Source organism: Elaeis guineensis, chromosome 7, assembly GCF_000442705.2.
Source record: "Elaeis guineensis isolate ETL-2024a chromosome 7, EG11, whole genome shotgun sequence".
NCBI classification, from domain to species: domain Eukaryota; kingdom Viridiplantae; phylum Streptophyta; class Magnoliopsida; order Arecales; family Arecaceae; genus Elaeis; species Elaeis guineensis.
Window position 1 is genome coordinate 93,030,185 of NC_025999.2, and position 71,012 is coordinate 93,101,196.

The window sequence follows — 71,012 nt, forward strand, 5'->3', positions numbered from 1 at the left end:
GAATCCTAGGATGTGTTTCAGACGGCTTGGACTTTGACCTCTGCAGGCTATGAAAGGCTGGTTCCACGAGGCTTCGGGAGTTGACGTGGATAGACTTCCAAATGTCCCAATTAAGACCACTAGATATGGAGAGGAAGCCATGATAGAGGATTTTTGTGGCCGGATAAGTCATTCATGTTAATATTTAAGAGTCGGGGTCGCATTTGTCATTGGTAAGCAGCTCGTGCGCAGGTTGATGAAGGCTACGAGAATTAATTTCAAGCAGAGTTTGAGCTTTGCCTACTTTGTTTGTTTTTGACCAGACTAATCAGAACTATAAATAAAATATTGTTCAGTTTATGTATAAATAAAATAAATCTGAGTTTCTAAATTACTTATAAATACTATTAATATTATAACAATATGCAATGATGAATTTGTTTCAACTATCTTGTTGCTGCAAGGCTCAAAATTTGGAACAGAGGAGGATCAGATGAAGTTGGACTGGAGTGGGTGTAGCAATTTGATCTGACTCACCTTTGAGGAATCCTACAAAATCAGTCAAAAATCGGATGGAGATCCTTCGATTCTTGACCCTCCGATGCCTAAGTCAGTTCAAGCTTTGAAAACAGAGGGTGGAAAATAGTAGAGGAGCATGAGAAGAGGGTTTGAATGGAACTGGAGAGAACAGATTGAGTGAGAACTAGAGTTCTTCTTTAAGAACTGGCAGAGTTCTCACCAACAAAGTCTCCCTTAGTCCTAAAATTATGGACTTATCGATGGAGGATCCTTGGTCCTCTATTTATGAAGGGGTTGACAAGACCGTTTCAAAGTTTGTTAGACTGTTATAGCAATTGATTAGGCAGTTAGAGCCATTTGTAAGTGAGCTAACGTACAGCTGCATGTATGAGCTGGAAATGAGGTCATACCTAGCCATTTCTACCAACTATATATGAGATTGTGGCTAGCTGGGGCTTAGTTGCAGAGATTGTGGTGGGCTCTTACAGCATAACGGTTGCCACTAATGTAGTGGTTTACCTCAATAAAAGATCAAAGTAAAACAGAGATCCGTTGAGACCTGTCATCTCGGATACATAGAATATCAGGTATCTCAATTCAGGTCGATAAATACCGACCTGAGTCTGCTTATTAGCAAGTTAATGCACCGCAATTTGGTGCTTTGAGATTGATAGTTCCTTGACCTCACATGATGATGCCACGTGGCTTGGGATTGATTTAGTGCACAAATATTTTGCCTCCCATTTTCTATATCCGAGGTGATAACTTTTAGATTGGACTCAGAAGTAGAAGTATCTTCACATCTATCTTTTGTAGATTGGGTCTTCACCGGTTTAGGAGATTATTTCCATCAAGACTGGATTTTACCGATCAGAAATCCTTCTCCCCATTTTTGCCTTTTAGCTCGACTTTTACCGGCTAGGAGATCTTATCTTTATACTTTATCTTTTGGTCCGATTTTTATCGATTAGAAAATTTTATCTCCATACTTTATCTTTTGATCCGATTTTTATTGGTCAGAAGATTTTATCTCTATATTTGCTTTTTGGCCCGATTTTTATCGGTCAGAAAATCTTATCTTCATACATGCCTTTTGGTCCGATTTTTACCAGCCAGAAGATCTTATCTCCATATCCAATTTTTATCGATCAGAAGATCTTAGCTCTATACTTGCCTTTTTGGTCCGATTTTTATCGATTAGGAGATCTTATCTCCATACATACCTTTTGGTCCGATTTTTACCAATCAGGAGATCTTATCTCTATATCTGATTTTTACCGATCATAAGATCATATCTCCATATTTGCTGTTTGGTCTGATTTTTATCAGTTAGAAGATCTTATCTCCATACTTGTCCTTGCAGGATTTTTTAGGTTGAAAATCAGACTCGTGCCTCTCCGGGTTTTATCGGACTGAAAGTTGGATTCTATTTTTGCCCTCGGGGCTCAATGACCTACTCGTTCCATCGCCAGATATAAAAATGCTGCATCTCGATAATATCAAAATTTAATATTTGGGACAAAAATGAAGAGACCTGACCTTTCAGAAAATGATCTGTCAGATCTCTTGCCATCATTGCTTGAATGGGCGGTTTGAAAATATCAAATAAGAGCGGGCCATTTGTCGACACTTGATTGGCTTATCAGTCCGAGTATGGATTGATCTATCATGGCTAAAACTGGAGGGGGTGTGCTTAATCATCATCTGATTGAGTCGTCGGATTAGTTCCAAGTGTCATGAATCAGCAATAAAGCTAGTTAATCTAGGCTGTTGGTTCATCTCCAAAAGACTTTTTTGCCCTATGGTCATTATTTATTTCTACTGTTATTGTGTGGAGGTGCTGTCGGATTATTTTCATAATCTTTTCTGCATTGAACGGCTATCAAAAATAGCGAGAAGTTCATCGAAGAGGGAGAAGATGGGCCAATTCTTTATCTTTCGGAAGGATTTCATCTGTTTCCCTTAGGTACTGCCTTTTTCCTCATCCATTTTCTTTCAGCCATATAGTAGTCTTTCTTCCTTTTTAGTTCTTCTCATCTCCCCCTCTTCATTCTCTTTTAAAGAACCTCCTTTGAAAATCATATCTAAGAGAGGTAGGAAGGGAAAAGAGATTGTAGATGACTCACAGATTAGGTCGACCCAGCCTATATTGGTCTTAGAGATAGAAAATTCTCTCCGAAAAAATTCGGATACCTATCCTGCAGATGAAGAGAGTTCAGACCGCAGTGCGGAATCTTTTATATATGGTCTCATAGACTACCTTGGTCCTGAAATGGAGGGATCCATTTTGATCAAGGAGAACCTCATAAATCTTAGAGAAAAATATGATACACTCGACGAATATGAGACGTTAGTACCGGATCCGAAAGGTCAGATTTCTGAACCTCTTGAGGGCTGCATAGTTTTCTATAGTGAGTCCCTTTGATCTGGACTTCGGTTTTCATTGCATCCATTTTACTACAATATTTTCAATTTCTTTAGGGTCCATCCTACTCAGATAACCCCAAATGCAATTAGAATGGTCATAGTGTTTATCATAATGTGCAGTTTCCAAGATATAAAACTTAAGATCTCTCTGTTTAGGTCTTTAGTTCTTTCGAAAAGACATCTAAGTGAGAAGAGCTGGTGGTATTTCTCACCCAGAAAAAATTATAAATTTGGACCTAGTCTTTCCTCCTCCATCCACAGCTGGAAAGGCTGTTTGTTCTTCGTCCGAGCTCCTATTCCATGAGATTTTAGGACTTCTTGGGGATGCTCAGACATCAGGCATAATTCTCAGGATGAAATTTTTTCAGGGGATGAAGTAGCTCATTCAGTCCTGATTACCACTAAAGTGGCTAAGTTATCCTTGTTGGTTAATGATCAGGCATTGTATGATGCTGGCATTAGCCTGTACTCTCCTCGAGATAAGATCGATGTATTCTTTTTTTCTCTTCTTTCTTTCTCTTCACATCATCATATATTTTTTTCTAAATATATAAATTTTTTGGTGCAAAAATGAGGTTCAATCCGATTAGAATGGAGAAGAAGAAAAGGAACGAATAGTCAAAGCAACCTGTTGTCGCCCTAACACCAAAAAAGATCAAAGGAGCACCAGAACCTCCATCTATCCAGGCATCATCTCGGTCCACCTCTGCCATGCCCTCCTTGGCCAATTCGAGGAGAAGCGATGTTTTCTGGGATCCACAATATTCTCTTTGAGCCTTATTAATTGAGCCCCCACCTCATCAACCAACCGAGGTGAGGAGAAAGAATGATTCCTGACCTGCACCTTAGGATGCAAGTCGACTGTCCCTGCTGTAGCACCATCGATCTCAACTGAGGGAGATTCTATGACGCAGATGTCTCTTTTGGAGTGGCATCGGTTAGGTAGTGATGTTCTTGAATCGGTGGTGCCAATAGTTGACCTGGAGACCCGTCAGAAGAACAAATCGAAGGAGGTCACAAATCACAGATTCGAGCATCTCGTGCATGTAAATTTCTCTTTTTTTTCTTCTTTTCTCTTTTTTTCCCCTTTCTCTCTCTCTCTCTCTCTTTTAGTCGGGGTATGACCGATATGAACCTTTGTCTTGTAGGCTACTGTCGATTTTAAGGTTTTGTATGAGAATATGGCCTACCTGTTGAAAACTAAAGAGGCCATGGACACCAACCTAATGATCCTCCAAGAGGAGAAGAAGAAGGAGTCCAAACTCACCGCGGGATTCAAAAATCAACTTGAAGAGATGTTGAAATTGTTGAAGGAGAAAAATCAGAATCTCCTGGACCTTCAGTGAAAAATAAATGAATAGGAGATAAAGATCTTTGACCTACACATTCAGGCTGAGAAGAATAAGGAGTGGAGCCGAGGCTGTATAAGGCAATCAAGGCCAATGAGGCTCATAAAAAGGCCATAGAAGCCTTGAAGAGGCAGGTCAAAAACGAACAGAAGAAAGCAGCAAATTAAAGTGGTGGAGTAGTATAAAACCTCCGTAAAATTTGAAGAGGAGGTATTTGAGAGCTCCGAAGGAGCATATGACTATGCATTCCATCAGTACAGAAATCTAATCAAGACTTTGTATCCAAAAATTGATATTTTCAAGGTGACTCCAAAGTTTGCCATTGATATGGGTATAAAGGAAGATCCTGAGCCCATTGAAGCAGTAGAAGAACCAATTAAAGAAGCAGGTCGAGAGCCAGCCAAGGTGAAAATCGTTGGGGCCATTGCTGTAGAGCCAATGACTGTAGTGCCCTTGGTTATAATAGAAATCCTAGAAGCCGTTAAGGAACTGGAGTCCATTATAGTCACAGAGCCCACTGCCACTGAGGTTGCTAAAAAACCAGAGCAGGTCAAAGAGAAACCAATCGAGTAGAACTCCAATGCCCCAGTAGACATCCTGTAAAATTTTCTTTCTTTTTGAAATGCATTGACTCGATAGGGGTCTCTTTAATTTGTAACGACCCAATGTGGGTCTTTCTTGTTGTATTTTCTTTCCACATCGATGAAAGAAATATTTTTCAATATGTCGTGGTTTGATGTGCATGTTTCTATTACTCAACAAATTCTACGACTTACCAAAAATAACTACATATATCTTATAGTTCAATAGACCTAAAGAATTGATAATTTTAACCTTACCAATTAATAATTGACTTAAGATCAAGGTTCTGACGTACCTTAGTTAGCATGGCCTTGGGTAGATCCGGTTCAAGACTCAATTTTGATTCGGAGATCATTATTTAATTCTGGCCTTCAAGTATAGTCTTTGATTCGAAGATCGATGCAATATCACCTTGGTCTTAGAATCGGAACAAGATCACCTCGATCCTAAGATCGATATAAGATTACCTTAGTCCTGAGATCTGAATAAGATCACCTTGGTCCTGAGACCAATATAAGATTATCTTGGTCTTGAGATCGGAATTGAATAACTTTGATCTTGAGACTGGTATTGGATAACCTTGATCCAGAGATAGGTATTCTGTGGGGCTAAAGATAACTTCGACCCAAAGGTCGGTATTCATTTACTTATAGGGAGATTGTGCCCTTCAAGGCTCTATCAGTTTAGAGACTGAATTCAGGAAGATCTTATCTCCATTCGTGCCCCTCGGGACTTTACTAATCTGGAGATTGGATTTGGAGAGATCTTATCTCTATTTGTGCCTTCCGGGGCTTTGCCAATCCAGAGATTGGATTTAGAAAGATTTTATCTCCATTTGTGCCTCTCGGGGCTTTACCAATTCAGAGATTGGATTTTCGTAGATTAAAAAAATAATATGTAAGAATAAATTCATTAGACTTTTATTGATAATATTTTCGAAGATTTTCAGAATTTCAAATATGAAGAATAATAGTCTCATCCAGATTTTCAATTCTATAAACTCCTGGACGAATAATATCAGTGATTCGATAAGGTCCTTCCCGATTCGAAGCAAATTTGCCTCATTTAGTAGGCTTTAAAATTTTTGCTCATCTCAGGATGAGATCACCTTTCTGAAGTGATCTCGACTTTACCTAGACGTTATAATACTTAGAGATTCTGTGTTTATAGGCTGTCATTTTGATATGGGCTTATTCTCTTGTTTCTTCAAGAAGATTCGGATCGATTTTCAATCGATCATAATTTGTAGTTTCATAAAAATTTCTGAATCTATTGGACGATAAGTCAATTTCAACTGAAATCACAACTTCGGCCCCCATAAGTAAGTTTAAAAGGAGTTTCTTCCGTCGGAATCCAATATGTGGTTCTGTATGTCCATAGAACACTATAAAGCTCTTTAGCCAACAAACCCTTCGCTTCAGTGAGCCTCGTTTTGAGGCTTTGAAGAATAGTTCTGTTAGTGACCTCGACCTTACCATTTTACTGTGGATGTTCAATAGAAGTGAGTCAATGATCGATATGAAGCTTAAGGCAAAATTTTTTGAACTTGAGATTATCAAATTACCGACCATTATTAGTGATGATTATCCGAGATAAATTGAATCGGCATATTATAAATTTCTAGATAAAATTCTGCATCTCTTTTTCAGTTATCTGGACTAAAGGTTCTGCCTCCACTCATTTTATGAAGTAGTCAATAGCTACAATCAAATTTTTTTTTGATCTGCTGATATTAGGAAAGGTCCCGATATATCTATTTTCTAAATTGCAAAGGGCCACAGACAGTAATAGAGATAAACTTAGCAGTAGGTTAATGTTGAATTTTAACATACCTTTGGCATTGGTTGTATTTGTTGACAAGATCAGCTGCATCCCTTTGAATAGTTGGCCAGTAATAGCCTTGCCAAATTACTTTATAAGCAAGTGATCTATCCTTCAGATGATTTTCACATATTTCTTCATGCACCTTCTGTGTGTATAATCAGCTTCAGACGACATCAAGCACTGAAATAAAGGAAGCGAATAAAACTTTTTGTATAATTGGTCTCCTTGGAGGATATACAATGGAGCTTGTCTTTTGATGCTTCTAGCTTTAATTGGATCATCAGACAAAACTCTCTTAGATATATAATCCATGAGAGGATCCATCGAGCTCGGTTCATGACCGATTTAAAAAATATGAGGTACTTCAATACTGGGCCTATCCAGCTATTTGATAAGTACCTTCTGATTCAGCTCGAAAATATCTGATGTGGCGAGATGTAATAGAGCATCAGCCCGAGCATTTTCTGACCTCAGAATTTGAAGTACTTCAAGCTCCTCAAAGCCTTTAGATAATTTCTTTATATTCCACAGGTAGCGAGCCATTGTGGAGTCCTTGGCTTTAAATTGACCCATACCTAGCCGATGATAAGCTGCAAGTCGGTAAAAATCTTTAGCTTTTTAACTCTAAATTCTTTTGCCATTTTCAGACCCACAGCCAGGGCTTCATATTCAGCCCTATTATTGAAAATGTTGAAATTAAACCTTAGAACTTGCTCAGCAATAAATCCTTCAGAATCTGCTAGAATCAATCCAGCATCATTTTTTTGAAAATTTGAGGCTCCATCCACATGCAGAACCCAGCACGAGTTGTTATCTGAACTTCCATAACTTTTTGGAACTGATCCATCATTAGGAATAGTACATTCCATAATAAATCCAGCTAGCACCTGACTTTTGGACAAGCTTTGTTGAGATCTTTATAATCAATACATATCCTTCATTTATCATTGATCTTTCTGACCATGATAGCATTGGCTATCCATTTTAAATAATGAGCTTCTCTGATAAATTTGACTTTTAGAAGCTTATTAATTTTCTCGTCAATGGCCTTTTGCCTCTTTGGAGCGAAACTTCTTTTCTTCTACTGAACTGGCTTGAAATTTGGATCCACATTTAATTTATGAATAATCACATCGATAGGAATGCCGGGCATATCAGAAGCTGATCAGACGAAGACATTAGCATTTGTTTGTAGGAACTTGATATTTTCTCTCAAATCAAGTTTGAGGTTTACACTGATTTGGACTATTTTTTCTGGGTCATCCCCTAAAGGAATAATTTTGCTCTTTTGTGTTGGTTCACCTCGAACTTTTCTGAGCTCATCTAGCGGATCTGACACATCGACTGGCATATTTTTCATAAGCCGCTTCATTTTAGAGAAAATCACAAAATTCTACCGAGCCACTGTCTAGTCACCATGCATTTCATCAATTTCTCCTTTGATCGAGAATCATACCAACAGATGGTAAGTAGAGACAATAGGTTTAAGGGCATTAAGATCAGATCGGTCAAAGATAGCATTGTAAGTGGATGAAACTTTAACCAACAAAAAGGTGAGCTATACTATCGATTGCTTTGAGTCTTGTCCTGTCGTGACTGATAGAGTAATTTTTTCTTCAATAGCCACTGGATCTCCTAAAAATCTGATGAGCGAAGTGCCGATCTGTCTTAATCGAGCTGTCAGATTCATTTTTAAGAATGCATCGTAGAACAATATGTCGGCAGAGCTTTCATTATCAACTAAAATTTTTTTACATCATACTTCACTACTGTCAAAGAAACGACAATAGCATCATTATGAGCGATCTAAATCTCCTTTACATTATTTTTAGAAAATAAAATAATATCTTTAATTCTCTATCTCTTGGAAGATGGGTCATCAGTGCCGTACATGATGCTAGATATCATATTGATAACATTGGTCGTTGGTCGGTTATGGTCCTCAGAACTTTCTTCCACTGGAGATAGATATTTCACGACTTTGGCTAGCCTGACATATTTACCGAGGTAGTCCTGACGCACCAAAATTTCTATTTCATTTTGCAGCTGCCTACATTCCTCGATATCATAGTTATGGTCTCCGTAGAAGTGGTAGTATTTTTACTTGTCTCTCTTCTCTAGAGGAGCCTTCATAGGACCAGACCTTCAGAGATATTTTTTTCTTTCAATTTTCATCAGAATCTATGTTCGGAGGGCGGACAGAGGGGCATAAGAGTCAAAATGCTGAGGTGAATTTTCTGATCTCGAATTTTTCTGAAGTCGATCAAGGGTTTTATTTTACGGAGCTTCATTATTTTCTCTTGACCTTTTCTTGCCATTTTTATCCTTCTTTGCTTGTCTTAAGATGGCTTCTTCTTCCTCGACCTGAGCGTACTTTCATATTCGATCGAGTAATTCATCATAATTGTTTGAAATTTTTTTATTCAAGGAGAAAATCAGATGATTGCTCCAGAGTCTTCTTTTCAAAGCAGATATAGCAACTAACTTATTGAAATTTTTTACTTCAAGAGTGGCCGCATTAAAACAAGCTACATACTTTCAGAGGTCTTCTCCCTCCTGTTGTTGAGCAGAAAAAAGACTATTCACATGCTACAAATGAAGCCGATTAGTACCAAAATAAGTGACGAACAGCCTCCCGAGTTGCTCAAAAGAGGAAATGGACCTCTGTGGGAGTTCAGAAAGTCATACCCTCACTTCTTTCTTGAGGGTTGTAGGAAAAGTGATGCATAATAGGGCATCAAAAGCCCCTTGTAAAGCCATAAGGGCCCTATAATTCTCGATATGATCTATTAGATCAGTAGAGCCATCAAAAGACTCGATGATGGGCATCTTGATCGATTTGAGACCAATTCATTCAGAATTTCATGAGAGAGGAGATCGAAGATTGAAACTATCTTTATTCTGAGATCAACCTCCTATCTGGATCTCCATTGAGCATCTTTCAAGATCCAGAATCTTATGTTCCAGATCATCCTCTTTTGAACCTTCATTGTACTGGGGATGAATTCATTGTCAGTCTCATCAATATGATGTTTATCTTGAAGAGCTGGTTGATGACTGTGTTGACATACAGCCTTTGGAGGAGGAGTTTCTTTCTGCTGTTGCTCCTTTTGAAGCTATTGAACAGTCAGTGTTAGGACTTAAATTTGTTAAACCAAGAAGTTGAATTATTGGAGATCAACAGTAATTGGTTGTTGTTGTGATGCCTCCGGCATTCCTCCTTCTGGAGAGGAGGGAGAGGGTTGCTGTGCATGTGGTTTAATCATCTTTTTCATAAAAAAATAAAAAAAGGCCCATTCCTCTAGTGTCAATTTGTTGTTGTGAGACTCAAAATCTGGGATAGAGGAGGATCAGATGAAGCTGGACTGGAGTGGCTGTAGCGATCTGATTCGACTCTTCTTCGATGAATCCTGCAAAATTAGTCAAAAATCGGATGGGATCCTTCGGTTCTCGACCCTCCGATGCCTAAGTCAGTTCAAGTCTCGAGATAGAGGGTGGAAAAGAGTAGAGGAGCATGAGAAGAGGTTTTGAATGGAACTGGAGAGATTAGACTAAGTGAGAACTAGAGTTCTTCTTCAAGAACTGCCAGAGTTTCCACTGACAAAGTCTCCCATAATCCTAGAATTGTGGACTTACCGATGGAGGATCTCTAGCTCTCTATTTATAGAGGGATTGACGAGGCCATTTCAGAGTTCGTTAGGCCATTATAGGAATTGGTTAGGCGGTTAGAGCTATCTGTAAGTGAGTTGGCGTACAGCTATATGTATGAGCTGGAAGTGAGGTCATACTTGGCCGTTTTTGCCAACTGTATATAAGATCGTGGCCAGCTGAGACTTAGTTGTAGAGATTGTGGTGGGCTCTTACAGGATGACTGCTGCCGCTAATATAGTGGTTTACCTTGGTAAAAGATCGGTGTGAAACAGAGATAAGTTATTATCAGTTGAGACCTGTCATCTCAGATCATAGAATATCGGGATATCTCAATTTAGATCGATAAAATACCGATCTGAATCTGCTTATCAGCAAGTTAACGCACCGCAATTTGATACTTCGAGATTGATAGTTCTTTGACCTCACATGATGATGGCACGTGGTTTGGAATTGATTTAGTGCACCAACATATCTATTGAGACTAAACTGTGAAAATTAACCTAAAAAATATAAATGCAAACCTCATTGACCTCAAACTCTCACTAATTTCCTTGAACAAGTTGTGTGTGAACATCTTAGAGTTCATAAATAATAACTGAATTGGCTCCAGCTCGGTCCGACCAACCAGAGCGTCTGCCTATCAGAACAATCTCTCGTGGGTCAACATCAAACCCATCGATGTTATCTCGAGCAAGCGAACTTGGACGCTTATCCAGAAGATACAATGTCTTGGGGAGACCATTTAGATTTGAGACTACATGAGGCTCCTCCTAAGTGTCAAAGGATCATGATAAAAGAACGAGTATCCACTGTTCCCAGTTGGAGATATTAAAGTCGCTGAGGTCATTACTTGATTTGGAATGGGATAAACTATGGTTTCATGTCGACAAGAGCCTACGAATTCCGCGTATACTAGTTTATTCATAAGATTCATTCTCCTTGAGGTCAACAACATTTGATCACCTTTTGTCGTTTTTCAGCAAGAGGTCATAACGTGAGGTTGCCAGGGACTGATGACAAAGTCAGGATCATATAATTACTTCAAGGTCCAATTACTGTTACCTAACATGGGCATGCTTGCTTTTACTCGCTTCCTTCCTATAACAAAAGCATGCAATAATAAATTTTTTTTTTTGATTGAATAATAATAAAATCTTCTGCTATGATTAAAATTTTATGTTCAAATCAACATATTTAATTTGTTTGTTTTTGATTTGCTTAATTTCATAATAATTTCATAAAATATAGGCCTCACCCAATTCTTGAACATCTTATAGTGGATTTGTTTAGTCAAAGTTCTTCTAGCTTGAAAGATGGAAAGTTTTTTGTTCCAGACCTAGATGTGGATAAGGTTTAAGAAATTATATTGAGTTTAGAGTTAGGTCTAAGATCAAGATTGAGCCTTAGAGAAGTATGGATAGCAGAAAATTTTGAGAAAAAACTTTCAACGAAAAAAAAAAATTATAAGCCGGATCCAGGACTTGGTACGATCACCAACATAGTATTGATGATATCTAGGAAAAAAGAAGAAGCAAGATAGCCATGTCTGTTAAAGAAGAGAATTAAAATAATCTTCAAAGAAAAATAACTTTGAATCATGTTTAAAAAATTAAACAAAATATCTAATAAATTTTAATACGATATGAATCGATGCCACCAAATTGTCAGCTACGTACGAAGACAACAAGCCAAAATAACAAAACAAATTATTTATAGCTTGTGAACACAATCAATAAAACAATTGAACAAACAGGTCTTCAGTCAAAATTAAAAAATACGGTTGAACAAATAAAATTTAGTCGAAAAATATTTTGTGCATCGCAGACGGTATAGAAAATCTGATATAGAATGTATCGTTTTAACTGATTGATCCATGTAACCATCGCTTGTCAATATATATTTAATATCAATTGATCGATTTTTTTATTTAAAAATTTTGTATGATGAAAATATTCTTCTTAAAAATTATGATATCTCTTTTTAAAAATTATGACATTTCTCCGCAAAAATTATATAAAAAATACTAAACTAAAATAAAATATCATAATTTTTGTGAAGAAATATCATAATTTTTGAAAAGTATCATAATACTATACAGAGAAAAAAAAAGATAATAAATATATGCGGAAACAGTATTATGACATCTTTTTTAAAAATTATAATATTTTTTCATAAAAATTATGACATCCCTCTTCAATTTAATATTTTCTATAAAGAGTGCCATAATTTTTATGAAATGATGTTATAATTTTTAAGAAGAACATTTTCATCGTGCAAAATTTTGAAACAAAAAAACTGATCTACTAATATTAAATGTGCATTGAAAAACGATGGCTACGTAGACCAATCGAATGAGATGGTACATAGTACGTCGAATTTTCTATACCTCCTGCGGTATATAAAGAATTTCTAAAGTCTAGTAAGAGGAACAACATAATATAGCAGATACTTTCTATCACGAGGACTGGACTTCAAAGCAAATTTTGGCCCACAAAAATTCTGAGTGGTAATCAGAAAATATAGGACCATGAAAAAGAGAATGCGATTTAAAAGATGACAGACTACCGCAAACACATTAGAACCCAAAAAGAACCACATCAGTAGGCAATTCATCGAGAGCTAGTTTAGAGCTATTTTTGTATAGAACCTTGCTGTACTCATTTTTAACACCCCTAACCATACATGTCAATTGCTAGATCATAAGATCAGATCATGCATTGTTTTGCAGTGACTCATATGACTCATCAAAGGATTGACACCATATCTTTAGACACCATATCCAATAAAAAATGTAAAAGGATGGTTCTTTCAGGAAAATTAAGTTTTCAACCCAACAGCAAAACATTTCATGATAATCTCAAGGGTTCTTCTTGCTATCAGAATGTGACAACCTGAGATCAATTGACTGCAATTGGTTTCGAAGATTCTTGTTGTCCTCCAAAAGGCGGTCATATTCTTGAAGAAGCCCTTCAGATTGTTTACCTAGAGCTGTTGCATTGGCTTCTGCTGCCTTTGCCTCCTTACTTATCGCATCTAACTCCAGTTTCAGCTGTTTGATCTGTTCATTCAAATCGGTGGTCTCCTTGTCTCGTGATTTTAAGTCATCTGAACCCCCATTCTTTGTTTCTTCTAAGGCCCTGTTTTGTTTCATTACAGCCTCCATGCTCTTTCTTAAACCCCGCAGTTCTCTAATATAATGGTGCAGTCGGTCAATTATCAGTGCAAGGAATAGAGAATATCCTGCAAAATTTCAATGACACAGTATTCAGATTAAATTGATAAAGAAACGAGTAGAAAACTTAAACAGAATGGAGAAAACCTGTTGATTTTTTTGTAAAGAAGTTGTCAATCATCCTATAAAGTAGCGCTAGATCATTATTCCCAAATTCATCAAAAGACAGTAATCCATGTGCTTACAACAAAAAAGGTAAATTATAGGACAACTCACCTTCCAAAAAATCCACGTCCACAAACTGCATACAGTATTCTAGTAAATTAATTTTCTTTGTTTAGAATAAAATAAATAGATGATTATAGGACACTTAATTCAATTTTAGTGTATAAAACATAAGAGATTGTCAGAAGTTATTAATCCCATTATTGGAGAATGATATGCGATGTCCTGAATATTAAATTGTAGAAAATTAGTATCTGAATTCCATGCCCAAGAAATTGCAACGAATGAGGCATAGAGACCCTAGTAGGTCGCATCTCTCGGCCATGGAATCTTTGTTTTCTCAACAAAGATGACCTCTAGAATGAATTAATAAAATCATTGCATCTCAACAAAAATGATAAAGCCTTGATGCGACATAGAATCTGGTTGTTATTTTTTTTATAAACACTACAAGTCTTTCTTATTATTAGTAAATTTGAACATGCCCTTTTTTCCCTTTTCAAGAAAAAGGAGAGCAAAGCCCCATCTGGCCTTTCATTAGGAAAGTGGCAAAGGCAAACTAGAAGATATCGAACAAACTGAATGATAAAAATAGAGTTTCAAAATGTCCATCATTCAAACAGCATATATTTGAATCTATGGAATTCTCAGCACGTTGATAAATATGCTTGGGGTAATACTTGGAATTCTCCATCAAGATCTACAAATAAAACTACAGTTCATAGGACAAAGTAATTTGCATAAAAATTCGAGGTGAAAAAAACTTTCACTCTACCTCTTCTTTAGTTCAAAACAGTTTAACCAGCTTTGGCTATGCCAGGTCAAAAAACCGTCCAGGATTTTCAAACAGGAGCTTATGCCTACTTCAAGAGTCCCACATTTCAAGCCTCAACCCACATCTTGTTATCTCTCTCTCTCTCTCTCTGCCCCCGCCCTCATGTGGCTTTCCCCACTTTTTTCTCCCCTGATATTCATTGTACTCATGTGTTTTGCTTGTTACTCTCTGTGACAAAATTACCTCTTATATGCAAGAGCTTAAATGTTTCATTATGCAAAGCTATCATTTAGTCCATTCAATGCACACCTAAATCTGAAACCATTTGGTACAAGTCAAAGGCAGCTGGGAGCTGGCGACCCATGAAATTTGACAGCTAATTTATTTGGTTCAACTACCCATCTATCATCAATTGCAGGCAACCATGACAAAACAAGCAAAGCGTCAAACATATTTAATCAAGATGGAAGCCCCTCTCAGAGTCCGTTTCAAGTGGGAAAAGAGGGCTGCATAAACTCAAAGCAGTCTCCCAAATGCCACCTAGGTAAATTTGGAAAGAATTATTGAAGGCATTACATTGCAAAGAATTATTGAAGGTAAATTTCTTCTTTGTGGGTAACGGGTGCATAATTTGGAAAAATGTTGGTGGAAGAAAAATGTAAAAACAAATTCTCTAATGCCTTCAGGTCCAACTTCATAAAACTCTATGGTAAAGGAATCATCAAGAGTATATTGAAGAGCTACATCATCCCAAACATAGTGCAAAAACCTTAAGTGGACCACCCAATCATGTGCCCATCAATGGAAATTACAAACATGCACATGTCATCCCATTCACTATGAATTCTATTAATTAATCGAATTCATATAGCCAGAGTTGGACAATTGATCACAATTTGATCAACCAGTGTGTCTTTAAGGGGCTCAATTCATCGATTCAGGAAGGATCCAGGTGAAGGGAACCGAAAGTAGAATTTCTATTCCTGAGATGTAAATTGCTAGTTTGATCAGGTTGATATAGCAGATTGATTCCAATAAATTCCTTTAGAAGTAGAAACCATATGAAACAATGTACAAGCTACAACAGTACAAAAAGTACCAAAGGACATCACAAAAAGTATCTAGATCAATTCTTATACCCTTCTCTTTATTTTATTCTCTGTTTAAAGAATAAATCCATAGGCAATCGCGCACATCACAAAATTTCAACAACGAATAAATCGAACCAAATCGCCAATCAGGAAAAGAAACTTTCAATCAAAAGAGAGTCAGATCACAGAAGGAGGACGAGCCTAAGATTCGAGAGAGAGAGAGGGGGGGGGGGGGGCGTACCCATGAGGGAGGCCTCGAGGAGGTTCTGGCTCATGAGGACCTGATCGGTGGGCGTGAGAAAGCCAGTCTCGGCAGAGCGGTCGCGGATCTTGAGCATGCTGTAGACGCTGGAAGCCAGGACGACGAGGACGGTGCCGGCCACGGTCTTGACCATGACGGGCCCGCGCCCGCGCTTGAGGCGGTCCAGCCCCAGGATGGCCAGCTTCCGCAGCGGCGTCTTGAACAGCAGCACCACCACCATCCCCACCTCCGCCGACAGCAGCGCAAACAACAGCTGAATCATCTTGCTCTCCCACCGAAACCGCTCAAACCGATCACCGATCGATGGTCTTTCCTTGGGGAGAGCGTCGTTGATGATAAATTTGGGGGGGGGCAAGTTGGTGGTGGACGATGTAATGGGCAGCGACAAATTTATCTATGGGGAGTTAGAGAATGACAGATTGAAGGCAGCAGCACGGGAAGAACGTTCCAGGGAAGGCCGTTACGAATTACGGGCCCTTTTCTGCCCTCCGTGGCTTGCTTAAACACCCGGTATGTTTAAGCCAAAGATTTCTTCGAGGCACAGCTCGGTACCAAAGGGTGCTTTGGACACGCGTCACGACCGGACCCAACGTGTATGTTTTCAAATAACGTTCCATTCTCCTCCCTCGTCGTGCCAGACGTCGTTGAAATATCCGGTGCAATGGTGGGGGTCGTACCACAATATATTAATTAATTGACCACCTGACGTTTTTTTTGGGAGCAGGTATGAAATTTTGACTAAAAATCGGATTCGATGCGCCCATGGCCGTCAAGGTATAACCCGTGGTCCGACTTTGTGAGGTGGTTGGAACCACGAGAATCGCCGGCATGACACATAGGGGACCTTGACATTCAAATCTTACCTTTATTTTTTATAAGATAGTACTAAAAGTTGATATAAAATAAATCTTAAAGTCACCCAAGAGGCAGGATTGATGAGAAAATGAAGTTTACACTCCATGGCAGGAGAAATTATATCCTCATTAACCATTCGCTTGTCTCCAATTGCCTGCTCAAGCACATTGTCTTCATTTGTTCTTGCGATGCAGTATTGACATGGTGGACATGTGCAGGATATAGTTTTTCCGATAGGAGAGCTAAACTACAATTTGTATTAACAAAAAGAAAAAGTTTGTAGCTATGCCATCAACCATGTGCTGTTATGTGTTTCCCATTATGTTAAATTATTGACATGGACAATTTGAAGTAGGTGGTTGCGTTGGTGGATGTCACTCTAGAGATTCAACCATAGTTCATTGATTAATTTATTAATGAATCCTTCTAATCTATAAGCCAGTCTAGTAATCACACACCTACCTCAAATTATGTACGATATCCAATTTATCGAGAAGTTCCATTTTACATGTAAGGCTTTATAAGTGCTTCAAGTTGCTCTCACAATACATGTTAATAGTTGTAATGACCCGAGCCACGTCTAAAAAAATCAGACGGTTAAGTTCTCGCATTTTCGTCAAATTAAAGATTCAAATTTAATCACAATAGAAATTTTTTGTGCATCATCTATGATGTAAAAAATCTGATGGGGAGTGAACTACTTCATTTTTTTGGACCACGTAGCTACTATTTTTCAATACGCATTTAATGTTTGCAGTTCTATTTTTTTGTTTAAAATTTTGAATGACGAAAATATTCTTTTTAAAAATTATGACACTCCTTCTCTTTCAAAAAAATTACGACATCCTATGTTGATATTATGGCAACCTGCGTTGAAAATATGATTTTTTACAGAGGATGTCATAATTTTTTTACAAGATGTCATAATTTTTGTGAAGGGGTGTTATAATTTTTATGAAGGAGTGTCATAATTCTGTGAAGAAGTGTCATAATTTTTTTGGAAGGGAAGGGATATCTTAATTTTTGTAAAAGAATGTCATAATTTTTAAGAAGAGTATTTTCGTCATTCAAAATTTCAAACGAAAAAATAGAATTGCGGATATTAAATGCACGTTGGAAAGCAGTGGCTACGTGATCCAATAGGACGAAGCGGTACGTTTTATGTCAGATTTTTTACACTGCGGGTGGTGCACAAAGAATTTTCCCCAATCACAAATATCAAAATCAATTTATGGTTAATTCCAAAAAGGCTCATACTATAATCTTTCCTAGTCTACATGGACTATAGATTAGATACATTATGATACCATTTGTATTGGTCCAAGTTCATCCAAAAAAATTTGTCAGAAGATATTATTTATATTTTTTGACCCTATATATGTAGGTAAGATTTATCTGGTATATAATCAATGCAAAGTTAAATACATTCTCATGCGATTCTTCACAATAATGATAGTGTCTACCATTTTGTTAATGATTATGCCTATTGAAGCCCCTCACAATGTTTAGAAAACATGACTCCCTCGGTCATGACCACTGGTAAGATGGAGGAAGAAATGGCTCACGTTCGACTACAAGATTTGTTGCGGCCAATCCCCTCGTTGCCTGGTCGCTGAGAACGAGCGCCTGCAAAAGAAGTCCGCACTGACCGGAGGTGACTCCGGCGGAGACCCTCCGACGATCAAGTCAGAGAGGAGACTAGGCAACAGTAGAAAGGAATCAAAGAGCTCAACGAGAGGAGAGGGTGAGCACGAGAGCTAAAATGGGAGAGATTCAAGGGGTTCGAAAAGGACCTCCTCAGCACTGTTGCCTTCCCCGATTTATAGTAAGAGGCGGTATGGTCCTGCTGTCAGTGATGTAGACAACTGGAGAGTTGTCAAATCATCGGGGGTTGTCACGTCGTTGACGAGCTGACAGGTCCTAGGAATTAATTCGTGTCTTTGACAGGACAGCACCCCAGGCACCTGACAGGACAACGCCCCCTGGCGGTTGCACGACATGTCTTTGATAGGACTGCAGCCCATACCGCTCATCCGGCATCTAGAAGGGCCTGCAGAGGTCGGACGTTGGTTGTCCAATCCGACGGTGAGTCGGTGGTGTCCCATCCGACAGGGAGTCGGTGATGCTAGATCGGCTTTCAGACGATCAGAGGTAGAGTCGACCGGTCCGGCCGATCCGCTCCGACCGGGCACGATCGATAGTCACTGTTGGTATTGGCCATCGTCGGACGGACGGAGTCGGTCGGTCCTTCCTCGTGGATGGGTCGGCATCGGGATCCGTCGGAGTCGGTGTCGAGGATGGATCGGCGTCGTGACCCATCGTGAGTCGGCGTTGGTGAGTCGGCATTAGGGTCGGTCAGTATATCCCAACAGTTGTCCCCCCCACTCCTGAGCCTGATGTCACATCGGCCTGCTTTTCAGCGCGGGTGGGGCGTTGGGCGAAAGGAGTGGATTCTTTATTGCGTCCTGCCTTGGTTCTGCTGATCTCACCAGCGGACGATCCGGATAAATCGACATCATGCGTCCTGACGTTCGATGATTTGACGTCAGGTGATCCGGTGTCAGATGACCCAGTGCCGGACGATCTGGTGTCAGACGATCCAGTGTCGGATGATCTGGTGTCAGACGATCCAGTGTCGGACGGTCTGGTGTCAAACGATCCTGTGTCAGGCGCCTTTTGGGGAATGCAAACCACCGCCTGGCGTCATCTTTGGGAGCGCGGACCGCTGTGAGGCGTCCCATCGGGGATGCGAATCGCCGTAGGCGATTTAATTCTGAGGTGCGGCCTTCCTGCCAAGCATCGGGAGGTCGTTGGGCCGGCGTCATTCGTATTAATGAAGGCGACGTGGCCTGATCTGGGATGGGTGCGCCGAACCGTCGGGCCTGAGGAGGGCCCGGATGTCGCCACGCGTCGATCATCCGAGAGGTCTTGGTCGGCGCGGCCACATCCCGGCTGTCGGAAAGCCCTATATATATGGGGCCGCTTGTACTCAAAGCCTCACTTCTCACGGTCTTGCTGCAGAGACTCTGCCCAAACGGTCTCTCCTCTGTCGCAGGTAGCTGCCCCCATCCCCGTTCTTCGGAAGGTTCATCCAGAGTTTGTGTTTCCTTTTGTCTTGCTCTCACTTCCTTTGAAATCTTTTCTTCTCCTTCTTCTCTGGTTTTCCCTTCTTCTTGGTTTCGGTGTCATGGCCAGGACCTTTCCTTGGGAGGCTCGATCGGGGAACCCGACCGATGATCTTCGGTCGACCCCGGAAGTGGAGGTTTTCTCACTTTCGGGGCCGAATATCGATCGGCTTCGGGAACAGTATTGTATCCCGGAGCAGTTCCGACTCTCCGCCCCTGGGGCCGGAGGGCGGGTCAACAATCCGCTTGCGGGCCAGGTGGCTCTGTACATCGAGGACCTCCAGGCTGGTCTTCGGCTTTCGATTCTGGAGTTTGTTCGGAATCTGCTAGATTATTACGGACTTTGTCCGGCACAACTGGCGCCGAACTCAGTTTGGTTGATAATCAGCTTCGTCCTGTTGTGTCAGCTATTGCCGACCAACCCTCGGATCTCTCTCTTCCGGGCATTCTTTATCCTCCGACCCCACCCTAAAGCCCGAGGGTGGTGGCTCTTCAACCCCCGGAAGGGTCTTTCTTTCATTACTGATCTTCCATTGTCCATCCACGGGTGGAAGAATCAGTTTTTCTTCGTTTCCTCTTCTTCTCCCTGGGGTTTTCCTTCTTGCTGGGGCGTGCCTCGGACCGAGGCGAACGAGAACAGCCGAGTGGAAGCGGACAACCAGGAGGATTTCCACCAACTCAAAGATATGTCGGTACCGAAGCAGAGGGAGCTTGTTACCGAACAAGCCCTCTACGATGCTGGCTTGAGCCTGGTCCCCCGTCTAGGTACCGCCCGATCCATTGGTTGTCTTTTGGTTTCGCGTTGGTTTCGCGTTGGTCCCCGAACATGTGCTAATTCTCTTATTGAAATTGCAGGGACACCACCGAGGATGAGGCCGACCGATGCCGAGATCAGACAGTACGCAGCGAGGAAGAGGCCGGCGTCTGGTGTCGGGCCCTCACGACCTCCGAAGAAGCCCTCGACAGCAGCGCCGGCCGCCACCACATCGAAGGCCGATCAGTCAGAGCCGGTCATCGCACTTTCGACTCCGACAGTGCTACCGGAGGAGCGGCCGGTGGAGGGAGTGACCGAGGGAACATCGACGGTTTCGTCGATGGAGGAGGCAACGGATACCGTTCGAAAACCTGAACGTCGTCCGTCGGTGCCCGTTGCTGTCGTCGAGGGTGCTCAATCAAGCTCGAGCATCCCCTCCTTCCCCGACCTACGGGCCTGGGCGGCCGATCGGGGGAAAACCCTGATGGCCCTTGCTAACGACCCAAGGTCGGAAAGTCGCGCCGCGTCACCTGGCGCTCAGGCCCCCGAAGGAGCATCAGCCCTGGCCGACCACAACTTGGCCAGGAGGCTATGTCAGGGAATCCTCCTCCCAGTTCGGGGATAACTTTCCCTGGTCCAGGGGCTTCGAGACTTCTGCCTTTCTTAGGACTAGATCTCCAGGCCTGAAAAGCTTCGGCTTGACCTTGACGTTGTAATATCGGGCCACCTTTTGTCGGTAGGAAGCCATACGAAGTTGTACTTCGCATCGGAGTTCGGGCAAGAGGTCCAAGTCAGCTCTCCGACACTCGGAGTTGTCTGGCTTGTGATACTGCTCGACTCTGATCGATGGTAACCCGATCTCCAGTGGGATCATGGCTTCCGTTCCATAGGCCAAACTGAAAGGTGATTCTCCGGTCGAAACCCGGGGTGTCGTCCGGTATGCCCACAGGATGGAGTTCAACTCCTCGACCCAGAGGCCCTTTGCTTCATTCAGTCGGGTTTTTAGTCCGTGTAAGATGGTCCGATTGGTCACCTCGACTTCGCCGTTAGATTGTGGGTGTTCGACCGAGGTCAGTCGGTGTGTGATATGAAATCTCGCACAGAAGTCTCTAAAGTCCTGGTTGTCGAATTATCGCCCATTATCAGAGATAATGGAGTGCGGCAATCCAAACCTGAAAATGATGGACTTCTGAACGAAGTCCTCCATCTTCCGCTCGGTAATCTGTGTCAGGGGCTCAGCTTCCACCCACTTGATGAAGTAGTCGATGGCGACGACAATGAACTTTCTTTGTCCGGATGCCGGAGGAAAGGGTTCGAGTATGTCGATTCCCCACTGGGCGAAGGGCCAAGGGGCGACGACCGGAGCAAACTGGCTGGCGGGTCGGCGTTGTATGTTGGCATACCTTTGGCATGGTTCGCACCTCCGAACCAACTCAGCTGCATCCTTTTTCATAGTGGGTCAGTAGTAAGCCTGTCGCAGGACTTTGTAAGCCAGAGACTTGCCCCCCAAGTGATCATCGCAGATCCCTTCATGCACTTCTCTGAGGGCATAGTCTGCGTCGGTCGGCCCCAGGCACTTCAGCAAGGGAAGGGAGAATGACCTTTTGTATAGTCGGCCGTCGATCATCACATATTGTGAAGCCGCCCACCAGAGTCGTTTGGCTTTCGCGGGGTCTTCGGGGGTAGATCCGTCGGTCAGGTACTGAGCGATCGGATCCATCCAGCTCGGCTCTGTCACCAGTTGCAGCACCTCTTCGACCTTGTCGATGCTCGGTTGTTCAAGACTTTCTACGAACGTCCGACCCAAGGTGCCGTAGTCGGATGTCGCGAGCTTGGAGAGTGCGTCGGCCCGAGCATTTTTCACCCTGAGGATGTGGAAGATCTCGAAGTACTTGAAGGGTGCCACGAGATCTTTCACTTTTTGGTGGTATTTGACCATGGTCGGATCCCGCACTTCGAACTCACCTTTGACCTGTCCAACGATCAGTTGAGAGTCGGAGAAGACCTTGAGTCAGTCGACCCCGAGCTCCAGTGCCAACCCCAAGCCCACGACGAGCGCCTCATATTCGGCCTGATTGTTGGAGGCCTTGAAGTCGAATCGGAGGGCGTGTTCGGTAACCACTCCCTCCGAGTTGGTGAGCAGGAACCCGACCCCGCTCCCTCGAGTGTTGGAGGCTCCATCGATGTGCAACACCCAGGTTGAGTCGGGGTCACAATCGGAGGTCCCAACCTCTTCGGGGCTTCCTTCCCCCGACGCATGGTCGGTCGTCGGGCATTCCACGACAAAGTCGGCCAGAACCTGGGCTTTCAAAGCAGGTCGCGGTCGGTATTGGATGTCGAATTCGCTCAGTCTCACAGCCCACTTCGCCAGCCGTCCTGATGTATCAGGGCGGTGCAGGATTGCTCTCAGGGGCTGGTCGGTGAGGACCACGATAGCGTGCGCCTGGAAGTACGGGCGGAGCTACTGTGCTGAAATGACCAGAGCGAAAATCATTTTCTCTGCCTTCAAGTACCGAGTCTCGACTTTGTGAAGCGCTTTGCTGACGTAGTATATCGATTGCTGAACTCGATTTTTGTTCTCTCGGACGAGCACCGAGCTAACTGCTTCCGGGGAGGTAGCTAAGTAAAGATACAGTATCTCCCCGACCTCCGGCCTCACAAGTAGGGTCGGAGAAGTCAGGTATTTCTTCAGTTCCTCGAAGGCTTGTCGGCACTCATCCGGCCAAGAGAAATGCTTTGCCCGTCTCAGAGTTTTGAAGAACGGGAGGCATCTCTTGGCCGACCGAGAAATGAATCGGCTGAGCGCGATAATCCTTCCTTTGAGTTGCTGCACCTCCTTTTTGGTGTCCGGATGTCACATGTCGATGATAGCCTTGATCTTCTCGGGGTTGGCCTCGATTCCTCATTGCGAAATGAGAAACCCGAGGAACTTCTCCGAGGTAACCCCGAAGGCGCACTTAGTCGGGTTCAGCTTCATCCGGTGTCGTCGTAGAGTGCGGAAAGTTTCTTCGAGATCCCGCACATGATCCGAAATTTGCGCACTCTTCACCAGCATGTCGTCGACATATACTTCCATGTTGTGCCCGATCTGATCTTTGAAGACCTTGTTGACAAGTTGTTGGTAGGTGGCTCCAGCGTTCTTCAGTCCGAAGGGCATTACTCTGTAGCAGTAGAGGCCCTTGGGGGTCACGAAGGTGGTGTGTTCCTCGTCTTCGGGCGCCATTCAAATCTGGTTGTATCCGACGAAAGCGTCCATGAAGCTGAGCAGTCAATGGCCGGACATCGCGTCTACCAGCTGGTCGATCTTCAAAAGTGAAAAGCTGTCCTTCGGACCGGCCCGATTCAGGTCGGTGTAGTCGATGCAGATCCTCCACTTTCCATTGGCTTTCTTCACCATAACGATATTGGCGAACCAGTCGGGATAGGTGGTCTCTGTAATGAAGCCTGCCTCGAGTAGCTTATCCACCTCCTCGTCGATGACCTTTTATCTTTCAGGAGCAAAAGACCGCTTCTTCTGCCTTACCGGCCTCATCGCTGGGTCGATGTTGAGTCGGTGTGTCATTGTCTCTGAGAAATTCCCGACATATCCGCCGTCGATTAGGCGAATACGTCGGCATTGGCCTTCAGTAGCTCCGCCAAATGTCATCGCTCGGGGTCGGATAATTGAGACCCGATCCACACTTTTCGGTCGGGATTCTTCACTATTGAGATGGGAGCGAGCTGTTCGGTCGGTTCACCCCGCTCTTCTTCTTCCCGTTGGTTTAGCTTGTCGACCGTCAGGGGGCCCTTCGATTCGTCGCTTTGCACAGAGATCTGAAAGCATCGTCGGGCGAGTTGTTGGTCTCCGCACATCTCCCCGACTCTATTTTTGATCGGGAATCGAATCAGGAGATGGTACGTCGAAACAATCGCCTTGAGGGCGTTTACTCCGGGTCTTCCAAGTATAGCGTTGTAGGCCGAGGGTACTTGGACGACCGCAAAAGTCAAGTGGACTGTGCTTTATCGTGATTCGGCTCCAGCCGTCACAGGCAGGGTAACTTCTCCTTCCACCGCGACAGCATCTCCAGCGAAGCCTATCAGGGGTGTAGAGACTCTCTTGAGTCGGTCGGTCGACAGTCGCATCCGGGAGAAGGTCAAGTAAAACAGAATGTTTGTTGAACTTTCATTATCTACAAAGATTCTTTTTACATCATAATTTTCTATTATTGTCGAGACAACAACAGCGTCATCATGGAGAGTTTGGATGCCCCGAACATCTTCTTCTATAAAAGTAATTACATCGTTCGGGTGCGGCTTCTTCGTCGGCTCCCCTCCAGCAGACGTCCCCGGGCTCAGTCGTTTGGAAATCATATTGATGACCCCGACCGTGGGCCGGTTAGTCGTTGCTTCTTCAGTCGGCTGGGGTCGTCGGTCGGCAACGGATTGAGTCGGCGGGTTCCTCCGAAACTTGCCGAGGTATCTCCGACGTATGAGGGCCTCAATTTCATCCTTAAGTTGGATGCATTGCTCGATATTGTGACCGTGGCCTCGGTGGAATCGACAGTACTTCCGTCGGTCGAGGCCCTTTGCCTTCAGAGGTGGAGGCCGTCGCAGGTATTCCTCCCCTTCGATTTCCATCAAAATCTACGCACGAGGAGCAGAAAGAGGAGTGTAGGAGTCATACTTGGGGCGTGTCGGCCTTGGACTCCGCCGTCGAGACGACCTCTGGTTCCGTCGCGGAGGCGAGACCCGACCGTCGGTCGGGGGCCTGCTAGGCACGGCAGGTCCCGACCCTTCCTTCGCTTCTCCTTCGGGCCCTTGGGCTCGGTCAGGCACCGGTCGGAAGCTCCTTCGTCTGCGCGCATGTACTTGTACGCGCGCTCCAGCAATTCAGCGTACGTTCGGGGGAGGGTCTTGTCCAGGGAGTAGGTGAATCGGGATGCCCTCAGCCCGCGCTTCATGGCCGAGATGGCCATGTCTTCATTGAGGTCCCGAACCTCAAGCGTGGCCGCGTTGAATCGCGCCACGAAGTGTCAGAGCGTCTCATTTTCTCTTTGTTTAAGGGAGAAAAGGCTGTCCGAAGTTCGTGGTGGCTTCTGGCTGGTGCTGAAGTGGGCCACGAAAGAGTGCTCGAGCTGTCCGAAGGAGTGGATACTTTCCGATCGAAGACCGGAGTACCAGACCCTGATAGCTTTGCGGAGCGTGGCGGGGAAGCCAATGCAAAAAAGAGCGTCGGTTGCCCCTTGAATCGTCATGAGAGCCTTGTAGCTCTCCAAGTGGTCGACTGGGTCGGTGGAGCTGTCGTAAGGCTCCACGTGTGGCATCTTGAACCGACTGGGGATCGGTTCGTCGAGGATGAGTCGGGAGAGAGGCTGGGCGGTTTGGAAGTCGACGTCGTTCGAGGACTTCTGTCCGTCCACCTACAGCTGGACAAGCCGACGGTCGATTTTTTCTAACCTACGTTCGTAGTCGTCGATTCATCGGTGCTGAGAGACCCCGGGGGTGGAGTCTCCGGAGGAGTTCGAGAGAGAGGCGGACGGTGTTCACGGTCGCTTCTCCTTCCTTGCTCGTTCCAGCTAGGAGGGAGATGGCTGTCGAGACCGATGGGCGTCGCACCGTGGCCGCCCCTCCTCCTCTCGGTGGGAGCCCTGTGGCAGGTGCTCCCGAAGAGGCGACAGAGACCGATGCGGGCGTCGGCGGCTGCTCCTGGAGGGCATCGGATGTGCCGCCGGTTGCTCGACCGGCGAGGACGGCAACCGGATCGGTCGTTGCTGAAGGTTTTGACCGCGTCTGTCAGCACGGTCATCTGCCGCATGATCGCCGTAATCTGTGCCTCCGTGGTCACCGCAGGATGCGGAGAGCTAGGTTCCGCCATGGAAGGTGGAGGGGAGGCCTCTTTCCGGTGGGAAGAGCGTATCGCCGATCCAGTGACCCTCGACCGCTGAGCTCTTGTCTTTGTCATCTTGGATTCCGTGGGGGGACCTCCCTAGTGCTGTTGATAGAAGAACCCGTGAGCCCCCCTTCCTGGCGCGCCAATCTGTTGTGGCCAATCCCCTCGTCGCCTGATCGCCGGGAACGAGCGCCTGCAAAAGAAGTCCGCATTGACCGGAGGTGACTCCGGCGGGGACCCTCCGACGGTCAAGTCAGAGAGGAGACTAGGTAACAGTAGAAAGGAATCAAAGAGCTCAACGAGAGGAGAGGGTGAGAACGAGAGCTAGAATGGGAGAGATTCAAGGGGTTCGAAAAGGACCTCCTCAGCACTGTTGCCTTCCCCAATTTATAGTAAGAGGCGGTATGGTCCTGCTGTCGGTGATTTAGACAACTGGAGAGTTGTCAAATCGCTGGGGGTTGTCACGTCGTTGACGAGCTGACAGGTCCTAGGAATTAATTCGTGTCCTTGACAGGACAGCACCCCAGGCACCTGGCAGGGCAACGCCCCCTGACGGTTGCACGACATGTCCTTGATAGGACTGCAGCCCATACCGCTCATCCGACGTCTAGAAGGGTCTGCAGAGGTCGGACGTCGGTTGTCCAATCCGACGGTGAGTCGGTGGTGTCCCATCCGACAGGGAGTCGGTGATGCTAGATCGGCTTTCAGACTATCAGAGGTAGAGTCGACCGATCCGACCGATCCGCTCCGATCGGGCATGATCGGTAGTCGCTGTTGGTATTGCCCATCGTCGGACGGATGGAGTCGGTCGGTCCTTCCTCGTGGATGGGTTGGCATCGGGATCCATCGGAATCGGTATCGAGGATGGATCGGCATCGTGATCCATCGATGAGTCAATATTGGTAAATCGATATTAGGATCGATCGGTATATCCCAACAAGATTTAAACTTACAAAAGGTGAACATAGGGCTAGTTAGCCATTGCCACTTCAAGTTCTTTGGTTGAGGTGCTATCATACAAGTACAGGCGTTCACGAGGTATGGATGATTGCGATTCCCAGATTTATGTATGAACATAAAAATTACATAAACAAAATTTGAGGTACACTTTTATTGGCGATACAAATGAATGACCGGATGCATGCGATTCCCAAAATTATGTATGAACGTAAAAATTACATAAACAAAATTTAAAGTATATTTTTATAGACGATGCATATGAATGATCTAAAAATATGTCCGTATTTTCTCTTAGATATATAGATATTTATTTATAATTAAAATTGATAAAATATGATTCAAATCATCAATTCGATTCATGTTTGACTCGTCATAAATAGATTTAGATTTAAACTAAATATATTTGGATCATAAATGAATCGATCTATTTAATTTATTTAATAATTAAATAGAATTTGAATTTTAGATATCTGATCTATTTAATCCGTTTAAGCTGTTTAATATTCAGATCGGATTGAATCAGATAATCCATTTAACATGTTTAACCTATTTCTGACCCATTTAATCTGACCTGTTTAATTTATTTAATCCATTTAAGATCCATTTAATCTGTTTAAAATTTATTTAATCTATTTCTGATCTATTTAACTCGACTTGTTTAACCTGTTTAATCTATTTAATCTGTTTAATTTAATTCGATCTATTTAATAAACGAATTAAATAGATCGGATTGGATTATCTGTTTAATAAACAGATCGGATTCAGATTTAAATTTTCGATCTATTTAATAAATAAGTCGGATTTGGATTAACGATTTTTTGATCCGATCAATATTAATCCGATCCATTTATGATCCGATCTGATCCGATTGTCATTCCTAATAAACTGGTTAAAATTGACAAACAAGTCAAAAGTTTAGGGAAAAGAAAAAAAAAAAAAAGGCTTTGGGTTAGGGAATCATGCAAGAGTTTTTTTAAAATTTAATATAGATAAAGGTGGTCATATATGTGTCGATGAATAATTGGGAATATTACAGATATCTCTACCCACTTACTGTTTTTGGACCCATCAGCCTACAGAAAAGCTCTAGGCAGCTAGAGAGGGTCATATTAAACAAAGCAAGGGAATGATAATACAAAGCTGCAGATGGACGGAGGTAGCCTAGCAGTAAGTGGATGGCTTATCTCATCATTTGTACCTGGTCATAGAGTACATAGAACACTGATCTGTACCATTTTGTTGAAGGAAGCAAGTGCCTTGCACTGCAAAATTCCCTTCAACCAAAGTTTAAACAAACAGAAGGAATGGAGTTGTTCACCACATTGCCAGTGTCTCCCTAAGACACCATTGTTTGAGACCTGACATTAAGAATGTGCAGTTAAAAGCAAAGATGATATCGATTTCGTGACTATATTCTAGTGAATAACTCTTTTTGGTTGCCAGGCAAACTATTCCTCACATCCTAATTTACATGTTTGATTCTTTTGTAGCTAATGTGCTTTGCAGTTTCATTCAAAAATATTAAAAAAGAAGTGCTTTGCGGTTAAAGATTCTGTTCACTTCGACCGCCGTATCGCACCCTGTTGCTTTTCATCTTCAATAACTTCAGAATATTGTCTGCTTAGGTCTTGAGACAACCTTATCATTAATCTTTTACTTGGGAGCCTTTCTATCTTTCCATAAACCAAGGCCCAGAAAAGATTAATGCCGCTTGCCTCTAACGAAAGAAAACATGTGAATATATATAGAATGAAGTTTAGGAACCCGGTCTCGGACAACTGGATATATATAGATAATGTGTTCATAGCAGCAATACCTCACAATTAAGGTCTCGGCTCCTTTCCTTGAATTGGAAGGTTTGTACACCTTGGCAGTCCTGACAGACAAAAAATGGCTCCAAATCTCAGCAAGCAAAGAACAAAACCATGTTGTCAGCTGCATGTATGTAAGCAAGAAGCCCATAGTACCTTCCATCCACCTTATCTTCATTCAAGTTCAGATACCTCATTCTTATACACAAATCTTAACACTATCAATGGCCATTGAGCAGTTAAAGCCTATTGTTTCTCTTCTTGTATTCCTCAACTTCTGCATGTATGTCATTGTGGCAGCCATTGGAGGCTGGGCCATCAACATTGCCATTGATCGAGGATTCATCATAGGTATGATACAAGTGTTATTCTGGTCTGTATTTGGATTACTTGCAAAGAGGCTTGATCAAGCTGGTTATCCAGTTGTTTAGCATGTGCTGTGTAATAATATTGCTCGAGTCTGGCAGGTCCAGAACTAGGACTCCCAGCTCATTTCCCACCAATATTCTTTCCGATTGGGAATGCAGCCACTGGGTTCTTTGTGATGTTTGCATTGATAGCTGGAGTCGTGGGCGCTGCTTCTGCGATCGCAGGCTCCAATCACATTCGCTTTTGGACTTATGATAGCTTGCAGCCTGCTGCATCATCTGGTATCATTGCATGGGCACTCACTCTCATTGCAATGGGGTAAGCCTGTTGGTGCACCAAAGTGCAATTAAGATATCCATTTCTATAGTGAATTTTAAGTTGGAGTTTTTACTTATTTAGTTATTCTTTTGTAATGGCAGCTTGGCTTGCAAGGAGATTAATTTAGAGGGAAGGAATACACGCCTGGTAAGGCAGAACATATCCTAGTTGCAGTTCATACATCTGTTGGATAATATATTTTCTGGTGGTTTATAATCTAGAGAGATGAATAATTCTTCTGGTCATAAAGTTAAGACTAGGGACTCTCGGATTTTGCAGAAAACAATGGAGGCTTTCTGGATCATTCTTTCAGCTACGCAGCTTGTCTACGTGCTTGCTGTTCGTGGGGCATCATCTGCGCATCCAGCAAATGGAAGGACATGAGTTTGGAGGCTAACTTGGCTGGAGAATTGTTCTGAAAGAAAAGAGAAAAACTCTGCTGGAGAATTGAGTGCATCTTGGATTGTTTTGTTTGTGCTTTGTTCCATCGTGTTTATGTTCCTAGAGTGAGATTGCAAGAATCAGGAGGGTTCGTTCACTCTGTTTTATTGATGCGGTGTGTTTAATAAATCTTGACATATTTGATTGAGATAAATGGATGTTAGACATTATCCCCTTTGAACAGCTAAGATTAAATGCGTAGAAAAAAGTCATAAAAAATTTTAGGCATCGAAAATTCCTGCAATAAAACCAGCTTTAGCTCAGCCAGGCACTTGTGTGTTCATGGAAGAGGCCTGATTCCAAAATACCGGTGCAAGCATCCTGAAACGAGGCATATTTCTATATAAAAAACTAAAAAAATCTCTGCTGCAATAATGTGAACTGGATGCTCCATGATATACACTTTGGCCGCATGGTCAAATTATTGCGAAGCAAAAACAACAACATTATGGCTGATGATACCATCATCCTCAATAAGAATCCTAAGAAATATATAGCTGTAAACAACGTGGGAGGGTAGTGTTACTTAAACCACACATAACAAGTTCATCATCAACATTGGACCTCAAGGCACCATTCATTAACAAGGACATTAAGATTAACAAAGACTAATTTCATAAGAGATCAATAACATGGCCAACCATTACTAAGACTCAGCCAATCTGTTGAATGGATCCTCAGTGAATAGTCAACCATGGGATCGAGGTTGCGATTCACCAGGAAGCTTTTGCCAAGATATGTTCAAAGCTATCATGCGACAATACTTTGGCGAGACGTGTCCTTTCCAATATCCATACTCTCTAGCAAGCAATATTTTTGAGCAAATGACGTTTCCAAGCAAATGGACATGTTACCCGACCCTGGGGGCATTGGCCACCATTTTCTTTATAATTTTGGTCTTTTCCGCGTTTAGGACAACCAGATAGGAAGAAAGAACATCACATTCAATCACAAGCTCTCTAGACTTAATTTAAAATGTACCATAAGCTAAGAATCCTAAACAAAGGACGAAAGCTGACGGGAAAAGTGTGTAACTTCAGGAAAGCTTAATATATGCTGTGACCAAAATACTAGCGTGTTCACGACTAAATTAGAATAGATCTGAAGAAAACAAATGAGCAATTTTGATTTATCAAAAAAATATTTTTGGTTCCGGAATAAATCATGGACAAATTTTCCTCTTAAACCTGTATTAACCAAGAGGTAAATGGAACGTATCTACTCCCTATAATGATGCAGTATAGGTGAATAAATAAGGATTTACACAACATAAAAACCTTCAAGATAGCAAGGAAGGACCTTGGACTCTAATTGAAGAAAATAATTCTATGATTTTATTGATAATAATACTGAATAAATATAAAACAAGATATTTATAGCATCTGAACCTTAATATGGATAGTTTTGTAAAATAAAAAATTAAATAAAAATTAAAAATATGAAATTGAACTAAAGACGATCTCCCAAACATAAAACAATCCTGAAATCTACTAAAACGATAGATTTTAGGTTCAAAAATTGAGATAAACGGAAAACCCATTCATAATTATAGGGTTCGAAACAAGCTTTTCATTGATAATAACTCTTTTTGGATCAAAAATTATGGCCGTTTAAAGCTTACATCTCTGTTTTGACGTTCTAGTATACTTATTTAGACTTTTGCTGCTTTCTACGATCCATCTGGCCCATGTACCCCATAGGCAGATGTTTTACATCATATAATTACAATTTTATTCACATTCTGGGGACTAATGGATAAGTTATTTATGGATGGAAAAAATATATGGAGAAGATGGAGTTTGCTGGTTAACTTGATCTCTTGCCATCAAATTATTATTTGCATTCAAATATTTTTGATAACCTATTTGAGACCACATAAGTTCTCAAGGTTTGGATCCAGCAAGGAGTTTGCTAGATAAAAAATGGCACCAAGATTCGATACATACTTGCCCACCTTGCCTTAGAATATATGTTATTATTCTTAGTCTGGATTACTTTAGTCACACAGGACCGCTTGCATAGACTCCACCAAAAACGTTTACAAGTTTTCGACACCCACACGCAGATCTTGTACGGAATTGGTTAATATCATGACAATGTTGATGCCTTCAGCATAGAAACTAGTGTTTCTCTCCCAATTGTTAAATACAATATCTTTCTACCAAAAAAAAAAATCTGGATCTTAACTAAAATACAACGTTTACCAAAAAATAAATAAATAAATAAAATACAACAAATAACTAAAATATTTCGGATCCGGCCTCGAGATCCATCCAATTTGCATGCTGGATCTAAACTTAAATTTTGAAAAAAAATTGTCCCTTATATTTGAGGAGCAACTTCATGCCGGGCTGGTGCCGTCTGCTTCATGGCCAGCTGAATGGTGCGGCTTAGCTGTTCCCGCTCAGGCTGAAAACGGGCAGGGCCAGTGTCAGTGTGCAGGGAGGGAGAGAGAGAGAAGAAGAAGAAAACAAAGCCTCTCGTCAACTCCAATAGAGAAACACAGAGAACGCTCGGCTCCGAGGCACAAAAAAGTCCAAAAGACGTAAAACCAATGGCTCCCACGTACCTCCCTTAATGTCCCCACCCTCGTCACATCTCGATCCCCTCTATCCCCTCCCCTTCATCTTCCCTTTCCCCTAGCCTCCTCTGGTAACTACTCACAAATACCAGTCCAACACAATGGGCCAAAAATTCAGAATATTTTAGTCTCCATCTCTTTTGTTCCAGAAAGCTCCCCTCCTAATAACTGCTTCCTTTTCTTTACCTTCTCAGTATACGGCCAGCCCTATCTTTTAGACACCCCTCGTGATTGGCCGGAGATAAAGTGTGCAGTAGCCCCCCAAAATTTGCGATCACCCACGATCCCAGTCTTCCCACCCCCACTCTCCCCACTCCCTCCCTGGCACGTTCTCTCCAGCTATCCGTTCCGATCACCCCATCATGCCGTCAGGTGCGAAGAAGAGGAAAGCTGCCCGGCGAAAGAAGGAGATGGGCGTCCACCCACCCGATTCCTCTACCAGCTCTTCTTCTGGTTTCCCCCACCCTTTTTTTTCTTCTTCTCTTATTTTAATCCACTTTTTTCAGTGAAATAAAAGCTTCTCTCTCTGTCTGTCTCTTGTGTTCTTCACTTGAACCAGGCAACGGCGAGAGCCACGACTCCAAGGGCGAAACCAGTGACGAAGAGGAGGAGAAGAAGGGCGAATCCCTGAGATCGGAAACCACCACGGCTGCCGTGATGGATATCTTGGACAACGGTAAAGAGAAAGTAAGTGAGGAGACTGCCAAAGTGACGGAGAATCCCCCCGAGGAGGAAAAGAAAAAGATGGTCGAGGAGGAGACGGTGGTCGAGGATGTGGGTGTGGAGCTGGTCCGGACGAAGGAAGGGGAAGTTGGTGGTGGTGTGGAGCCCAAAGAGGTTGCAGAAGAGATGGCGGCAACAGTGGCATCGGATGTTCTTGTTGATGAACCGGTTTCTGTAAGTGAGGAGGTTATAGAAGCTACCGAAGCTGCGGTTGTGACTTCGGAGGCTGCGCTGGTGATTGATACTGTAGCACATGAGACGGAAGTGAAGCCGGCGCCTATTTTAGACATTCCGCCGGTTCCGGTTATTGAGCAGCCTCGGCCTCATGAGAGTGGTGAGAGAGAGAGATCTGAGGTAATTAAATGTCGAAATGCTAAAGCTGGTGTTGCTGGATTTATTATTAGTCTCTCGTTGTTACGAACTGCTTCTATTGCGCCTGCTTTATGCTTCGTTTTGGGTGGACCTACAAGGATATACTGACTTGTTTTTGGGGATCGAATGGATACCCCAATAGGTTGATCGTGCGACATGGTGGAATTGCTGTGGATTGTTTCATGTTCTTGCAACCTCCACAGGTGCTGCCAGGTTAGAAAAATGCATATTTTGGTTAGTTATTTCAGGAGAATTCTGTTCTCTATTCTCTTTCGAAATTGACAATCTAGTAATGGGACAACATTGGGACTGATGGAATTAAGGATAAACATGAAATGGTTGAACATGGTGATGTAAATGTATGAAAAATGCTATGGAGCATAAAATAAAAAATGGACATGTCAAAATAAAATTAGGAGCAACACTAGCAGGCTACTGGATACCATATTTGGTGTTTGGAAATTTAGACCAGAGATAGCCCCAGTGAGGAGGGGATCATAGATTTAGGAGTCATAAGGCTGAGTGGATGAAGGAATGCTATAGTGTGAGGCTAGGAGCAGTGTGAATGGACTTTACTTGGAGTTGTTTTCATGGGAACCAACTGCTGAGAAGGATTATCAAAGCAAATGCATGATAAAAGATTCATGGCTTTTGATGCCAACTTGTATTGTTTGATGTCAATAATGTTGATTTATTTGTCGAAATGAGTGTCTGTCAACATACATAATCAACAAATTAAAGAGGATCATATCATGACCATTGCTAATTAGGTATTGTTATGTTATATTTACTCTATTATATCATGATAATATGGACATAATACTGACATGAGATGATATATGGCCTGTACTAGCAACAGATGCTACTTTCACATTTAGGATATTTTAGTTGCTTTCTTGAGTGAAGTTAGAGATAAATTATGAGGAACCTCGTAAGTACTTAAATTACTTTCAGTATAAGTGTGGTAATCTAGTCATTCTAGTCTACGAATGATACAGTTGATGGGACTTACCGTACAAAGAGAGCAAAACAGTATGTAGATATACCCTATCATTCCCATATCTCATTATCATGCAGCAGATTGATGTGTTGTGGCTTGAAGATACACTAGTGACAGTAGAGAAAGCTTTTGCAATGAAAATTACATGGACCTTGTATGACCTGCCAACGGTATTCACATTTTTCTTTTCATTAGAAAACCAGCATAATAGAATTCTCTGTCCCAGCAATTATTGGATTCTCCCATGTGAAGCAGACTCTTCGTGCTTTTTGGCCTAACCTAGACCTTGGCCTTTTTGGATTAGGTTGACACAGAGGCATAGGTTTGCTTTGATATGAATGGGTAGTGGATGTGCTTTCCATCACAAGGAGCAAACCCTGCAGCAAAGATTCATTGGTTCTCAATGATTTGTCCTCTTACTTCAGGGTTTAACTTTTGCTGATGAGGGTCTGTTTCTCTTGCTCTGAATTAGGAGATGTGAAAGTGCAATGAGGATTAGATCAGGCTATCTATGTTTTTTTTTTTCCACAAATGAATATTTTGTCTGATTCTAATCGTGTGTTTATTAGCTTTTGGCACAACATGATGTGCATTGCCATGTTGTCTTTAGCATTGTTGGCACACTGGCATGCATTGGGATGGAAAGATACATGAGTCTATATTTAAATATATGCCGGCCAAACCTCTGTTTTTGGGCCAAGATTTGTCTTAATTGCTTTGTGGGGATAACTTAGTAACAAGTTGCAGGAGCAGAACAAGATTAATCCAGCGTCAAGTTGCTTAAAGTTTGAAGTGCAGATAGTGAGATGAGATGGAGCAAGAGCATGATTCAAAAATGGGTTCGACACTAGTAACTTGGTACTCTCTACTTGTAAGCTGACAAAAAACCATATCATCAATCATTTAGACAACACATCTGGATATCTCACAAGTATAGCATCTTATTTTAACTTGAATAAGCATGCTGTTTCTGATAAACTGACCAAGACACTGTGTTTACAAGTTTGTGGTACTCCAAGGAGTGATGCAATCATATAGATAGAACTCCATATAATCTTAAAACTTGAAATATGGTATCATACGGTTGATTCTCTCAAGAAAGTGGTTCAATGGATTATTCCTTTTTACTGAAAGTCAATAAAGTGAAGACAATGCAATAAAGAAATATGCTAAATGTATCTGAAGAGAAGAGGAATCAGAGAAGAAAGAAGAGAAGGAAGAGAGGAGAAAAATTGGTGCGAGCGTACTCTTGAATCTTGATTCTTGAAGGCCCTTAACCTTATCAATGAAATCAGGCTTCCAATATTACTGGCTGAGCGACTAAAGTACCCTCTTTGTCATGATCTACCAGTAATAGTTCCTTACATGAAGAATGTGGTCCAAAATCTCATCCGTTGAGGCCCATTTGTGATGATTCTGTGCCTGTTAACAAGCTTCATATAGAATGATAATTATATTAATTGAAGGTTACCAAATTATAATATCCCAACATTTTCCCCCGTGTTGCAGAGATGTCAAAGCATCGAAGCTTGAACATGAACTTAATAGTTAATTATGAATTCTAAGCTTTTGTCAGTTTGTCTGTCATATGTTCTTTATAGTTATTTTTTTTAATGATGAAACAACTTTTTTTGTTCTTGCATTTTCAGATGAGAAGTTGTAATCAACGACATTATCGTTTTATTTGCTCCTGAAAAAGCATGATAACTAGCAATTTGACTGGAAACTGTGATATCACAATATAATTGTGAAAAGTCTTTGACTTGACACTTCATTTTAACTGGAGGGACTTCTACCCCCAGAGCTCACATGTTGTGTAAAAACATTATGCAGTGAAGATCCTTCACCAGGTTTCCTTGTAGAAATGTTGAAAGCTCATTCTGACCTCACATTCATTAACGAGCCTCATAAATCTAAAGATAACAATTGTTATCTCTTAGAAATAGGTCAAAATACCATTTCATGCCATTATGTATATACTGTATCTACCATTTTAGCAGTTTGTCAGCACTGTGCTGAGGTGCATAACTGTTAAGCCATCCGTCTGGATTTGTATAACTGTATATTGACTCATACAAGTTCATAACGTTTTGGTACATACTGAAAAGCCAGTACATAGTGGCACGGGCATGAACTATGCTCTCCGCTTTCAAACCTGTAATCAAATGTCCTGAATTATCTTGTTTGTGTAAGAGACAATTCAAAGCTCTTCCTTTTATTTATTGTTCTTCAGCTTTCATGTTTAAAAATTTGAAGGCTTTGTTTATAAACCAGATGTAGTAACCACGCAACATCATCATTCTGTATTGACCAGAGGACAGAAATCAAGATAACGCATTTTTTGAATTGACTTTCTGGATTCAGTTTAAAAACTCAGTTCCTATTATGTTGTACTTTCCCTAATACCAAATCAATCTGCAATACTAGAAGATAGTGAATTTCTATTGGAGGCATCACATGTCTTTCTGATGTATCTTGATGATGTGGAGGTTATTAAGGCAATCTTCCAGATGGTTTAAATAGGGATTAGATTTATTGTTATTATGAACTTCCGTGCCTCCATTGCCCTGTATATCATGGTTTTTAATTTGCAACATTGATACTTAAGTCCACATGGTTTATTGTCATAATAATGAAAGGTCTAACAAGTACACATATGACTAGTAGTTATGTGGGTAGAGAGCTTGTGGCTAGGGAATGCCGAGCAGATATACATAAATGTGAGACTTGTGAACATGTAATTTGATATCTGACTCTTAAATTAGCATATGAAGAGTCTTCATTATTTATATATATGTTGCAAGATTGATGAAAGAAAACCAATCAAAGGGATTTACCTTCTAAAGATATTAAAAGTTGAAGATGCAGGCTGTTAATAGAGATCAAAAGAAAAGATTGATGTCATGAAATCTATGGTTCTGCTTTCTTAATTTTTCTGTTTACTGCAAGTTCTACTATATCTCTTTGCTTACATCTATGTCACTCTTGTTCTTTGGATATTATTATGCCTACTGTAACATGATTTTCTAACATGTCACTGAAGCAGTGCTTGAAGATGCATCAAGAAAGAGCAATTCATGGAGATATCTATATTAACATTAAGAGGCTTTTTTTGGTAGGTAATGAAGGTAGATTACAAAGGTAATTGGATGGTCATCTGATGTGTGCTCTTATTGTTCCTGGTTAGCATGTTCATGTGATTAGCTCGTTAACTGTTTGTGGTTTCTTTGTGTTGGCGTCTGTATTATAAGTTTTTATTGGTTTTCTGATATAGTCTTGTAGCATGCCTAAGTATGTACCCCCCTTAATTGCCAGCAACCCTATCTGCTGCAAGGTGTGGATGTTGATTGATCGTTCTTGTTGCCTAGATATGCTTGTGAATGTGTGCAATACACATTAAACATATTCTTTCGGCATTTCTTGTTCATTTTTGTCAGATGTCCACGGAAGAGATCTCTTGTTTATTTCATGAGTAACGTTTATATGAAGGTGTGATGGTATGACATCTGAGTCTAATGGCTAGAGACAAGTGACTGCATTTTAAGTCAGATTAATGCATTTGCTGGAAAGCAACTCATGAAGCACAAAAACCACAGTTCTTCTAGCCCAGTTGACATGGGAAAAATCTAATGATTGCAGAAACCAAGATGCTGTTTGCTGCTGCATTCGACCTTATACATGTTCTTCAGATAGGCTTTCAAGCCATCTTCATGTGAACTGCCTGTTCTTCAGGTCAGTCTAAGACTGGAGTCTCCTAGTTCCCAAACAAGTAGCTCACTGATGGCAGTTCTTGGCCCTAATCATCTCAGCTATCATTGAATAAATAACCCATAATTCATGGGTGGTGCAGAGTTCACACTCCTTGATGACAACCACTTCTATGACCTTGAGGTGAGTATCTTTTCGGCATTTTTAATTTAGCTGTGAGCCTACCATTTCCAAGCGCAGCTTCAGCAGGTATAATGGTACCAGTAAAGAAAAAAATGTGTGGGTATCTGCAAAGTGAATCTACGTATATAGGTTACTTTATTCATGGGTCAGGTCCTGAATGCTAACTTAATAATTTTGTTGGAGCTCAAAATAGCCCTTTTTATTGGGTCTAAATCTTGGTTCAGATTTGATTGGAATCTGGCCACTCCATCTTGCCATTTTTTGGTGACCTATTTAGTAATAAAAGAGCAATGGAAAAGCCCCACAACACCACCCCCCCCCCTCTTCTTAAGTACCCTTTATTGGTTTACCCCAAAGGAGGCTTCAGGAGAACCTCAATGAAGATTTGTACCTTCTTACCTTCCGCCTCATGATATGGATGTCCTCCAAATGACATCATGGATGGGAGTTATCCGCATTAAAAATCTCCCCAATCATGTATACCTTGTAATGCTTTTTAGATGGTTGTTCTATGATCTATGATGTTATAAAGACCATGTGGGTTCCGCAATGATGGATAGGAGAGGATTTAATATTCCTTCTGCTCAAATCAAACGGTCTAAAGAATAAAAAAAGGTCTAATCCATGGGTCATCAACTGTCTCTTCTGATTGAGTTGTATGCATCTCGCAAGATAGGATCACAGCCATCACCATCATCTACGGTCACACGTAAAGCTCTATTCCCTAATATTTTTCTATGAAAAACCTGAACAGTTCTTTTTCACCATAAGAAAAGAAAAAAAATGTTCCCCATGATTCGACGTGCAAAAATCTAGTGGCGCTAACAGTTTTACCGAGACCATAACGTACGCGCTGGCTGATGGAGACCTTTTCTACATCGAACTTTTCGCTGACTTGTGTATGCACCAAAAGTTTAGTGGAAAAAGTAAAAAAAAGGTGGTGCAGTGGGGAAATGTTGGCCACAACCAATTTCCGACCGTGCGTTATCCGCCGTGTAGATGCTTCGGCAGATCCCCTGGTCCATTTGGACCAGGTCCATATAATAATTTATTTTTTTTATAAAAAAATAGGGTGAGGAGGACGATCGGCCTAGCAACTCTCTCTTGTTGTGATTGTGAGGATCTCTATTTTACCGAGTAAATGTTCGAAGAGCAATAAGCGTAATTTTTTCTCCAAAGAAAAGATCTCGAATTGAACGAGTACATCTCCAGCGTAATTCAGGAGTCAAAAGGATAAAAAATTATTTTCATATTCCACATCAAAGCCGCAAGCATCGGTTTTTCATAAATTCATTCTATATTTATATTTAATCGATCGTGTGCAAATCTCGAATTTTAATCATATGGTTGGAACATGCAGTCGGTTTCAACTGTGCTGCCCTCGAGGAGACGTGCAATAATTTCTCCAAGGGAGGGTGATTATCAGCTTACCGTGCCCTGTCAGCCAATTTGACCTACCAAAGTTGATCAATCGATGTCCCTCTCGTACATCATAACATGGAAAAAATCACTGGTCACAAGGTAATTAAGTAGTCATGGTCCGATCGATTTATTGTTTGGCTCTATGAAAATGATGTTAAACAAATTTATTTCTTATACTGTACCCAAAAAAAATTTATTTCTTGCGGATCTATAGACGGTGGGGCATCTAGATCTAGCATCTACCAACTTGCATGTATTATACCTGTACCCAAAAAAAACTTGCATGTATTATATGTGCCGCTATGTTTTGCTATTGTTTAAGTTATCCATAAGATTAACTAATTATAGGCTACCATAAGAGAAGTGTAGCCGTCAGAGAGAACCAGATTTTCTATTTTCTATTGATATGTGATAAGGTTTATGAATAAAATAGATGGCAAAGTTATGGTTTAGTTTAGAAATTGCAAGGCTCATAGGCCATATGCAAGTCCTGTCTTTTGCTTGCCAGCTTGCGGAAGTTAACTCCAACTTTATGCTAAATTGGCAAGGGCTTGAATCTAGGTAGCGAGCCACTCCAAAATTGACAGGACGAATGTCAAAACCATGAAAATTAGCTGCTAAAATTCAGCAATCAGGACCCTGCCCAACCGAATTTGGAGATAGGAATGAGTTGAAGATATATCAGTGACAAATTTAGCCCCAAGAAGAAGTTTCCAATCTAGATATCAGTCAATGGCTTTTTATGCTAAAATCTAATTAACTAATATGTTTGTTCTTCCGATACTGGTTGACCAAAGCATGGCAACGGCTTTACAAGCGTCTCTTGAGCTTATCTTCCCACGTCCTCTTGGTCTCGGGTTTTTGAGCCGTGTCCGAACGTGCCGGCGACCGATCAAACCCTGCCGGTGTGGACGGTGGATAGCACGTGGTTGCTGCCAAAAACGACGAGACGAGGAGACGGCACATAAGGATAAATTCATCGCTATCACATATTAATTTGATTTTTCTGAGCGTGGCAACAGAGAAAGGTAGAGAGGAAAAGAGGGAAGAGGGCAGGAACGCGCTTCTCCTCTCCCAAGTCTTCTCCTCTTCCTTTTCTTCCATAATTTTTTATCATCATACCTTTGCCAACTCGTGTAAAGCTCGTGCCACCGGATTGATGATTCCTCCGGTCTCCGTATCCCCTTTCTATACCATCTGCAGCGAGGCTGCTGGAGTTGCCGGTATTAATCCTTCTCCCCCTCTCTCTCCCCTTTTACATGCCTACCATTCGTTCATCAAATCTTCAACCGTCCCAATTGGTTACTAAAAGCTATTGGGATTTCCAAGTGCTTACAAATTGTCCACTCGTAAACGGCAGAGCAACCATCAGACAACCGAAATCCCAACTAATTTCGTGAAGATTTTTTCTGTATGTTTTGCAGGTAATCTGTTTGCCTTCGTGTTGTTCGTCTCACCGATGTGAGTCCACACTCCCCACCCAACTTCCACTTTTTGTTTGTTTCCGTTTAGATTACGAAGTCTGGTAACATCTCTCATCCCATGTTTGATATATCTTCAGACCAACGTTCCAAAGAATCGTCAGGAATCGATCTACCGAGCAGTTCTCTGGGCTGCCGTATATATATTCCCTCCTGAATTGCTTGATCTGCTTCTGGTATGGACTACCCTGCGTCGCCCACGGCGTCATCTTGGTCGCCACCGTCAACTCGATTGGGGCCATTTTCCAGTCGGTGTATGTCACTCTCTTCATCGTGTACGCTGAGAAACCGATGAAGGTACATATTTTTTGTTCTTTCTTTCTGGAAATCTCTTTCTCATGTTTATGGCTGCAACTCAATCCATCCTGATAACGTGAACAGCTGAGGATGTCGGGACTTCTGATCGCGGTCTTCTGTGTGTTTGCTCTTATCATATGTGTTAGTCTCGAGCTGCTCGACGGCCGGACACGGCAGATGTTTGTCGGATATCTGAGCGTCGCCTCTCTCATTTCAATGTTTGCATCTCCGTTATGCATCATGGTATGTTCTGCTTTCAGTTGATCTTTATATAATACATGCATATAGTTTTTCTTATTATGTCAACTGCTGATCTTTTCATTTGTCAGAATTTGGTGATCAGGACGAGGAGTGTTGAGTTCATGCCTTTCTATCTCTCTCTCTCAACCTTCCTGATGAGCATCTCATTCTTTGCATATGGAATGTTGAAGCATGACTATTTCGTATATGTAAGAATTTTGATGTATTTTTCTTCATTTTTTCTTGATTTGATCTGTTACAGCACTTTTGTGGCCTGACTACGACAAAAGATGGCAAACAATACTAGAAAACAGCTTTTAACTTATTCTTGCTTCATTTGCTCTGGAATTTCAGGTACCAAATGGGATCGGAACGATCCTTGGGGTCATACAATTGTTCCTCTACGCTTACTACCGCAGGAAGTCGAGACAAGATTCTAGATTACCACTGCTAGTCTCACATGGATGATGCACTTGGCAAATGGTGTGAGTAGGAACACATTAATATCCCTGTAATTCTTTCATAGTTTTCATTGTGGGGGCCTTGTATTCAACGTGGTTAAAAACATTGAGAATCATTTTGTTCACTTTTTTACCTCTGTTTTTTGTGTGCGTGTGTGTATATGTGAGAGAGAGATTGTTAGATCAGTAGTAGCAGCAATTGGTCGGTGGCTTGTGGCTTCTGTGTAGCCTGCCTCCATTTACATCAAAAAGAAAAAGAGCAGATCGACAAGCTGTAGCATATTTTTAAATTTTGGAACTGGGGAAGCCATCTCATTTAGTTTGGGTGATCAAGCATACTCTTGTATTTTGATTATGGAGTAGTTTAAGGGGACGTTTGGTTGGAGGAAATGGGGGTCCCATTCCGATTCCGATTCCGGTTCCGAGATGGAATGGGAATGGATCAATCTATATAGAACTCAATCCCTACCATTCTCTATAGATTCAATTTTTTATTCCGATTTTGATTGCGAACCAAACGTTTTGGAGGATTTGCCCATTCCAATTTCGATTCCAAACCATTCCCATTTACATTCCTATTTTGATTCCGGTTACGAACCAAATACCTCCTTAAGTATTTCACTACTCTGTTGATCTTACTTTAACTGTCTTCTTAATGGTTTACAACTAGTTTAGTGATTATGCAAGCACGTAGATATTCCAACTCCAAAGACTAAATTATGTGGTTATAAAATTAATTTCTTCAGAAAACAAGGCCACTGAATCTCGCTGACAGGAACATTGACCTGGATGATTTCGGCAAACAAGAATGTTCTTCCTTAAGGGCCTGCGGATTTCTACTATCAAAAAATGTTGTTGTTTCGACTTGTATTCAAACTTTAAAGAATAAGTGTTTAGAGACCAATGATAACTGATAGGAAGACTGACTGCATGATTTCTGTATGTAAAAAGAAAAAAAAAATTCCTTAAGGGGATATCTACTATCGGAAATTGAGATTGTTTCAATTTATATTCAGAGTATGTCATATCATCAATGATAAAAATGTTTCCAGTAGTAGATGTTTCAAGGATCAGATTCGCTATCAGACAGTTGTCAAGAGTGTCAATTGTGAGCTGATCAGAACAAGGGCATTCAGAAATTTATACACCTTTTAGTAGATAAATCATGCCTAACTCTTAATATCAATGCTCAACAGAGAGGTGAAAATACGCGGTTTATCTATCAAAAGTGAGGAGTTATGCTATCGTTCCCTAAACAGATTGGCAAAAATTATTAAGATTATTTAATATATGCACTTTCTGAATTGTGATATCATAATATTTATTTATGCATACATATGTATGTATGTCTGTGTGTATGTATGTTTGCATATACATATACATATGTATGCATGTATATATATACGTGTGTATATATATATATATATATATGTATATATATATGTGTGTGTGCACGTATGCACATGCACGTATGTTTGTGTATACACACCAACTTACATATGTAGGTATGTATGTACCTATATGCATACGTGCGTTGCACGTGAAGATGAATTTTTATTTCAAAGATATTTGTATCTTTATATAATAAGAGCATAGCTTATTGGCCCTATCCTGATTTTCAGTTTATTGATTTTAAAAAAAAGTTTATATTTAAGAAAGGTTATTTTTGTCGCTAACTCCGCAAAGACGTGCTCCATTTAAATTTTGGGCTTTCAAACATGTGTTTTGACTGTAAGTCGTGTCGTCCAAGTAGTATGCTTTCATAGTTCTTGCACCAAAATTTTCCACCTCCTTTCTCTTTTTTTTTTCTTTTTATTTTTTTGAAAGTCCAAGTACGTTTTTCTTTTCTTTTTTTTTTTCTTAAAAAAAAGTGGTCTTCAGGTTTCTTGCTTTTCAGACTGGTGTATCATCAGCTTCCGCTTATAAGCTTCTAATGGTTGCAGTTTTGCTTATAAGCTTCTGATAGTTGCTGCGGTGGGTCAGGATACAACTCGAGGATAACAATTAGTTAAAGAGCATTTAGAGCAAGTCCTCAAAGGAGCATTTGGTGATCCAACTTGGATCATCATGGTGATCTAAAATCACTGATAATTCAAATTTTGAGGTGTTTTAATTTCTAGTGATCTAAGGTCATAATGTTTGAGGTGTTTTAATTTCTAGTGATCTAAGGTCATAATGTTTGGTTTGCCATAGTACAGTAATTAAAGTTCTTCGAGTATGTACAAGCTACTTATTTGATATACTATGAAATTTAAGATTACTGACCATATAATATCAAAAATACTTCTGATAACTTATTTGGAAGTTGGAATTGAGAATTGGAGTAAAAAAAAATTTAGAACAAAATCAAATAGATTTTTTGAAGTACCCGTGCCCCTTCTCTTCCATGGAGAAGATGCCCGCACACGTTCCTTCTCTTCCATAGACAAGAAAAAAATGGTTTTCTTTTTTATGAGGATATTTTAATTAACATATTTTAATATAAGATCATCATAATGGAGTAATGTTAGATATCATTTCCTTCTCTTCCATAGACAAGAAAAAAAATGGTTTTCTTTTTCGTGAGGATAATTTGGTCAATATATTTTCGTGGAGTGATGTTAGATATTGTGATAGAGTGATGTTGGATATCCATCTTCAAAAACGGAGGATCATTATAGTGCAACCAAATACGGTGATCTCATCATCTCCATCCACATCACTCTGAATCTTGAGTGGATCATCCTATACCAAACGTCTCCCGCGAATACACAATAAAATTGATCGCTCAGAATCAGAGCTATTCCTGGCCTGTTTGCTCTGTTCTAGTTCCAGCATGACTTGCAGACATTTACTTTGTAAACCAATGCAAGGCATCACAAGAAAACCTGCAAGCCACTTGTATATCAAAGAAAGATCCATCACAATTAACAAATCATCCGCGGAAAAATCTTCTGTTTCTTTCATCTAGGATAACCGCATGCTTCCAACATACAGAGATTTGTATGTTTGTGATCATTTTCCATCCCTTGTGACCTAGGTACAGCAATGGACATCAGTACACATTTATGAGGTGTGGTGAACTTATAACAAAGAACAGCACGTACCTATGGACTCTAACCACAACGAGATGGATTTTATCAACATTCGCAAAGTTGTGGACATGTAGGATGTGCCTTTGTTGGACTTCTTGTGGAGGCCCACGTTCTATAGAACGAGCCCACGGAATCTTGGTACCCCACTCGGTCATCCATCATCTCCATTTCTTCTTGCAACTTCTCACTCTACGACTTCACCCGCGTCGTCCCTTCATTAGCTCCAATACAATGAGCTAATCGAAACTTTGTTGATCACTCTCCAACCGGACACAGGCTGTTCGTCCGCTGGCTCACCGATGGACTCGTTCTTGTCGGTGACATTAACCACTCCCTCCGCTTGCTCCCCAGTTTTCTTGGTGAGAATCCTCTTCTTTCTAGGTGTTGCCAACTGTAAAGTCCTGCAATGGCTACAGCAGCAAGGATGAAAAGAAGCAGAGCTACATGTACTGACGATAGCTTTTTTTGGTGTCTAGGATCACTATTGAGTGCCCATCATTGCTTGCTTTTCTTGGACGAGGAAAGATTTAAACGGGTATCAGGGTTGGTTTGTTTGGTGCTCTATTTTTCTGGGCTCTCTCGTAGATAAAAAAGGTCCTGCCCTCACATGCGGGGTTCCCGTGAGCGTTGCCTTGTATCGTTAATAGTCATAGACCTGAGGGGCGGGTCGGGCTCCGCCCAGGATACCATATAATTTAGCCTGATCTGATTCCGGCCCAGCCCAGTATTCCGATCTAGTTTTCAAGCCTGAGGCTTCTACTTATCGGGCTTTAGATATTTGGGCTGACTCTCAAACTCCTTCCCTCTCGGATAGGGCTAGCCATTTGATCCAACCTGCCGGATACCTGGCCCGATAGGGCAGGTCTAGGTTTTATAAAAATACCCGAAGCGGGTTGGGGATAGGTACGAATATTGATATGCCCCATCCTGTCCTGATCAGATACACACACTTATATCTAGACACCCAACAAAACCCTAGCTATTTTTCAATTTGTAGGTTTGGCCCAACTTGTTAGGCTTAAAAATTAGGTCTAGGCCTATTTTTGATGTATCGGCCTTAAGCGAGCTGCACAAGATTCGATCGAGACTAATTTTTAACAATTAATTGTTGATGTTGCACCATATTTTGGAGGGTGGTTTGCTCGTCGGAGTTGGTTGCTATGATTTGCTTCTACTATGTTAGATGTTGGATGCAATGTTGTTGTTCTTCTAATCTTTCTGTTCCAATGTACGGAGGCTCAACTTAAGATTCTCTGTAGTGCGTGGTTTGAATCATAAAATACTGTACGGTATCTGATCACCACTATCATAAGATGGATGGCTATTAACAACGACATTATATATTACATATAAGACTATCTTGTTTGATAATCGTCCATCTTTTGACGGCGGTTATCGGGTTCTATACAGCAAAGGATCTATGCTCACACAGGCTCTGCATCTATGCTTGTGAATTCAGTATTAGCAAACTTAGGATCCACTGCTAACGTTTTACGCGAACTGCAGGATGCAGCTTAGGAGTTAAAACATGTGCTCAAATCTTTAAAAATATGTCCTCAATTACATAGATGGTGATTTTTATGTGGCGCGCCAACCCTGCGATGCAAGTGCAATTAGTCTACAAGTAGGCTGCCTCAAAGACCACGTCCATAGATTGGTCAGCCGATGCCCATGCCGCGTTGCCACAACAAGGGGCATGAACTATCAGCCACAAAGAGACCGTACTTGAATCCCAATTCCCATCATACCAAGGATTAATCTAGGTCATGGGCAGTTGGCAAATTGAACAACTATGGGTTGGGTCTAGGCAATCAAGTCAAGTTTAATGCTTTTCTTTTGGCTGAGCTATTGGAAGGATTAAGCTTAATTAAAAAAAAATACCTAATTAAAGGACCAGGGATTTATTCCGTAGCATATTCTTGGTTATTCTTTGGCATATTCTTGTTATTCCTTATCTGTATTTGGGTCTACATATTTGTATTTATAGGTCTTTGTACACACTTTTGATTTAGAGAGAAGAAAAATAAAAATAAATATCTCCTTCTCTTTTTCATCATGGTATCAGAGCATCCGGGTTCTGATCCATTCTTTCTTCCTTCCCCTTCTTAAAAAAAAAAAAAAAAAAAAAAAAATTCCTTTTCCCTCCACCCACCTCTGCCCTCTTTTTCATTATTTTTTTCCCTCTCTTCACAGCAAACTGCTGCCATCTTCCCTCGGGCGTCACCATTCTTCCGGCCGTCGCCTACGAAACTCCTTCCGGCCGAAACCCCAGCGTCACCATTCTTCCCGACGTCACCATTCTTCCCGGTCGCCACCGCAGCCATCGCAGTCCTCCTTCTCACCGGCCGCCTCCGTCGAGCCCCTTCTTCCCGTCGAGCCCCTTCTTCCCAGTCGAAGTCCTCTTTTTCTTCCCGGCCGAAACCCCTTCGCCGGCATCCACCGAGTCCATCCGAGCCTCTTCTTCCCGGCCGAAGTCCTTTCAAAGCTTCCGCATCCACCGAGTCCATCCGCAGCCATCGCCACTGCAAACCTCTTCTTCCCGGCCGAAACCCCTTCCTCCACCTCCCGGCCAACCTCTTCCTCTTCCTCCTCCTCGTCTCCCACCTCCGCTTTGGCGTGCCCGGCCCCCTTCCTTCCCGACCGAAACCCCTTCTCCACCTCCCGGCCAACCTCTTCCTCCTCCTCGTCTCCCACCTCCGCTTTGGCGTGCCCGGCGTTGTGGCGACCTCTGCTGCTTCCAAACCCGACGTTGTGGCGACCTCTACGGCCTCCAACCTCTCCTCCTCTTCTTCCTCCTCCAGCCCCCGAAGGCATCGCCGGTGACGGCAGCAATCCCATGCTTCACGGGATACATAATCGGTAAAAGCCACATTTACCACAGCTTCCTTTTTTAACCCTTTATTCTATTTCATTTACCAAAAAAAAAAAATGGAGAACTTTTATGCCTAGATACTTAAGAAGCCTGTATCTACAGTATGTCCGGTGATTCGTGTGTCTGGTGATTCATTGATAGTATGTCAGTGAGGTTATTATTTTGTTTGTATGGCCAATCCAATTACTATGCAAGATCTTGAAGGTCTGCTGGATCGGCTTATTACAGTTGCCACTCGATCAGGGGGTTCGTCAAGAGATAGTGGATTGCTGAATGCTCTTCAAGTGGCTGTAAAACTTGATGGCCCAACGACATATTTACAATGGGAGAGGAGCACTCGTCTACTTGTACAAGGGCGAGGCTTGGAGGGATATCTCACCGGCATAAAGAAGAAACCTGTTAATAATGAGCAGGATATGGCCCAATGGAGAATGGAGAACTCTGTTGTTCTAGCATTTCTTCTAAATACCATGACATCAAATGTGGCAAGAAGTGTGCAACTGCTGGAGACTGCACAGGAAGTCTGGGAGACAGTGGCCCAAATGTTCTCACAGAAACAGAATTCTGCTCAAGCATTTGAGATCCGTTCTCAATTACGTCAGCTTCGTCAGGGAGATTTATCTATTACTGAATATGCCATCGAATTGAAACGTCTTTGGTCCGAAGCTGATCATTATAGAACTTTTGCTCCACAATGCTCCATCGATGTTGATGGATTTCAGAAATATTTAGAAGAAGAATGGGTCCAGGACTTTCTATATGGTCTGAATCCGGAATATGAATCTGTCAGAGTTCAGCTCCTCGCCAGAGATATTTTACCTAGTTTAGGTCAAGTTTTCTCTACTGTTTTAAGCGAGGAGACACGGCGACGAGTGACTTCTGACTCCAATAGTTCTATAAGATCAGCCCTTACCGTACAGCCACAGCAAGTAGGTGAGAAGGTATGTTTTCATTGTAAAAAGCCTGGGCACACTAAGGCATTTTGCTGGGATCTCCATGGCCGCCCAAATCAGCCTGGGCGTGGTAGTCGAGGCCGTGGTGGTCGTCGTAGTGGTGGAAGAACTGGAGGACAGAATCATGTTCGTGGATCTGCCCAAGCCAATCTCTCTGAAGAGACCGAGGGTGCTATACACAGCTTATCTACAGAGGAGTATCAGACCTTCCGACGAATGATGGAAAAGTATGAATCATCTTCTAACACCACACCTTCTACTCTGGAACAGTCTAGCCACCAGGACGAATATCGTGATTCTTCCCTTTTTGCACACTCAGGTACTTCATATAAGTCACATGCATTTACTTGTGAGACATCCAACTCCTGGGTAATAGACTCAGAAGCATCCAGTCACATGACAGGGGTACCTAATAGTTTTATTTCATATTCACCATGTTCAGGACATGACAAGGTCAGAATAGCTGATGGATCTTTTACCTCTATTTCAGGAAAAGGATCCATTGACTGTACTCCTAACTTAAGATTATCATCAGTATTGCATGTTCCATCCTTTCCTACAAATTTACTCTCTATCAGCTCTGTTACTAGAGATTTGAATTGCTCTGTCACTTTTTGGCCTTCATATTGTCTATTTCAGGAGCAGAAAACGGGAAAGATACTTGGGGGTGGTAGAATGCACAATGGACTCTATTATCTATCAACTGATGAGAAAAGTATGAGCTCTTCTTTAACGGGGTATGCATTGTCTGCTGAAAGTGCCACTTCAGAACTTATGTTACATCATCGTAGGCTAGGTCACATTCCTTTTTCTATTCTTAGTCGCTTATTTCTATCTTTATCAACTAAATGCAATAAAAATTTGTTAGTTTGTGATCATTGTGAATTGGCTAAACACACCAGAGCAGTATTTCCTATATCTGGAATTAGAAGTTCTCAACCTTTTGCTTTAATTCACTCTGATGTATGGGGACCATGTAGTATCAATACTCTCAAGGGCCATAGGTGGTTTGTTACCTTCATTGATTGTTTTAGTCGAGTAACTTGGGTCTATTTATTGAAGGAAAAAATGGGAGTTTTAAACTGTTTTAAAGAGTTTCATAAATTTGTAGGTACTCAGTTTGGTGTTGAAATTAAAATTTTACGTTCTGACAATGGCACAGAATACATTAATCAGGAGTTTCGTGCGTATCTTCAAACTCACGGAATTCTTCATCAAACCACTTGTGTTGATACTCCTGCTCAAAATGGAGTTGCCGAAAGAAAAAATCGGCACCTATTGGAAGTAGCCCGATCCTTACTTTTTACCATGCAAGTTCCTAAATTCTTGTGGGATGAGGCTGTCTTGACCGCGGCTTACTTGATCAATCGTATGCCTCTAAGAACTCTCGGGTTTAAGTCCCCCATACAATGTTTGAAAGGGTCTACTGATTATGTAGTCATTCCTAGGGTCTTTGGATGTGTTTGTTTTGCTCGTGATCATAGACCTTCAGTAGGAAAACTAGATCCACGAGCATTAAAATGTGTCTTTGTCGGTTACCCTGCTACTCAAAAGGGATACAAGTGCTATTATCCTCCTGAGCGTCGAATGCTTGTTACTATGGATGTTACTTTTCGAGAAACTGAAGCTTATTATGAAAGTCGTCTATCTGATAATAAGACACCAGAATTATTTCTTCCGGGTGACTTTCTATACACACCAAATTCTGGTGCCCAGGGGGAGTATCATAGTAATGATGTTCAGAGGGAGCCTAGTATTGAGAATGATGTTCAGAGGGAGCCTAGTATTGAGAAAGAAGAAGAGTCCAGTGTGCATTCACCACCAATTGTCCAGGTATCTCCACCGCTTGAAGCTTCTTCTCTAGAGTCTCCTAATGGTAACAATATTTCTACTACTTCTTCCATTTCTAATCTTAATATTCCTATTGCAAAACGGAAGGGTACTCGCTCAATTGTTCCTCCTGCTCGTTACCGTTATGATATCACTAATTATGTTTCATATGAGAATGTGTCTCCATCTTATCAAAGCTTTATAGCTGCATTAGACTCTGTCTGTATTCCTAGTACCTGGCAAAAGGCTATGGCAGAACCTAAGTGGAAGGAAGCAATGTTAGAAGAGATGACTGCTTTATCCAAAAATCAGACGTGGGATCTGGTCACTCTGCCAGCTGGGAAGCATCCTGTAGGGTGTAAATGGGTGTACACTATAAAGCAGACTCCAGAAGGCAAGGTGGAAAGATACAAAGCTCGGCTAGTAGCAAAGGGATACACTCAAATATATGGTGTAGACTATGATGAAACCTTTGCTCCAGTGGCCAAGATGAACTCTGTTCGAACACTTATATCATGTGCTGCTAATTTTGGCTGGGAATTACATCAATTAGATGTAAAGAATGCATTTCTTCATGAAAATCTTTAGGAGGAAGTATACATGCAGATACCACCAGGATTTGAGACTAGAGCAACAGTTGGAAATGTCTGTAAGCTAAAGCGCTCACTTTATGGTCTTAAACAGTCTCCTCGAACCTGGTTTGATCGATTCAGTCGGACTGTAAAAGGAATGGGATATAGACAGAGTAATGCAGATGATACTCTATTCTATAGACATCTCAAGGGAAAGAAAACTATACTCTTGGTTTATGTTGATGATATTGTAATAACAGGAGATGACCATCATGAGATTAAACAACTCAAAGGAAAACTAAAGCAAGCATTTGAAGTAAAAGATCTGGGTCCACTAAGATATTTTTTGGGCATAGAAGTTGGACGATCATCCAAAGGTATTTTTCTGTCACAACGAAAGTATGTACTAGATTTGCTTTCTGAGACTGGGATGTTGGGGTGTAAACCTGCTACTACTCCAATAAATCAGAATCATCGAACAGTGACAGATGGTGGAGCTCCTGTTGATCGAGAAAGGTATCAACGGTTAGTTGGAAGGCTGATATATCTTTCACATACAAGACCCGACATAGCCTATGCTGTCAGTGTCATTAGTCAATACATGCATGATCCACGAGAATCACACATGGAGAGAGCTTTCAGAGTATTACGCTATCTGAAAGGATGTCCTGGTCGTGGTTTGTTGTTCTCCCAACACAACACATTCCAGGTTGAGGGATTTACTGATGCAGATTGGGCTGGATCATTGGATGATAGGCGATCTACTTCGGGGTATTGTACATATGTAGGGGGTAATTTAGTTACCTGGAGAAGCAAGAAACAGTCAGTGGTGGCTAGATCATCAGCAGAAGCTGAATATAGAGCAATGGCTCTAGGCATATGTGAACTTCTTTGGCTTCAAAAACTGCTTCAGGAATTACAACTTCTAAACAAATTTCCTCTTCGGTTATATTGTGACAACAAAGCAGCGATTGAGATTGTAAGCAATCCGATACAGCATGATCGTACCAAACACATCGAGATTGACCGTCATTTTATCAAAGAAAAGATTAATCAGGGTCAGATCTGTATTACCTATATTCGGTCCTCTGATCAGGTGGCAGACATTCTAACCAAAGGGCTTAGCTCATTGTCCTTTTTTGGATTGACTGACAAGATGGGGCTTCGAGATATTTTCGCCTCATCTTGAGGGGGAGTATTGGAAGGATTAAGCTTAATTGAAAAAAAATATCTAATTAAAGGACCAGGGATTTATTCCGTAGCATATTCTTGGTTATTCTTTGGCATATTCTTGTTATTCCCTATCTGTATTTGGGTCTACATATTTGTATTTATAGATTTTTGTACACATTTTTGATTTAGAGAGAAGAAAAATAAAAATAAATATCTCCTTCTCTTTTTCATCATGAGCTCAATTTTGGCTTACACCGTACCGACCCATGTGAAAAAGAGTGTCCAAAGATCTAAGAACAGGTTGTGGTTCTTCTCTGAATTCTGCTAATAAAGTCTGATGATTAATGGAGGCCGTAATCTCCTTAGTTTTCATTTTCTTCAAAAAGAAAAATAAAATTTTGACACCTCTCATATCTACGTTAGGTTGGGCATAAGCCCTTAGGCACGGTGTTTTTTTTTTTTTTTTGGTACAATAGCACGGTGTTTCAGTACACATGTATCTATCCAGTACTTGTCGAGATGAGACGTGCATTTTATGGGCCGGTTTCCAATTCCCAAATATTTTGGTCATGCCTAAAACGAAGCTTTCATCTTCAGAATAATTCATGGTTCATGTAAGTGTTTGAAAGAGAGAGTCTCTTAAGCCAAGGTAAGGGCGCCATAAATCGGGTTCTCAAAGAACTAAAAAAGGAAAAATATGATAGAAGAAAGAAAAAGTTATTGGTTGGATTAGATTTATCATGGATCAATCTAATGAAAAAGCAATATGGATAAAAGGGTGATTATTTTCTAATTAGATTAGTCAACCGTTGGGCTGATAGATCTGATCTATTTAATATATATATTTTTTATTCGGATGAAAGGTAGGATAATGCCCAAGCACTCACAACATTTACAAAATAAGCTAACAAAATTGAAGAACACCAATGCCACTCAAGGTCATTAAAGAGAAATGATGGCTGTTATAATATTCTAGTACTATTTTGTACTTGAATTAAAGTACATTTGTCATGTTATAAACATACGTTTTTTTATTTTAAAACTAACTTGAATTAGAGTGCCTTTGTCATGCAATAAACATACGTTACGCATTCCTTTTTATTTAAGACTCAAGGGCTATACCTTTTTTTGGTCATTGAACTTATCCCATATTGATCATAAGAGAAAAGCCAGTTTCCTCCAATGAATGCAAGAACTTTTGTTGAGATCCATATCTGCAAAATTTTTTTTAACCTTATTGCACTAAAGCATTTGGTTCCACCAATCGTCCTGCTCATTTGTGCGTCGCTAAGTCTTAACAACCTACTTGCTTTTTAATGCAAACACGGCGCTTTGGTGCTGTAACTGATGTCTATTTCTTAGTATCTTTATTTTTATTTCTGAAGTGATGCGAGATATGGCATTAGCAGGACAATGCCAAACTTGCTTAGATCTTAGGAGGGCTTGTTATATTGTTGATATCATGCACTGTCCTCATTGCATTTCGTACTAATGAAGGCTATTGTTGCCTCGGTCCAACTGTACCAGAAATTATGGTGCACTTTTCTTGTGTGGTGTCCAATCACCAATCATTAGACTAATTTATGCCCAGCACTTGGGAGTTTCACATCACAAATATAAAATGCAACCATCATCTTTATCAAACATCCAACCAAATCTCCATCTCCTTATCCTCTCCAATCCGTGAAAGGGAAAATCATGTAGAAGATCCGTAGCTCCAAATCCAGAGCCGCCCACCGACTCACGCGTGAAGGACACCATACGAGCTCATGTTTGACGACTATACCAACCTAAAGAATCCTAATTAAGATTTTATGTATTTTTTGAAGAGAGTGGAGGTGGAAATGCTAAGGATTAAAGTCCACAAGTTTTTGTTTGAAGATCAGACTTGCCCACTTAGTGCTAAGAAAATATTGAAATCAAAAGGGAAGGGGTTTCTATCTGACCCAACATTACCTAACTAATGCAGAAGATATTGGAAACTGGTGAGAGATGGGGGCTTACAAGTTACATCTGCCTCCACTTTGGAGAAATGATAGAGAGATGGAGGAATGAGGTGAAGTGGAGAGCACAAGATGATCTCAGCTTGGTCCAGTGGATTACTTAAAGGAAGCTGAGTCGCTCGTTGATTTCGGAAGAGGATGCCACGTCAGGCTTTATCCTGCGACAGTTCAAAGTATATACATGGAGACCCCCTTTTTTTTTTTTTTTTCCCCCTTGATGGTGTATGGAGGGCCTGAAGCTTAAGAGAAACAAAACAGTTACAAGCAAATTGAGGCACGTTTGTTTATCTGGATGAATCTACCATTCTCGCCAAAGCTAGACAAGGATGGTTCGGTCCACCCAAAATTAATGTGTCTACAATGTTGGGACCAGCGGAGATCCATCATCCACTTGGTGAATAGGATAGGCCAACTTGCATTTATTCTTGGGTGGGATTCAATTGGCTTTAAAAATTTAGAAAAGATGTAAGCTAAGAATTTTTGGCTTTAAAACTCAGAATATTATTCATTAAGACTAATCAGAAGATATTATTTGGACTTTGTATCTACTTGATAGATAATTACTATAGAACTAATATATATCCATATGGGTTTTCACATACTCCCTTATTTTAATCTTAGCTCCTTGCCAAATTAAAGATCCAAATCTAATCAAACTCAATTATAAATATCATAGTCTACAATCAAATCCTAGTTAATTCTAAAAGGATCTATACTGTAATATCTCCTAAACTATATAGGCTATGGGTCAAATTCACTTTGATATTATTTGTAACAATATATGATTTTACCTATAAAAATTAGTCAAAAAATATTATTTGAATTTTTTATTTTATTAGTTTTGATAGGAATAGGTCCAACATAATATGTAAACTCCTTGTAGTCTACTTGGATGGAGTTTGGAGCTTCAACTAGGCCTCATACTCCAGTCAAATTCATATGTGACTGGTGCCTACAAAGGAAAAAAAAGCACAAAAAGAGAGGTAGAGTCAAAATTGCATAAATAAGTGGGCTTCTAAAACAAGTGGTTTGAAGGCTAGGGCTGGAGGTACCCCAAGTGTCCTAAGAGAGTTAAATGGTCCAAAAGTTGTCACTAAATTGAGTTACTCTTAGAGAAATTTTTTGTGCACTGCGAGCGGTGTAGAAAATTCAACGTAAAGTGTATTGCTTTATATGATTGGTCCACATAGCCATCGCTTTTCAATATATATTTAATATCTGTAATTCTGTTTTTCTTTTGAAAATTTTGAATGACAAAAATATTTCTGCTCTTTGAAAAAATTTATGACATCTTATATCTATATTATGACATCCTGCGTCCAAAAAGTTATAATTTTGATGCAGGATGTTATAATATGTCACAGGATAAATTCTTTTAAACAGTAGGGATATTTTTATCGTTCAAAATTTTCATACAAAAAAGTGAAACTGCAGGTATTAAATATGCATTGAAAAGTGGTTAGACAAAAATATCCCTTCTATATTATGCCATCCTGTGGCATATTATGACATTCTGAACCATATTATAACATCTTGCATGTAAAAAGTCATAATTTGATATAGGATATCATAATTTTTTGAGTCATATTATGATATCTTGCATATCATAATATACTACAAAATATCATAATTTTTTTCAAAGAGTAGAGATATTTTCATCATTTAAATTTTCAAATGAAAAAATAAAATTATAAAAATTAAATATGCATTGAAAAATGATAGCTACGTGGATCATTCACATAAAGCGATATGCTCTACGTTGAATTTTCTACACCATTTGTGGTACTCAAAGAATTTCTTATTACTCTTATGAGCCTTTGGCTTTGCTTGCTATATAAGAAAGCTCATTATCCAATAAACAATAAGCCATCCGTATAACAGATCTGGATTTTTCTTTTTTTTTTTTTATTTGTGCAGAAGAAAAATGTTTGAATTCTCTATGGGGGTGCATTATACCGTAGAGGATTGCATAACCCTGATTAATTGTCATGTCATCCACTCGGAGATGGATGGCTCTCCTTCATCGCAATAATGTGAGACACAGCACATCATGAGTTGAAGAGTAGTCGTCCGTGTCCAAGATGGATCACATGGTGGCTAGGCAGGATTGTATGGCCTTCACATTACAAAAGATGCACCCAGAGAATCCTAACTTAGAAGGTACTCCTAACATTGCACTCCTAAATTATCCAAGCTAGGGCTGCAACGAGAGAATCCTAGTTCTCTTGTGACTAGTATACTTGCTCAATTTTTCTCTAAACTTGCTTCAAATATTCCTTAAATCTCTAACCTGTGTATTTTGCTCATTCCAATTTCTTCTCATCTTTATTTTGGTAAAGAATAAACAATAAATTTGGAGTTGACAATGTCAGGAGATGAGATTAAACTAAGGTTCACCATCAATGGAATATTGGCACATTATTTGACATTATAAGGAAGCTGCACTTAACAAATACCCTGAAATATTTCTTAGTAAGACCCATCATGAAAATGGAATGTTCTTGTTGCAAATCTTATTGATTTCATTGCTTACTTTAAACCTCTAAATTTAAAGATTAAATAGATAGCTTTATCGTATACCCCTAATGGCTCATGTTACTTGCATGATTTTTGTTGGGTATAAAATACCCACAGCCGGAACCCACGACGGAACCGCCATCAGCAAGTGCAGCTCCGCCCGGACTCCTACGGGAGCCGGGCTCCACCGACGACATCAGCGCTGCTCCGCCCGGACTCCTACGGGAGCCGGGCTCCGCCGCCAACATCAAAACAGCTCCGCCCGGACTCCTACGGGAGCCGGGCTCCGCTCTCAATATCAATTGCTGGTAAGCTCAGTCCGGACTCCTACAAGAGCCGGACTTCACCCTTGACTTTGTTTGCAGCGCAGCTCCGCCCGGACTCCTACGGGAGCCGGGCTCTACCGACGACATCAGCGCTGCTCCGCCCGGACTCCTACGGGAGCCGGGCTCCGCCGCCAACATCAAAACAGCTCCGCCCGGACTCCTACGGGAGCTGGGCTCCGCCCTCAATATCAATTGCTGGTAAGCTCAGTCCGGACTCCTACAAGAGCCGGACTTCATCCTTGACTTTGTTTGCAGCGCAGCTCCGCCCGGACTCCTACGGGATCCGGGCTCCACCGACGACATCAGCGCTGCTCCGCCCGGACTCCTACGGGAGCCGGGCTCCGCCGCCAACATCAAAACAGCTCCGCCCGGACTCCTACGGGAGCCGGGCTCCGCTCTCAATATCAATTGCTGGTAAGCTCAGTCCGGACTCCTACAAGAGCCGGACTTCACCCTTGACTTTGTTTGCAGCGCAGCTCCGCCCGGACTCCTACGGGAGCCGGGCTCCACCGACGACATCAGCGCTGCTCCGCCCGGACTCCTACGGGAGCCGGGCTCCGCCGCCAACATCAGAACAGCTCCGTCCGGACTCCTACGGGAGCCGGGCTCCGCTCACGACGGCTCCGACCATTGCCGAGCTTCAATCGACGGATCCACGCCCCCTGACAGGCCCTCAAAACGGCCGCGACCCTGCTCCACCTCCTGTGGCGGACTCCACTCAGTATCATCATTCCCTGACAAGCCGCAGCAGCCGTAGCCGTCCTGCTCCACTTCCTGTGGCGGACTCCGCACAGCTCCATTATCCCCCTGGCAGGCCACAGTAACGGCCACGAACCTGCTCCACCTCCTGCGACGGATACCATGCGATTCTCCTGACGACGGACGCTGCTCCACCCCTTATAACGGATTCCACGTGGCAAGTCGAGGTGATACCCACGCGTCTGCTCCATTATCTTTCGCAATCAATTCCCCTGACCATGGGTGGCCCACTACCAGGCGGTTACAAACGTCGCCATCAGTCCGTTGCCTCCCCGCCTATAAAAGGGGGGACTCAGATACGTTATTCCTTAAGCTCATTTTTCTTATCTCAAAACTCTGCTAAATTCTCCGTTCGAGCACTCCATTCTTGTTGAGGCAGAGAACTGACTTGAGCGTCGGAGGGTCTTGCCGGAGCAACCCCACCTCCGGTTTCGACTTCCCTTGCAGGTCCCGGCGGCGACCGCGGCTTCCTCAACTCCAGCTTCTCCGGCGCAGGTGGATTTTTGCACCAACAATTTTCATGTTCTTTTCGAAGATGCATGCCACTAAAAATTTGTGAAATCTAATTCACACGTCAATAGAAAAAGCATTTGATAGATGATTGTGTTTTGTTTAATTATAATTATTCTTAGTCAATAATTAATATATTTCTATTTATATTTTTTATTTTATTTAAAAATAATTATTAGAACATAAATTGAGAGGCATATTTATTAATAGAGAAGTTCTATGAGGAAACAGAGTAGCGCTCAAGCAGGTTGAGCTTGGAGGTGGACCTAGTCCAGATTGGCTTGAAGTCAAAGATTTAAACTTAGATCTAATCACTAATGCATTATTTGGTGAATTTTGATTGATCTAAGCATTCATATATTTTTTGGATTAATATTTACTTGACAAATCATATCCACTCAGATTTCATCAAGTCAAGCCCAATTTACAAGCATAATTGGGCTTATCACAACTCACTTGGAACCCAAAAAATAAGATAGTTCTCTTTCGAAAAGTTTATGATATGATTGATCTTCCAATGATGAGGACATTGATATTTATCATGGTGTAGAAGAAAAGGCATCATTGGTTTCATATTGGTTACGAGTTAAAAAAGACTCTGGTTTATACAGAAATGGACCATCCTTCTGACACGATGCGCTTTTTGGATTGCAAAACTATACGGTCTATGGGTCAAAACGAATAATACCTCATATGCCGAGCCATCAGTTCTTAGTCACAATAGTAGCGTGCCAGGAAGGGAGACCATCCTTGCAACTACAGGGCTCCTCCAGTTGGTATACTAGTTTGTGGTAAAAATAAAAAGGAGGATATCTCCAGTCCATACACAGACTCTCTCTTGATTGAGGGGCTATATTGTGATATACAAGGAAGGGCATTATTAATCTCACATTGGTTGTGAGTCAAAGAAAATTTTGACGTATATAGGAAGAGACCATTATTTTCACGCAAGGCATCTTTTGGAGGATAAAATCGTAAGACCAATAGGTTAGAGTGGACAATATATGTGGCTACAACAAAATCTATCAAAATATAGGATAAAAATGATAGTATGGACAGAACAATCACTTGCACAAGCTACCACGAACAAAACGTTCAAGGAATTCGCACCAAGTATCGGATACCAACAAGCATCGTTGCCCAGCAAAGAATCCTGTATCCCCCACAGATGACTAAGCGGTTAGCTTTCAAGCCATTTGGTGCAAGAGGCCAATATGATTTTTGGGTAAAAGAACTAGAAAGGCCAAAAAAAAAAAAAAAAAAAAGGCAGGCATGTGAGTTCTTGTGATGACCAAGATCACCAAGCTAGTGGGGAAGGGTAGCAATGCCGGTAAGCATTTTGTGGAGATGGAATCATAGAACATTATGTTGCGGAAAAGTATTGGACTACAACTGTCCAAGGCGAGCAGTTTTGGGTTGCTTTCCGGGATTTTTCACGACGGTACCGAACTGAACCAATTGGTGCACCACCGCTCGAAGATTACTAGGTGAGAGAATATATACATATCCAAATATAGAAACCAACAGCTGGAACCAATTCTTCCATGGCCGTTACGGCGATGGTTCTTAACCTGCAACTTGCACCATGTAGCTGTCACTTTTCGCTTCCAGCCACCACACGAGGCTCTGAGTCCTAGTCATAGCTGATGATGATCTCGTCCATTTAGCAGCCCTCCTTTACCTAATTCTATCTGTTTATTAGTGGATCATGCTGATCCAATTTCCTGATAGCTATACATTCTGGTGGGCCTCACTCTAAGAGATGGGACCTATATATAGATCCGATTTGCCAGACATGCAGATGGATATGACTTACCCCATGCAATTTTGTTGTCACAAGATAAAATAGGAGAGTCCGGATCCTCTGCAGTACAGTTTTTGCATCTCAGAATTTTTAAACGATCATGGATAGCCATCAAATTATCTATCTTGAGGGTAAACAATCCTCGTATATTTCTAAAATATGATAAGATAATATTAGTGCAATACATGATACGTCATGATAATTAAAAAAAATTATCTATTTTCAAGATAGATAATGTGATAGCCATTCACAACATCGTAGAACTCTATAGTGCAAAAGTTACACTGCAAAGGATCGAGAACTTAGTGCCATCCAGGTGATATCTCATAACATCCATAACTTCTCTAAAGTTAAAGCTAATGACAATTAAATAACACAACTAGCTTTGGTACTCCATGATCGAAGCAACCTTATACTGGTTTGGTTTATGTTTATGGTTTACACCCCTTGGCCTGAGACCACATATTACTGGGGCCCCTCAGAACTGGCGAACTCTGCCTCTCATCCATCCTCGAGAGGACGACAAAGTATGGAAAGATTTAAAAAATAGAAGAGGTGGATCTGATGTGGGATTCCAACATGGGTACATGGTACTTGCTTCTGGTCACCCTCAGTTAGGCTGGAGGTAAAGAAGACTGTTCGATCGGTGGCGTCAAAGTCAAGGTCGCCCACTTAATTTCCGCTACCGTATAACAATCCTCCGTAGGATGGGAGCTTCGTATAAATTGCCTGCTTATCAGCAGTCAGGCATTCAAAGCATGCTCGCTCAAAAGTGCTCCACGCTTTGGTGACTACTTGCTTTGAAGGAGATGTATCTGGTGATCAAGTGGCTTCGACTACGATGTTCTGTTTTGGATTTTAACGAACCATTGATGGTCCTCTGCAAGTATTTTATTTTGTAGACATATTCTTCTCGTGCGTTTGACTCTAGCAAGATATATGCTGGATACCTGGAAGGCGGACTTTACAAGCATGCAAGGCTAGTCATTTGTCCAGATGAAAAAAATGGCCAAGTAGAGTCTCACCTAGCAGATTGATACAATGCAATAACATTTTGGATTTCACTAAATAATTCTATTTAATATTTGACTTCCACCTTAATATCATGATGTGATATTTAGAAGTCATACTTGCTGTTTCTTCAAAATGAATTGTCATATGTGAACAATTTGGAATTGAAGAAAATTGAAATAACAGAAATTGTGGCAATGTGGTTGCTCAGAGTAGATTACTGGTTTGAACACCCAAAAATTTAGTTACTGCCATGAACTCAAATTTGTGTTAGTGTGACTATACCTATGAAAGGAAATCATGCATTTCTCTTCTTCATTAATCGTTCACTAACTTTGTTAACTCTATTGCTTGTTTGCCAACAAGATAAAAATACAATTGTCTAGAAAATTGAAATTTTAGTTGCCAAATTTTCCCATTATTGCTGCACCTTTTGTGTCCCAACAAAATTCCTCCATGGAAATTGCTATTATTGCTGTCTTATCTCAAAAATAGAGCAACTTTTGTTAAATATTAAGAATGAATCCTCTGTGGTACTCAAAAAATACAATAAACAATATATATACTCTATACAATTTCACATGCCTGGTAATATGCATGTAGTAACATGCCTGGGTAGAAGCAATCAAGCATGATACTAATATGTGCGTATTTGTTGGATAACTTACTTGTCAATTGACGTGTTTGTTTATTGACACTAGAAGAGCCCCATGAGTACCGATGAGTATAGCAACTAGTAAAACTTAGAGGAAAACAAATCATAGCAAGAGAAAGATTTATGTCAGTTGAGTGTAAATATTTACTTTTTCATATGAAATTTATGTGTGCAAGAGCATTTCTCATGCGAATAAACTATATTTAATAGTTCTACATATAATCAACATTCTATATGTATATGATAATTTCTTTATATTAATTTATTGAAAAATGGACCGGCTAATAAACTCGTGTGGCACTATTTTTATTAATTGACGTGGGAAACTCCCCCACTTAATTTCGTGTTGCCCTCGTCACAATTGGATCTTACTCGAGAGGGGGTCCCTCTATGACCCAGATCTTATTTGATCCTATCGGATTCTCCTCGATCTTGATATCCTCCAATGAGAGGCACATATAACCAATAAGAATGTGATGCATACTACCATTCCTCCCTGGAGTCCATATCAGATCATCGGGTGGAATGCATATGCTCAGCCCTTGATAGATTCGGACCGTATGAACGTCAGCCCTATACATCAGCCCTATATAGACACTACCATTAGCGGTTTATCAAATAAAATAAAATAAAATAAAAAATTACATACCTCACCAAGCACCAATACTTTTATTATGCCACAAATTTGTCCCTCCAGCGTGCGCTATACCTTGAACCAGCGGAACCAAAATGACAGAGAAAAACCTAGGCAGGCAGCCAGCACACTCCCGGATAAATATGCAGGGGGGAGTATTGGAGAATGCTTGGTAACACAAAAATTTAAACTTGCTAGCGAGGTGCATTCTTGTTGCTAACTTGGAATTGGCCGCCTCGCGAAGTATGCCATTAAATGACGCAAAGCGATTCGTGCAAGGCACCTGAGAGACTTTTTTGAGCGGTTTTTCTGAGTCGCCGTAATTTGCTCCAGGGGGAGTTACCAAAGCCCAAGTTTCTTGAGTTCCGAGTTCTACCGCTAGCCGAGCCGCCCGAGCCTAGTCAAATTGAGCTGATGCCAAACATCTCGAGCGACCCCACCACTCGTCTATCTTTCGCTGCGGGTTAAGCAGCCCCACCAATCCCTTTCCCTTTCCCGGGGCCACAATCCAACGGCGGCGTAGACTAAGCCGTCCGGTTAGCCGAGAGACCGGCACCTGCTCTAATTCCCCCCACCCCTTCTCCCTGCTCTCTATATATTGCCCCACGACCACACCCAAATGGCTCGCATCGAGAGAGAGAGAGAGAGAGATGGAAGAGAGAGAGCTGCAAAAACCCCACCACGTCCAGCTCCAAATCATCACGACAACCACCACAACCTCCACCTCACCAGCAGACGTCGACGTGGCGACCGAGAAGGCCCTCTCCAAGCTCTCCATGCTGACAAGATTCCACGCCGGCTACTTCCGCATCAGTCTGTCCCTCTGCGGGCAGGCGTTGCTGTGGAAGACGCTAAGCGAGCCGACGACCGACGCCCACGCCCTGCGGCCCATCATCCGCATGCTCCCCTCCGCCGCCTTCGTCATGCTGTGGTCCCTCGCCCTCTTCACCCTCGTCGCCCTCTGCCTCCTCTACGCCGCCCGCTGCCTCTTCCGCTTCCGCAGCGTCCGCGCCGAGTTCGCCCACCACGTCGGCATGAACTACCTCTTCGCCCCCTGGATCTGCTGGCTCCTTCTCCTCCAGTCCACCCCCTTCCTCCGCCCCCACACCAAGTCCTACCTCCTCCTCTGCTGGCTCTTCTCCCTCCCCATCCTCCTCCTCGACGTCAAGATCTACGGCCAGTGGTTCACCAAGGGAAAGAAGTTCTTATCCATGGTAGCCAACCCCACCAGCCAGATCACCGTCATCGGCAACCTCGTCGGCGCCCGCGCCGCCGCCCAGATGGGCTGGCGGGAGAGCGCCGTCTTCATGTTCTCCGTTGGCATCGCTCACTATCTCGTCCTCTTCGTCACTCTCTACCAGCGATTCCTCGGCAGCGACTCGCTCCCGGCAATGCTGCGCCCCGTCTTCTTCCTCTTCTTCGCCGCCCCCAGCATGGCCAGCCTCGCCTGGGACACCATCTCCTCCTCCTTCGACACCTCCTGCAAGATGCTCTTCTTCCTCTCCCTCTTCCTCTTTGCCTCCCTGGTAATTAACTCACCAACAAACATTTACGAACTACTCGTACCGAGCTACTACTACTTTTAATGATCACTATACTTCACTAGTGATATCATTATCACTCCGTTTTCTTTGTCAAAGATTAAAACCCAGTGATATTAAGAGTAGAAAAAGAGAACTTCTCTACTTTTTCAACTTTTCTATATATATATATATATATATATAGCAGTGATATTCCTTTACATCTTCCGTTGGATGGTTAGCATGTGGAGATAAAAGGAAGAAAGTCAAGGATAGGAAGATGCGAAATTCCTGGAATTGTAGAGATCAACTTAGCTTAGCAATACCGACTCCCACTTGTTGTCATGTCATGTGCTCATACTTGCACCATGAGCACCCCCTTCCCCCAACGGGTTCCTTTGAGCTGTCTTCCCGCTGCGGAGAAGGAGCAAAAGAAGGGGTGGGGGGTGCCACAGAATAGAGAAGAAGAGGAAAGGAAGGGACCGGGCATTGCAATACACGTTACGGTAGTGCATTGCATGGCCCCTCACGCCACCACGTCTAGTGGTTATAGAATATCCACCCAGCCCATAGCTGTAAAGCCCCAATTAAATTTGAAGGACAAGAATCCAAATGGATTTCTTGCTTTATTTCTTTGGCTTTCTTCCTTTTAAAATAGCTCGCATATTTCTTTGGGTCCACCAGGTGAGGATTAATTTGTGTTTATTTAATCCTGGAATGTTAAAGTAGGTCTCGCGGCCGGCGTTGTTCAGGAGATCCATGAAAAGGTTCAGCGTGGCTTGGTGGGCTTACTCATTCCCGCTGACCGTTCTAGCACTGGCTGCCACCGAGTATGCCCAGGAGGTGAAGGCGGAGATGGCGAACTTGCTGATGCTTGTGTTATCTGTGCTCTCGGTGTTGGTGACACTGGTTCTGATGGTATTCACGGCATTAAAACCGAACGATCTATTGCCTCATGATGATCCATTTGCGTGCTCCAATCTCATACCGAAGGCATGAAACAGAGGAGCATGGTTTTCTACTAAAAAAGCCAATTGGGTGTAACTTTTGTGTGTACATTATTGTTGTAAGAAATTGAAGTGCAACATGTCAATTGGAGCATGGGTGCCCAAAAATGCAATCTTGTAAGCTTTTACTTATGTACCTCATATGACCATTCTTTCTTTATCACAAAAAGAAGGGGAAAAAAAATGTTCTTTCTATCAGTGACCAAAGGCAGTGATGTTGACTGCATATGTACTTTTGTTATCATACTGACTTATTATCAGGTGTGTTTAGCAATGGCTCCCTGACCGCATAAATTAAATTAGTTTGATGTGTATTCTTTGGGGAAGTTTTTTTCTACCATATGGAATTGGCGATACCAAAGTCTTAGAACAAGCGCTGTTTCTTTCATATTTTACTCCACCTAACAGATGAAAAATTTTAGATAGGCTCATTCTATCGTAGGCAAAATCTTTTGTAAGTTTTGATTGACTCCTTTTTACCTCACAGCTAATCATGATCTATCAAGATTAGCAATTAATGAAGAATCAATAAGATAGAAAGAGTATAGCAATCTGTTTGGAACATTATGGATTGAGTGAGAAAAATAAAAATAAGATCTAACCAGATGGAGCTTTGCTCCTCCCGTCAGCAATGCAATTACCCCGAATTCCAAGGATGCAGTGATTGTTTAAGTGGACTTTAATCATAGATGGTTACAAGACTCATGATTACTTATTGTCAGCGGTTATTGCACCCACTAAGAGCCAACATGGACAATTATTGTGCTCATGAAGTTCAAATTATGATTCATTAATTGCGAGAATATAAGAAACGGTTTGGAATATTCTATCAAGACCATTATAAAATATGTGACCGGTATATATTCGAGCCTAAGGTTGGCACAACTTCAAGGGTGATGAAGCACAAGAGTCAAAAAGACAGGTCGGCTTATGATCGAGGTCTCAGAATGCAGAGTTTCTATATATCCATAACAAGGATTAATCCAAGTCCAAACCCAAAGAAAGTATTGGCCTAAACCAGTCGGCATGATTTAGCCTATAGAAAAAGTTAATCAACAGATTCTACCGTCCGTACACCATTGGTACTAATAATGCTCCATGCCTAATATGAAAATAAACCAAAAAAAAAAGAGAGCATTTAATAGAAGAAAATAAAGAAAAACAAAATTTCAGTCACCAACCAAGAAGACATGCCGTCATGTATATACTGCAGTAATTAAATCTGGGTCTTGGGGTTTGGCTCTAACTTCTCTGTTTTCTGACTGTTTTCCCTCTAAACCAGGGATACGGACTTTGTTGTTCTTTGTAGTAAAACCGAATGAAATGAATCTTATCACCTTCTTGCGCTAAGAAAGAAAAATGTCTGCTGTATTTTCTTATGCATCATATTTTCTTATATATGAAAGGTTAAAACTAAGATGGGACGTTATATATTGGATCCCATAGACCAATTTAGAGCTAGAAAGTGCTGATCTTAGACATGACTAACGTCAGCTCCATGAGCATCCTGTCTCAATCACCAGCTAAAATATCATCAGATTATTCGTGATTTAAAATTCTAAATCATCCTAATAAAAACAATTTGCTATCAGATGTTCTCGAAATGGACGAAAGTATCGCACCGCCCTGGTTCCAGTTGTTGGAGCATTACCTTTCTGATGGAGAATATTAACTACCATATTATTTTACTGGATGTGTTTTTTGGGTTATATTCTCTCTTCCAGGACTCTTGTTACTATTATTTTACTGTTCACCGTACTGTAGTTTGGTTTCGCTTTTCTTATTTCCTGTCTTTTCTTATGCTCTGTAATCTGGTCTCTGCTATGTTTTTGTTGTCAACTTCTCTTTATGCTGAACCTGTATGACACTATAAGCTCATTTTGGTTGCAATATGTTTTTCTGATTAATGAACAGCCTTCTTTACCCAAAAAAAACCCTACCATATTATTAAAAGAATTAAAAAATAAAAACAGGACCATGAGTGGATTGTCTCTTATAAATTGAAAATGTGTTAGATGCCTCTCCGCTCTTGACTTTTTTTTTTTGAGAGAGAACTACGTACACTTGGCTTCTTCTTTTCTTTCTTTCTTTTTTTTTTTTTTTTTGATGTATATTTGTTCTCACCAACTAGAAGATTCTAGTGTTAACAAGAGGGCTTTCGGCCTCATGCTTTTCTGTGCATCGAGGGAGCTTGAAAGGTTCATCTCTGCACTTTAAATCCAAGGCAAGTAAACGCTACCAAGTACGATGTTTCAGGCTGGTGTCAAATTTGGATCAATATTATTTAAATAATATTTTTTAAAAAAATATATAAAAATATTATTTTTTTATAAAATATTTATCAATATATTGTTCAAAATAAAATCATCCTATCATAAAATGACTTTATATGCCCACCATAACTTATGCCATGTGGATGGTAGAGTCAGCAATGTAGAGTCGCACTATGATAGAGCGAATTTGAGTAACTAGCGGCCATGCACCGAGAGACTACTAGACTCTCCAACCATCGAGAGAAAGGTTGGAGGGGGCGTGGGGAGGGGCGGTGGAGACCAAAAAGGCCGAGAGGAAGAGGGTCGGAGGATCGAGAGGGAGAGAAGCGAGGTGTTTGGATTTTTTTTTCTTAAGTGACGGAGAGAGGTGAGAGAGGGGTTTAGTCAGGAGAGAGGGGAGATTAAACTCCTCTCTCTCCATCACTTAAAAAAAAAAAAAACAAACAAACCTCCTGCCCCTCTCCATCTCGGTCCCCTTACCCTCTTCCTCTCATCCCCCACCGCCCCTCTCCGTGCCCTCCTCCAATCTTCTTCTCAGTGGTTGGAAAGTCTAGTAGTCTCTCGGTGCAAGTCTGGAGTCAAAGTCGCTCTATTATAAAGTGATTCATAGAGTCACTCTATCATAGGGTGACTTATAGAATCGCTGGGCGACTTTACGCTGCTGACTCAATCATCTACGTAGTGTGAGTTGTGGTGAGTCAGCACATAAAGTTGTCTTAGGATAGAACAATTTTATTTTGAACAGTATTCTGATAAATATTTTACAAAGAGTATTATTTTCATAATTTTTAAAAAAATTAATATTATTTAGATAAAATTGTAATTAACACCTGGATAAGATCTAGATCCAAACTTCATCAAGTTAGGCCATAGACCCGAATCCAACCTGCAGACACTATGAATCTTATAAAATCTACGCTGTCCTATATAGGCCTTGTTGGGTGGATGTCTGGCTAGGACACCACCTCTCAAGACCTTTTCGGTACCACGCGATGCAGCAGGAAGAAAAAAGAAACAAAATAAAAAACAATCAAAATACGTGGATCAGCCACAAAATGACTCGCCTCCACGGGGTATGCAAACTTTACTATGAAAATTTTTTTTTACAAGAAGAGATCTCACCCTCAATACTTGTACACCCAATTCTCTCTTACTAGAAGTTATCACAAAAACTCTCCCTTTTGGAAAACCCCCTGAACCCCTGAAGTACCTGACGTCCGCTGTCCAAAAACCTCTCCAGAGCCCTGCTCTTACTTCTCTTCTCAGCTCATAACCCTCTCTCTCTTCTTCGAGTTACATACGGTCCATCCATCGGAGAAAATCAAAACCACACCCCTCTGTTTACTGTTCCCAGCTTTTTATAGAGCTTAAACCCAATTAGAGAGAGATTAGAAGTCCTAAACAAAGTCAAATAATCCTCTGAACCGTCGGATCAAGACTGAGAGCCACCCATGCCGTTCGATCACACTTCGATCCACGAAATAGTACCGTGGACCGCAAAAAATACGTGGGAAACGCCCACGCGGTCCACAGACCCAGCCGTGGACCGCCCGGTCCACGGTGGACCGGGATATAGGCCCAGGCAAGGTGCCTAGGCCTGGGCCGCACGCCCGGCTGGGCCGTCCGCCCACCTGGGCCGCGCGCCTTGGTCGCGGGTCCCACGCATTGACCCCACCTGGGTCGCGTGCCGCCGTCTGCAGCTGCCGACGGTCCTCCGTCGCTTCGGATCTCGTGCCGACTTCAAAAGCTCGTATCTCCTCTATCCGAGCTCCGTTTGGGATGATCTTGGTCTCGTTGGACTCCGTTTTTCGCCGTGAACCTCGCTGTAGGCTCAATGTGAGCTGAATCTCGAGGCGTCAAATCTTAACAAGCCTAGACCATACTAAATCAATTAAATGGCCAAAGTTTGGGCCGTAGTTTAGACCTGAACTTTCCAATAGGTATGTTGGAAGATATTCAAATCCAACTCAACCGAATAGCATTCATATTGGGAACTTAGGATGGATAACTGTTTAATTGTGACAAGTCAAGAAACGCAAGAAACCATATGGTCATTGTGACCAACCAAAAAATGCTCATAATAGTTTTGTTGCGAAAGACTACCAAGGAGGAGTCAGCATGGGATGGGCTCCACATGGTTTGCTTGCAGTGGGAGCTACTTCAGTTTGTCTTGAGGGGGACTCCTAAATTGGAATAGAGTGGATTAAGGGTGGCGAATGGATGGACCAATGAAGCTTTGCCACTTCTTAGGTACGTATTTTATGGAATTCAGCAAAGGCCTACAATTGGTTCCAGCAAAAAGATAATCAAGTAGCGAACTGGTTAGTTGGTCTTGATGTTGATGCCCATGCCACTACTTTAGGATCTTGCTAGCTAGTTCATGGCTTATGTTAGAGACGGTGCCATTGGCTATAGTTTTTGTTGGTGCAAGATTGCGCAAGTTACCGGGATGTTAGAGTGGATAATAAGGTAGAGTCTCCCAAGATATGACTTGCAAAAAAATTTTGACCGGTGGTTGCTCCAGTGAGGATCCTCCGATGCTCAAATCAGAACTCTTGTTCAACAGATAGAGGAATGTAAGAGACAGAGTAATGACGTATCTTTTTTAAAATTTCTTTTGGGTCTTCTTTTATGGATGAAAGCAATTGCTTTAGTTGGTAGATTGGTAGGCATGATCTCGTTTGGTTAAGGCA

The 71,012-nt window shown here is 41.7% G+C and overlaps 5 protein-coding genes and 1 pseudogene across 8 annotated transcripts; 4 read left to right on the top strand and 2 right to left on the bottom strand.

The window, feature by feature from the left end:
- Positions 1-13,096: 13,096 nt before the first annotated feature.
- LOC105048548 (uncharacterized) lies at positions 13,097-16,294 on the bottom strand. Its single transcript, XM_010927887.4, has 2 exons — positions 15,836-16,294; positions 13,097-13,571 (listed from the first exon to the last, which is right to left on the bottom strand). The coding sequence occupies exons 1-2, from the start codon at positions 16,116-16,118 to the stop codon at positions 13,189-13,191; spliced, it is 666 nt and encodes a 221-aa protein (XP_010926189.1). The 5' UTR covers positions 16,119-16,294; the 3' UTR covers positions 13,097-13,188.
- Positions 16,295-29,454: 13,160 nt separating this feature from the next.
- On the top strand, positions 29,455-30,411 carry LOC105048572 (membrane protein PM19L-like). Its single transcript, XM_010927915.2, has 4 exons — positions 29,455-29,581; positions 29,698-29,917; positions 30,019-30,064; positions 30,197-30,411. The coding sequence occupies exons 1-4, from the start codon at positions 29,455-29,457 to the stop codon at positions 30,299-30,301; spliced, it is 498 nt and encodes a 165-aa protein (XP_010926217.1). The 3' UTR covers positions 30,302-30,411.
- Positions 30,412-32,944: 2,533 nt separating this feature from the next.
- Positions 32,945-38,470, top strand: LOC105048549 (uncharacterized). Of its 3 annotated transcripts, none has more exons than XR_003801306.2 (5): positions 32,945-33,392; positions 33,499-34,016; positions 34,177-34,247; positions 35,782-35,892; positions 38,081-38,470. XR_003801306.2 is itself a non-coding variant. In XM_010927889.4 (4 exons), the coding sequence occupies exons 1-4, from the start codon at positions 33,302-33,304 to the stop codon at positions 38,085-38,087; spliced, it is 687 nt and encodes a 228-aa protein (XP_010926191.1). In that variant the 5' UTR covers positions 32,955-33,301; the 3' UTR covers positions 38,088-38,470. The 3 variants fall into 3 exon arrangements, 1 of the variants encoding a protein (XP_010926191.1); XR_003801307.2 differs by having other exon boundaries at positions 32,946-33,392; positions 35,788-35,892; XM_010927889.4 differs by lacking the exon at positions 35,782-35,892 and having other exon boundaries at positions 32,955-33,392.
- An 871-nt stretch (positions 38,471-39,341) lies between these two features.
- Positions 39,342-42,959, top strand: LOC105048550 (bidirectional sugar transporter SWEET2a). 2 transcript variants are annotated; one of them, XM_010927891.4, is made up of 6 exons: positions 39,342-41,570; positions 41,750-41,771; positions 41,909-42,125; positions 42,210-42,368; positions 42,455-42,574; positions 42,720-42,959. In XM_010927891.4, exons 1-6 carry the CDS (start codon positions 41,507-41,509, stop codon positions 42,831-42,833), a joined length of 696 nt encoding a protein of 231 aa, XP_010926193.2. In that variant the 5' UTR covers positions 39,342-41,506; the 3' UTR covers positions 42,834-42,959. The 2 variants fall into 2 exon arrangements, with proteins under 2 accessions (XP_010926193.2, XP_010926192.1); XM_010927890.3 differs by lacking the exon at positions 41,750-41,771 and adding an exon at positions 41,772-41,808 and having other exon boundaries at positions 39,362-41,570.
- A 20,272-nt stretch (positions 42,960-63,231) lies between these two features.
- On the top strand, positions 63,232-66,324 carry LOC140859047 (S-type anion channel SLAH1-like). The gene is made up of 2 exons (XM_073260232.1): positions 63,232-65,045; positions 65,769-66,324. The coding sequence occupies exons 1-2, from the start codon at positions 64,170-64,172 to the stop codon at positions 66,036-66,038; spliced, it is 1,146 nt and encodes a 381-aa protein (XP_073116333.1). The 5' UTR covers positions 63,232-64,169; the 3' UTR covers positions 66,039-66,324.
- A 770-nt stretch (positions 66,325-67,094) lies between these two features.
- The window catches only part of LOC140859364 (uncharacterized), a 9,772-nt pseudogene continuing 5,854 nt past the window's right edge, over positions 67,095-71,012 (bottom strand).

Bases quoted from the DNA above. Each gene is read 5' to 3' on its own strand.
- LOC105048548 (XM_010927887.4), bottom strand. From the start codon at position 16,118: ATGATTCAGCTGTTGTTTGCGCTGCTGTCGGCGGAGGTGGGGATGGTG. The intron at 13,572-15,835 runs GTACGCCCCCCC...GAAATTTTGCAG, and splicing joins CCTCGAGGCCTCCCTCATGG to GATATTCTCTATTCCTTGCA.
- LOC105048550 (XM_010927890.3), top strand. From the start codon at position 41,507: ATGATTCCTCCGGTCTCCGTATCCCCTTTCTATACCATCTGCAGCGAG. The intron at 41,809-41,908 runs GTGAGTCCACAC...ATATATCTTCAG, and splicing joins GTGTTGTTCGTCTCACCGAT to ACCAACGTTCCAAAGAATCG. The intron at 42,126-42,209 runs GTACATATTTTT...TAACGTGAACAG, and splicing joins ACGCTGAGAAACCGATGAAG to CTGAGGATGTCGGGACTTCT.
- LOC105048549 (XM_010927889.4), top strand. From the start codon at position 33,302: ATGCCGTCAGGTGCGAAGAAGAGGAAAGCTGCCCGGCGAAAGAAGGAG. The intron at 33,393-33,498 runs GTTTCCCCCACC...CACTTGAACCAG, and splicing joins CTCTACCAGCTCTTCTTCTG to GCAACGGCGAGAGCCACGAC. The intron at 34,017-34,176 runs GTAATTAAATGT...ATACCCCAATAG, and splicing joins GTGAGAGAGAGAGATCTGAG to GTTGATCGTGCGACATGGTG.
- LOC105048572 (XM_010927915.2), top strand. From the start codon at position 29,455: ATGGCCATTGAGCAGTTAAAGCCTATTGTTTCTCTTCTTGTATTCCTC. The intron at 29,582-29,697 runs GTATGATACAAG...CGAGTCTGGCAG, and splicing joins TGATCGAGGATTCATCATAG to GTCCAGAACTAGGACTCCCA. The intron at 29,918-30,018 runs GTAAGCCTGTTG...TTGTAATGGCAG, and splicing joins CTCACTCTCATTGCAATGGG to CTTGGCTTGCAAGGAGATTA.
- LOC140859047 (XM_073260232.1), top strand. From the start codon at position 64,170: ATGGAAGAGAGAGAGCTGCAAAAACCCCACCACGTCCAGCTCCAAATC. The intron at 65,046-65,768 runs GTAATTAACTCA...ATGTTAAAGTAG, and splicing joins TCTTCCTCTTTGCCTCCCTG to GTCTCGCGGCCGGCGTTGTT.